Source organism: Melospiza georgiana, chromosome 14 (assembly GCF_028018845.1).
Source record: "Melospiza georgiana isolate bMelGeo1 chromosome 14, bMelGeo1.pri, whole genome shotgun sequence".
In the NCBI taxonomy this organism is placed as follows: Eukaryota; Metazoa; Chordata; class Aves; order Passeriformes; family Passerellidae; genus Melospiza; species Melospiza georgiana.
In genome coordinates, this window is record NC_080443.1 from 7,336,775 (window position 1) to 7,408,058 (window position 71,284).

At 45.6% G+C, this 71,284-nt stretch overlaps 2 protein-coding genes across 2 annotated transcripts; both read right to left on the reverse strand.

Annotated features, from left to right (window-relative positions):
- Positions 1 to 617: 617 nt before the first annotated feature.
- POP4 (POP4 homolog, ribonuclease P/MRP subunit) lies at positions 618 to 4,153 on the reverse strand. The gene is made up of 7 exons (XM_058034117.1): positions 4,135 to 4,153; positions 3,482 to 3,534; positions 2,910 to 3,133; positions 2,195 to 2,272; positions 1,912 to 1,973; positions 1,467 to 1,568; positions 618 to 1,046 (listed from the first exon to the last, which is right to left on the reverse strand). The coding sequence occupies exons 1-7, from the start codon at positions 4,139 to 4,141 to the stop codon at positions 910 to 912; spliced, it is 663 nt and encodes a 220-aa protein (XP_057890100.1). The 5' UTR covers positions 4,142 to 4,153; the 3' UTR covers positions 618 to 909.
- Positions 4,154 to 21,854: 17,701 nt separating this feature from the next.
- On the reverse strand, positions 21,855 to 42,324 carry VSTM2B (V-set and transmembrane domain containing 2B). Its single transcript, XM_058034089.1, has 5 exons — positions 41,867 to 42,324; positions 41,102 to 41,286; positions 39,525 to 39,554; positions 38,250 to 38,658; positions 21,855 to 22,521 (listed from the first exon to the last, which is right to left on the reverse strand). The coding sequence occupies exons 1-5, from the start codon at positions 41,937 to 41,939 to the stop codon at positions 22,433 to 22,435; spliced, it is 786 nt and encodes a 261-aa protein (XP_057890072.1). The 5' UTR covers positions 41,940 to 42,324; the 3' UTR covers positions 21,855 to 22,432.
- Between the last annotated feature and the right edge of the window lie 28,960 nt (positions 42,325 to 71,284).

Below are 71,284 nucleotides of genomic sequence, written 5' to 3' on the forward strand. Positions count from 1 at the left end.
TGCCCAAGCAATGAGGATTGTAATCTAGGCAATCAAAAATGAAGTGTACAGTAAAAAATAAAAAGGGGCTGAGAACAGACAAAGCACAATAGCTCTGTTGACAGAGGTTAAATATTCATAAAGCAATTCTGTGGGTAATTGAAATACAAGATTGAATGGGGGCCACTTCCACCTGTGAATTCCAAGCTTCAAGTGCTTCCCTCTTAGGGGCTGTGCTGTGTTCCTGCACTGTGCCATGGCAGTGTGTGTTTATTGACACAGATACCTGACCTAGCCTGAGAGCTGCAGCTGTCAGTGAGCACTGGGCAGCAGCCAGCCTGCAGGGCTGCATGATTACACATTATTATACATATACATTAACACTGTACACACCTGGTACCTCTAAGAGTATCCACCCCAGCCAGGGGGATGCTCAAGGTAAAACCTGCCACTGAAACATTTATTTGCATGTGCCTGCAGCAGGCCAAGATGCTGATGTTGGCCCAAGAACAATGATTATAAAGAGCAGTGTCAGCAGCTGCAGGCTCACTAGTAGCATGTAACAGGCAGCTAAAGCCCAATTTATACAGAAGGCAACAATAACATTTATTACAGAGTTAAAAATATAATTTTCACTGTACACATTTACACTTATTAACTCAAACAGAAGTCAGATAGTTGATATTGATCATATAACTTTAATAGAAAACAAAATATTATATACAAATAAAAAACCAGACATAACCAATTTCAACAATTGGTGAGACTGCTTAAAGACAGCAGATACTGCTCATTCTTCAGTAAGAAGAAATGCTTTATAAATATTTCACATGGCTGTTGCTTCTTCCATCTGCCAGAAACCCTGCTCCTTGAGCTGCAGGAAAACAGTTTCACAGACATTTCTGTGAATGCTCCTGAGTTTCCATGAAATCACAGGTCAATAGTTCCTTTCAACTTGAACTTTTTGGCAGATCTCTCACTTGCTCTGAGCAGGAACTTGCTGCCGTAGATGTAGGAAATGAACCCATCCAGCTCCAGGCTGAACACGTTGTTAAGTTTGGGAACAACTGAAATGCAAAAAGGACACAAACTGAACAAAGTGTGCCAGTGTAAGTCCCTGTTATGGAAATATCCTATGGAAATATGGAAACATACCAGGGGATGTTATTCACCTGGAGATTTGAGCCTTGACACATTTCAAGGTTTTTATACTTTCTCAAGAGATAAAAAATAACCCAAGCCTCCATGAATTACCAAAGTTATCGGACCATACTGCCGTGTTGCACTTTTTAAAACCTGCTCATTTCTAATGAGATGTGTTTTGGGTAAGATATTGGGCTGTTGGGTGGTCACTTCTGCCACTCTATGCAAAGAGCCAAAGCACTGATATAAACCAAAGCACTCAGAGGCACAAAATGAAGAGTGTGCTCAAGAATTTTTTTATGATTCCTGTTGTGAAAAGAACTGAAAAAGAATGCCTTGTATACCTTTTAACTTGTCCTCTTTAGTGATAATTTTGAAGATGTGTTTAAATTCCTGTAGAATGATTCCTGTTATCCCAACGTAAGAGGGGCACTTGGATTTCGTAACTGAAAGAACACAAGTAGGTATTAGAAATTTTCAGGCGCCCTTTACTTGTTCTTCCCCTGTTGGCTGGTGATTTTAAACATTTTCAAACATAAATATTTAAATATTCTGAAATAATGTCGTTACAGTAATCCCTGGAAGAATGTGCAGTTAACCCTTGCAACCAACAACATGATTTTCAAGAGTAGTTGTGAAGTAATTAGAATTTTTAGGGAGAGAAATACAATCTCAACAATGTGATTCTACAGTTAATGACACTGAAAGGAATTTAAAAATAAGCACCTGAACTTACAGGATCATCTCCTGAATTTCAGATGATGTTCCACAAGCAAACAAACCAAATACCTGTAACAATGGCTCCATGGAGATCAGCTTTGAGCAGCTTGCTCTGAATCATATGGGGTTGCCTTGAAGAAGAGAATGGGATCAAAGAGGAGGGAAAAAAAATCAAATGAACTGTCAGAATTACAAATGTGACCATGACTACTATAATCATGAGAATTCTGTGATTCTGTGAAATGGTACCAATATGCTTATCAGTTAGCCACAGTGTTTCAAGCAGTAACTCAATAGAACTAGAAGTTTTACTGCATAAACCCCAGACTAAATGTAAAATATGCCCACGTACGCATCGGGTTTGAGGCCATGGCACAGGTCTCTGATGTACTGCTTCCAGAGCTCGTGGAGTGGGAGGAAGATGGCATATCTGCAGTAAAATAAAGATAAAATATTATACAAAATCTAGCTATAAAAAAGTCCATTGGTTGATTGCTGAAGTAGTCTGTATTTCCACAGAGTTAGGTCTGACATTTTTAAGTTACACAAACTTATGTTACCCTGCAAGGTGACCCACTCCAAACAGCTGGTTTATCTCATAAAACAAGCACAAAGCATACTCTTCTCTTCCAACCCTAAACAGTGATGTGTTTTAGAGCATCAGGCTAAGACTGAAGAGATTTCTCCTTTTTTTCCCACTCTTTTATCTTCCTGCTTAGTCTGTTAGCAAAGCAGGGGCTTCATCCAGCATGATAAATTCAAGGAACCTTATGCAGAGTTTTGACTCTCTGGTCACAGACAATCCAACTTCACAAAGTGAAACCAGAGGGGATTGTGCCTGGCTTTGATTTCTTGTCATATTTAGGTACACAAAATGAGCTCAACAGAAATGAATCTTTCACCTATGCACACAAGATAATTCTTTTCTCATGCTGAAATGCCACAAGTAGTGTTTCAGACTGACTTTACACACTGGAGGGTTCCTATCCACATCAGCATGCTGCTGTTCTTACAGACTTTTGATGCAGTTCCTCTTTACTACACAAAGAGGACGTTTAAAGCCTTACCTCTGCTGCTCAGGTTCAATTTCAAACAGACGCAGCTCTCGCCTCTGCTTGGCAGTAAAACCTTTTGTCTTCTTCCTCTTCTGCTTGGTCTGTTTCTTGTGATAATGCTCCAGAACGACAGCTTTCCGGCTCAGCATGTCCTGGATAGCCTCATCTTTCATTTTGGGCATGCTGCGCTTCAGGAACGCATGCACAAAGGTCTTGGCTTTTTCTGAGTCCTGGGGCTAAAGACACGTGAAAGGATGCTCTAAAATAGTATGTGTTAATTAAGTTAGAACTTGCTGCTCACCGGTGGTTTCATCAAGTCGGGAGATCTTCCCGCCAGTGCCAGTGGAGGGAGATGTTCCCAGGCGGGGAAGTGCCGAGCGCGGGCACACGCCGGCCCGCTCTCGGACTCACGTTTTGGAGGAAAACTCTTGTTTTGCATTTCGTCTGAAACAGCGAGTTCCGAGCGGGATATACAGGGGAACCCGGGGACCCAACCCACCCCCGGCCCGTCGGTGTCTAACGGGGTTTAAGCGGCGTGTAGGAATGGGAATGGCCCGGTAGCCCCGGCACGGCGTGCTCGGTACCTGCAGGCGCAGCTCCCCGCTCTCCTCGGGCGCCAGCCGGCGGTACAGCTGCCCTGCAAGGCACGGAAGGCACGGCGGCGCGGGGGTCGGCCGGGGCGGGCGCTCACCCACCCCCGGCCCCGCATCCCTCATCCTCCATCGCCCGCTACCGCTCCCCCCTCAAGCCCCACCTTCATCCCTCATCCTCCATCCCTCACCCTCCATCCATCACCGTGCACCGCCTGCCGCCCATCCCTCACCTTCCATTTCCCACCCTCCACGACTCTCCCCTCAGCCCTCACCTCCATCTCTCGCCCTCTACCGCTCCCCCCTCATCCCCCACCTCCATCCCTCACCTCCATCCCTCACTCTCCATCCCTCACCCTCCATCCCTCACCTTCCATCGCCCACCCTCCATCCCCTCATCCTCCATCCCTCGCCCTCCACTGTTCCCCCCTCATCCCCAACCTCCATCCCTCGCCCTCCACAGCTCTTCTCTCATCCCCCACCTCCATCCCTCGCCCTCCACCGTTCCCCCCTCATCCCTCACCTCCATCCCACGCCCTCCACCGCCCTCCCCTCATCCCTCACCTCCATCCCTCGCCCTCCACCGCTCTCCCCTCACGCCTCTCCCCCGTCCCTCTGTCTCCCCTCTCTCCCCTGTCTCCCCTCACCCTCCATGCTGTCGCGGCGCAGCCGGCGCAGGCCGATGACGAGTCGGGCGCGCATGCGCACAGCGGCGCTCTCGATCTGGCCACAAGTCGGCGCTGCTGCCTGCGGAGCTGCGAGTTGCCGTGAAGGGAGCTGCTGCTTAATTGGTTTAATTTACTGATAGTTACTACTCTTGTACTAATAAATTATAAGAACTGGGGGACACTGAGCAACAGAGATTTCATTCATTGTCACGGGGTAGTTTCTTTTTAAAAGCCATGTCAATCATACCTCCTGTTACTCAGGCCACATCGTTTTCCGTGGTCATCCAGCATGTGTGTATGGTCGCAGCCACGCGGAGTGCACAGCTCTGGTGTGGGAGCACTGACATGGCCGTGTCCTTCCCGCAGGAACGGCAGCGTCTGACACTTGTCATGACAACCTGGCCGTCCCAGTCCTCACTTCTCCCTCATCCTGCAGTCACTCTCACCACTGATGCTGGGATTCACATTTCCACATTTCCATCCTGCAGTCTCCTCACCTCCCCTCTCACTTCTGTTGCCCCATTTGCTCTGGAGATCTCCCTCGTCCCCGAGATTTACCCGTGTGGTGCTGGAGGCAGCCACTGCCCAGGCTCCAGGGCCATGGCAGGCACAGCTCCTCTCTGCCCCTGCTAAAGTTCCTCCATTCCCACCTCTCCTGGTAGGAGAGAAGTTCTTTCCAGGTCCCATCCTGTCCCACACGGCCTCTCCAGCCCTGGCTGCCGCTGCAGGGAGTGCCTGGCTCTGCTCTCCGTGGTTAGCAGTGTGTCAGTCTGTCCTGGAGCTGTACACCTAACAACGTGAGATCTTGGGTTAAAATCAGCCCTCCTGTTTCCAGCAGTCAAGGTCAAGACATAGGAAGATGCCACTTGTGAGATTTACATGCTCTGACACATCAGGGCCTCTTTCCTCCTGGGACAGGACAAAATCCAGCTCACTTACCAAACAGCAGTGTCTTGAAACTAGCATGGCCAATTCCTTTTCCTGACAAACCAGTCCCAACTCCTGCAGTTCTCTGCTCAGGCATTCTTCTTCTCCAAATACAGAAAAGATTTATATTCTCATCACATGGCAATATTTGCTTAGAAGATAAGTAAGCAAGGCTTGGTAAAGGATATCTGGGGGGAGAGTTACAGGGGCAGCGTATAGGAAACATGATGATTTTGTGGAGTGCTGCTGTGGGGCACAGAGGTACTAAAGGGATGCCTAACAGGGAATGAAATAGTAGATCTCTCTGGTTGTGTGTAAAGGAGAAAGGCCTGGTGTTTGCAGAGAATTAAACATGAACAGCAGCTGGTTTGTATCACAGACCTCCTGGCAGCTAAATATGTTACCACAGCAAGTGGATCTCTTCATTTTACAAAGCATGGACTCCTTGAGTTGTCATTGCTACTATGAGAAGATCAATTTTCATGAATGGAGTACCAGGATAAGCGCTATGGGTCTTTAGGGCCATATGAGTGCTCCTTCACTGGATTTATGCCGCAATTCTTAGGGCACTTCAGGGATTAATAGTCAAATCAGTGTTGGCGGTGCTGGTGTTGTAAATCCAATGATCCAGGCTAAACTGGTGCCTGGGGAAACCAGCCTCTTCCAACAGCTCTACATCTTCATTTCCCAATTTATCTTCAGATGTAATGTCTGAGGGAGCGAGCTCAGAGCGTTAGTGTGTGTCCCAGCAAGAAGGCTCTGCATCAGGAGTCGAGACTCACATCAAATAAACATGAAAAAGAATAGGTGAAGACACTGAGAAACTGCAGAATAGGCAAAGGCAGTTTGTAGATAAGAAAAAGAAGGCTCAGAGAAATGAGGAAAGATGGGTAAGATGTGAATGTAAAGTGATGTGGAAATATGCCAGCAAATAACTATAATGCATATTTGGGGATGTGCAGCACCCTGTCATAGTGTCTTAGAATTTTCAAGCTTCTTACTTCAAGTAAATCCCATTGGAATAGGTTTGTAGTGATAAAATTCCATGATGTATATTATTAGTACCATGTTATAGGTGCCAACATTGGTGTTTCTTATGCAATTAAATCTATATGGCTTTACTAATTGCTCTCCAGCGACAGTAAGACCCCACTGACAGCTTTGCAAACCCCTTTCATGGACACAATCTAGCTGTGCCCTAGGGGAGGATATTGCTGTATCTCCTGGGGCTGCTGAACTGCAGGGATGGGCAAGGACCCATGTGCAAGCCAGGCTGGGGAACAGCAGTGCCTGGGAGAGCTGGGTGCCTGTGGAGCAATTACACAATGAGCTTTATTGTGACAGTCACAGAAAGCTAAAACTTGAGAGGTGAAGTGACCAAAGACAGTACCATTAAAGATGTTTGTGTGACACAAGAATAGCAGATCAGGGTTTAAAAAAAAAAAAGAGTAATTATGAACTGAAGCAAGAGATGAGTGTGAAGTTAACTGGTGTGTGCAAAAAGTCACTGGGCTGTAATCACTGTTATACTTTTGCTGACAGTCATGCAGGAAATAAATACTGTAATTCTCTAGAAGGACTGTCTCAGCAAGCATTTGAGCTCTCAAGATCAATATAGTTCATTCCTCTTGGCCAAATTGTATTAGCAGCTGAATCTGGTCCCTGGGGACATCTGTACTGGTGAAAATAATTTCCATTTAAAGCGCTCTGATCTGATTTCCTCTCTCCAGATAATACAATTCCCACCCCCTTCCCATGGCTGTGCTGAAGTAGCATCCATCCAGTCCGTGCCAGCCCTGCCACCATCCCACAGCTCCTGCCTGCACCCAGCCTTGGCATCCTGCTCTGACATCCTCTTGGGCTGGGGGAGCAGTTTTAGGGCCAGGGCTGACCATGCCCAACACAGCCGATCTCCCCAGCCCTGGCTGTGCAGCCAGGACCTTTCCATGGGGTCAGTACTCAGTGTTCCCTGAGGAAAAGGAAAAAGCTGTCTAGGAGAGGGTCATGTCTGGGGTGGTGGGTGGGTGGGCAGGTGAAATCTGCCATCCAGCCCAGTGGGAACATGGAGTGATTGACAAGGGTAACCTGAATCTTCATCTCGTGTCAGTGGAGGTATGCCAGAGGAAGGTTTGCAGTATTTGTGTCTAAGCCCAAACTCTTGCATTAGGGCCTTGGTTGAGTGATTTTAGATTGCTGTGTTTGAGTGATGAGCAGCATCTTCTGAAGCACCATGTATCCCTCAAATGTGTCTTTTCCATATAGCTTTCCATTAATTTTTCTGCTTTATCAGCTCGCCCTTAACTCCAGGCTTGTCATCGTGTTCTGCCCCCGCCCCAAGCTGGCAATCTGTCCTTCCCAGCTGAAGGGTCATTATTTCCTTCTCATCTCAAACTGCAGCTGCTGCTCCAGGGCACAGACAAAAGGCTGGCTTGTCTGTGCCTGACAGGAACAAGAAAGAGCTGGGAAGCACAGTCCAAATAGATCTCAGTGGCAGAGACATCAGAAGCAAATAGTTATCCAAAAATGTTTTCAGAAAATCCTAATGGTTTAATAGGTGGGTTTTAAAAAAATCAAAGTGAAACAAGGCAGGTTTTTGGCAGGTTGTGCCATGTCTCCACAGCTGCTCACACTAGAGGGCAGCCAGAGACTGTACAGTGCTGTTAGAATTCAACTCACTGTCTTAGAGTAAAAAATAAATTATAAAAGTTTACAAATTGTGTCCTCTTATGGAAGAAATGTGCCCATTTGCAGCTTGGTTTAGCATACAGAACTCCGGTTCCTCCACATACCAACCTTTTCTGCATCACAGTGTCAGTGAAAAGAGGATTGTGAAGGAATTCAATTTCACCACAAGTTAGGGCAGCCACTTTTTAAACACCAATAAATTCTTATATCAAAATAAGAAGCCATATCCATCTTAAGATATTTAAAATATGGGCAACCCTAGAATACCTGGAGATTACTACTGCAAGTGACAAGTACCCAGCCTTGGCACTCAGAACAGTGCTAAAATAGCAACACTTTATTCCCAAAAGAGCAACGAGCAGTCAGGAAAGCTGAGGCTTTGGCAGCTGACATTTGCTTTCCCCGAGTGCTGGGATCATGTATGATCCAAACACACATCAGCATGACAGGCACCACTTCTGCTCCTGAACAGCTTGTATTTACTAATTAATACCAGCATTCAGCATTCATGTATTGTTCCATGACAGTGTCTCACAGTCATTACTTTTGTTCTGCTTTGAGTCTCATTTAGAACTTATTGAATGTTTTATTTTAAAACTTAATTAACATTAGGTCATGTGTGATAGGGAGGCATGATGCAGAAATGAGTATTAACAATAGTAAATTAGAAAGTAATAATAGTCATTGGAGTTACAGCAGTTTGACTAGTTTAATGTATTTCATTTGGTTTTGGTTAAACAACATAAAATTAACATAATTCATTACAATTTGAAAATAATACAGGTGTGTTGAAAATAAAAGGTGAAAATGATTTGTGTTTCCCTGCAGCATGTTTTGCTGTGTTTGCCAGCAGGTGCTCGGGGCAGGGGCAGGGGAGGGCACCCTGCAGCCCAGGGGGCTGTGGCTGGGGCTGTGGCACTGTCTGTGACACTGTGACCCACAGGGGAGCAGGAGGCTCCAGCCACTCTGGGCAGTGTCCACAGCACAGCACTGCACCCAGCCAGCCCCTGCTCCCTGCCAAACAGCCCCTGTGCCTGGAGTTACAGCTGCTGAGGAACCCCAGGGAGGCTGAGAAGGTTCATTAAGTGAACAGACAGGAATTTCTCGTTTTTCCTCTATAATGAGGCATCCTTCTCAAAAGCATCACTCTCAGCAAAGCCCCGTTCCTGCCAGACTCTTTGGAAGCAGCGTGCTGAGGCTGTCAGGAGTGAGCCATTCCTTTTAACACAGCGAGTCTGCTTGTGCACCTCCAAGGGATGCAGCTGCTGAATGCACACTGAAGGGCTCCTCTGCAGCCCTCAGCTCCAGGTCCTGCTGCTTTGGATGTGTCTGTCACAGCATGCCAGCTCACGAGAGCCCTGCCCAGGGAACCTGTGTGTCTCAGGTGGAGAGACCCAGAGGAAAACAGGTGGGAGCTATTGGTCTGTTGAAACTGGGCTGAATGAGCCCCTTTGGCACAGTCAGCACCTGAACTAGCAGTTCATGAGGCAGTCTGAGGGGAGAGCTGTGATTCCCAGCTGATAGGGAATGGTACATACTCACACAGGGTGCTGCTAACCCATAACACTGCTGGGACCATGCTGGTAATGCATGGAGGCAGCCTTACTTTTATAATGTTCCTGGTGATCTACACTGCTGTTTTATCAATTACAGAGACATCAATGACTGTATAAAGTGTGATCCAAACCACCAAGGGAAATTCAGCTTAGTCCCCCTCACTGGACTGCAGTGGAGGGCAGTGAGCTGTGCTCAGGACTCTTGAAGTTTTCATCCATGGGAGCGTGTAAAGCAGTCACAGCATCTGAGGGCTTGGACTCCCACTGCAGGCAGGGTCCTTATGAGCAGTGGTCAGCTCCTTGCAGAGCTGGTGATGAGGCTTTCAGCTCCCTGTCTGCAATCCCATTTCTTTGGGACTGCTGGAGTGTGCTGGGGCACTGAGGGGGTTAATGCTGCAGCAGTCCTTTGATAATTGAAAAAGAAAAAAGCCCATCCGAAGCTAACCAAACAATCCCCTGTTTGAGGTCAGTGCTCTAGTAAGTGCCTTTTAAAGAAACAATAACCTGGTGCAATAGAAAACATTCTGTCCCTCTCTTCAGCAGAAATCTGATAAAGCACAGAGAGAGGCAGGTGTCCAAGGAGATAAAAGTAATAAATGTGGCTGCAGTTCGGGAGTGAGTTAGGCTGTCAGGCTGGTAATTAAATGAAAGCCCTCTCAGGAAATGCTGGAAGCTAATAGATACACATGGAGATGCCAATTCATTTGCCTCAGCAATATATGTTAATTTTAGCATGAGATTAATTTATACATTTTGCAGTGGGACAAAATGGCAAGGATGGGAGGGGGAGAGCTTTCATCCTGCCAATGGCAGAGATTATTAAGCACGTTACATTTGTTAAAAACAGAACAGTGTGTGAAAATGGGAGAGAGAAAATGTTTAATTTTAACTCTAAACAGAGTTAACTAATCACAGGCTTATAACTGACCCAAAGCACTCTTGCACACAGCTTCCAGGGGCTCCTTGGCTTTGCCACAGCTCAGTAAGTACAGAGCCCTCGTTAGCAGGTAGCTCGAGCCACTCTGTGTTGCTGTGGTTTAAAGGATTTCTGAGTTACGAGAGTGTGAAATGAGGAGTGCTGCAGGGGTGGATCCCACTACAGGAAGAACAGAGGTTATTTGGGACTACAGCAAGCTCAAGGATGGATGCACTGGCAAATGTACAGAGGAGCTGCAGGAAACGATAGATTTGTATGTAAAAGCACACTGGTTATCACTGAGAGAGCTGGTAATCACCAAGAGCTGGTAATCTGCAGCAGAGCTGGTGGTCACCACAGGCTTGGGGCAGTGAGCAAGTCACGGGTCAGGATTAGCTGTGTGGCACACCCTGTCCACAGAGCTGCCCAGCTCCTGGTTTGTGGTTGTCCTGCTCTGGAGGAAAGCTAACTCTGAGGCCAGGCAGACACTGAAGCAGGGGAGATGTTCTCCTGCAGTGGGTGCAGTCAGGGGGCTGTGACCCTGCTGTGCCCTCAGGAGGTGGATGTTTGTGTGCTACTGCCCCTCTCTGAGGTCATCTCCGAACCTTGCATCACTTCAGTGCTATCTGTAACAGACACTGAGCTCTCATGTAGCACCACTGCAGCTCCCAGTGCACAGCTGGGGACAGACACCCAGCTCCCAGTGCACAGCTGGGGACAGACACACTGCTCCCAATGCACAGCTGGGGACAGGCACACTGCTCCCAGTGCACAGCTGGGGACGGACACACTGCTCCCAGTGCATCTCAGGCCCCTGGTGAGTCTGGAGCTGTGCCTGTGCTGGTGTCTGCCAGGACAGCCCCAGGTGCTGCTGGGGACACGAAATGAGGCCCTGATTTACACATCCAAGTGTGGCATTAAGGGCTTCACTACGGGTATCTCAGTGCTGAAACACACACTGCAGCACAGCAGGCTTCTTTCTAAAAAAAGCACTCTGATCTGTGAAATTATCAGCATTGAGGCAGCAGAAGCAAAGCAGATTTTCCTTTATTTTCTTCTACCTTAGAGGAGGAATACTCACTTGCCCTTCAGTATGATTACAGCCCATTTACCAACACTTCTTTTTTCTGAATTTCAGACCTACTTTTTGGAACAGTCACAAGGAAGAAGTGTTTCTTTTCAGAGCTTGGAGCAGCCAGAACAAGGGTAAAGTTTATTTAACAAAAAGAATAGTTCTCGCTGAATACATATTGTAAAAATACAGTATCATTTAAAGAAAAATAGAAATGGTTGTGGGTCAGGGTCAGGGAAGGAAGATAATGACATCTGCTGTAAAGTGCATCCAACAACTGTCTTCAAATTTTAAAGTATTTTTTATTGGATGTTTTTTCTTTTCTCTGTGTAATTATGCAAAATAATAGAAATAGAAAAAGATGTGCTAGGTGCTGAAAGCAAGGTGAAGGCTTGCTCAGGGATTGCAAATAGAGGCATTATGAGTGGTGTCTCAGGTGCTGATTTCAGAGGTGTGGGGCTCTTTCTGGGATGGGGGTCTGTGTCCTTCCTGCCCACACAGGTGTCCCCTAAGGGACATCCTCCCTGCATGGCTGGCCAGGGCAGGACCCTGAGGGCCCCACGAGGGCTGGCCCTGGCTGCACACTCCTTGCTTAACAGCCACTGCCCTGATGTCACCTCAGTCCCTTTTATTCCAGACTGCAGCTGTCAAAATCCACACTCTTCATGAGAAGGAGAGCTGTTACCCACTTTTGATAATGGTACTTCTGGTTGGCTCTTGCCACTCCTGCTGCCCAGTCTGGCTGCTGGGTCTCCTCTCAGGCTCTGCTGTAGTGTCCTTCTGCCCCTGCTCCAAGGGCTCTCAGCGTTTCCATGACACTGGGAGGTGAGCTGGGGACAAACCCAGGAATGTCCTGGCAATCCTACCAGCATCAGCCCTGGGTGTTTGCCTGGGTGAGCTGTGGGAGACATGGAGGAGTCAGGAGAGCTCATGTCATTGCAGGAGGGGCTCCTGTGCCAGGGACATCATCTTAATGAAACCCTCCCTATCCCCTGAGGACTGACTTACAGGGATCTTAAAGGGACTGTGGGCCATGCTTTAATGTGTCTTTGTCTTGACATTACTGAATCCTACTGAGCCTTCCATAACTCTGCCATTTAAACACAGACGTGTTGTGTGTTGTCTTCTTCTTATGAATTGAAACGAATTAAAAAAAAAAGAAGGTAGAAATAATAATTTTCCTCTTTGTCATGCATTTAAAAACACCAGACTCCATAGCTGAGATGTTTTTGGTGCTCACACAGATACAGAGTCAGTTCTGGGGGTAGGAAACGGGGATGTTCCAGTTTTCAGTGCAGATACATTCCCTGCAACTCAGGTTCTGCTCTGGCTGGGAAGCACCAGGGCATTCCCCATCTCTGGCCAGAGGTGATGAGTGAGCACAGCAGCTGGAGCTGCTCTCCCTCAGTGTGGAGAGGGTGTTTCTGGAGCCCGGTGCTCTCCAGGTGGGCCCAGAGCTCTGCTCCAGGTCCTGCTGCTGCCCCGGGCTGTGCTTCCAAACCAGCTGAGCCTCCCACATGGCAGCGTGATTTACTAAACCACTAAGATATTGGGTCAGCCTTGTAAATCATTTTAATTATTTCACTAAACAGGTTGTGGAAATACATCAATAGAAAATATGGCATTTAGGCTTACAGTGCTGTGCATTCATTATGGGAAAGGAGTTATATTAACTGATTTAGGAGCTAATAATAACTGAAAATAACAATTTAATGGAAGCCTTCCAATCCTGCACTTTCAAAGCAGGATACAGCTATATGCAGTCTACTCATTTTAATCTCAGTCAAGTATACAGAGCAATCTTTTGACTCTCAGAGAAATGTCAGTCAAGTACAAGTACTTGCAGACTTTCAGCATCCCATAAATTACATTATAATAAAACCAAAACAAAGAAACTGTCAACAACCATTTTTGCATACTGGCAGGGTCACACAAACCAGACACATGAAAAATTAGAAAATATATTGCAATCTAACAAAGTGAAAGAGTTGCACAGTAGGGGCTACTTTCCTCTTGCAGTTTGTATTTCTGTGAGACTGTAGTTTGTGCTGCAGAGCTTGAAGGACACTTTAAGATATTGGAGTTTTATCTCAAACATCTGAATAGTAAATATATGCTATATTTCTGTGAATATACACTATATTTGTGATTTATATATGCAAGGAGACAGGGAGGAAAGCAAACCAGAAAAACCTAATCTCACCTGTGCAGCAAAAGCCAGGTCCCACCATTCAGTAGCTGGGATCAGCATTGCCCTGTTACAATTATCTGTAGCTGACCTCAATTTGGTATGCTGTGTCCTGGTTTTCCTAATGCATACATGACAGTCACCTGTGCTGTTAAAATATTTCCTCCTGAAATAAGCTGTACATTGTGACTCTTTAATGCCTTATTGGCCATCGAGTGACTGCTGAAGGCAGCAGCAGGACTGTGGGCAGAACTGGAGCTGCAATCAGATAGTGGCCCTGTGTCAGGCTGCTTGGAAAGCCTGCAGCCTCCTGATAGGCACTTGCCACACCAGCTATCTCCACTCTGCTTTGCAGGCACAGTTAAGCTTTTCTTTAAGCCCGCAGGGTAGATAGCTTTGGAATTATGCACTTCATCACACCCCAATTAGCTAGGGATGCATGACAGAACCCGTTATCACTTGGTTTAGGTGGGAAAACACCTTATTTTGCTTCTTGGTTCAGCACGTGAAGAAAAAACCACACCCCCTTTTTCTGCACTGGGAAAAGCTTGTTTTAGAGCAGACTGAAACTTCGAGCTGTGTCAAATCATGCTGTTCCTGCTTATTTACCTGTGTCCTTGAGCTCCACCCAGCTGTTTTGGGAATGCTCAGTGTTGCTGAAATGGAAATGAATGGCTTCAGCATGACAGCAGCACTTGCTGAGCACACTGCCTGTGTAGGCTGTGCCTCAGGTGTGTCTCGTGGTCCTGAGCCCCCAGAGCAGGTGACACTGACATTGTTTCCCAGGTAAATGGTCCCCAGGGGTCCCCTCACCATTTTGCAGTTGCACTCCTGGCTGTAAAAGCAAACTGGACAGATGTTTTTCCCAAGCCAGCAGCCACAGACGAGCACTGACTGAAGGGAAACGTGAACATGTGGCATTTTCATGGCCCTGAATGTGAGCAGGGCTTTCTCTGGTGCTGCTGTGCTCCTAAAGACCTGCTGTGGTAAGGTTTGAATTACCTGGGGTAATGAGCCTAAACTGGGTTGACTTTTCCATGCACATTTACAAGCAGATTGACAAACACTTTCTGAACCCAGCAAACCTCTTTTGAGATGGTTTTCTTTACTGAAGTGCTTTAGTCTAGCATAAGTAGTGTAAGACCTCTTGGTCATTAAATAATTAACTCTGGTTCATAACGGGAGTTTATGTTCTTAAAAAATACAGCAAAAGTTCAACTACTCACACTTGACACTGTGGCAAGCTGGATTTAGTTCCTTATATTCAGTCTTGTCATTAAGTCATGTTACAGCTGCCATTCTGACAGGGGCCTGGTGTGGTTGCTCACTGTAAGGGCAGAGCCCACCTCCCCACCCTCTGTCCCTCCCTGGTGCTGGGGAGCTGCAAGGGGACCACAGCCACAGATTCCTCCAGGACTGAAGCACTAATAGGGGCTCAGTTTTGGTCTTCCTGTCTTGTCAAGCCCTGCTTGCTTCTCTGGAGACTGAAATGCCAGGGTTATTAATTATTAAAGGATGTCATAAGGAGTCTGGCTGTGTGGTTCTTGGCTAGCTTGGGTGCAAAGTCATTATCAGTGACTTAGCCATAAATGGAGGTTCATTCTAACCAGGATTGCAATTAGCACCTTGCTGTGCATTTAACTAACTTGACTTTCATACCACTGTACTATAAAAGTTGAAATTATATCCAGGCACTCTGTAAATGGATTACACTATTATAATTATTTGTAGCACTGAATGATTGTACTTTTACTGTCTTGCACTAAATTAGCATAAATGAATAACAAACACGAGTGTATTTGGTAAAGACCACAAAATAACTGATGTTTCCTTAATCAAACTGTAAATTTTCACTGTCTCATTTGATTTTGTTGCCTTTAGCTTCTCTTGTGCACTTTCTCAAGTGCTGCATTCCCCTCAGGGTTCCAGGTATCAGTGACAGACATGTCCAGCTTGGATCATCCCTCAGTACAGTTATCCCTTGGCCTGACTTGGTTTAGATGTGCACACTGCGCCTTTTTCTGAGGGTTTACTGACATTCCCAAGCAAGTGCAGCTCCAGAGCTCACACACTGCCTGGCTCACTCAGGGTGAGACACACAGGGTATGGAGGCACTGCTGCCTTCCTGGGGCACTGTAAACTCAGGATAGCACTGGGGGGTGTTTCAGCAGCATCCAAATTCCTGCCACAGACACAGGATGACTGTTTAGGGAAAACAGGCTTTTAAATCTTGAGGCACTTGAGGGTCCCTTCAGGAAGGGATGGGTGGCTTTTCCTTGTGCTGCCACTGTCCCTGCCTGCTCAGAGCAGTGGGAGCAGCAGTGCCTGTCCTGCCAGAGCAGAGTGTGAGGCTGAGCTGTGCCCTGGGACGCTGGGCAGGAGCTTTCCTGAGCTTTCCTGAGCTGCAGGGGCTGTGGCTGGCAGACTGGTGACACAGCCCCTGCCATCCTGCTTTCAGGGCTCTGCAGGGGATCCCAGAAAAGAAGGACAAACGAGGAGTCCTCAGCACCACGCTGGTGATGCTCCATAGGCTCCAGAGAGCTGGCTCTGATTCTCAGAGCACAAAAAAAGCCCCAGCCCAGGCTGCCTGCTGGCAGGAGAGGGCAGGTTAATTCCCAAGGGGGAGCTCAGTCTCAGATCCTTGGCTGAGATGTGGCCAAGCTGCTCCTGTCTGGGTCGCAGCCAGCAGCACATTGCTCTCCCGAGGGAAGGATGAGGCAAAGGCAGGAGGGTGTCAGAGCCCTGGCACCGACCTTGCTCGCGCCCAGCCCCAGAGCACACACACTCCCTGAGGGGCTGGGGACACACTGTAAAACTGCAAAGACACTTGGTTATGACACACTGACAGGTATCCATCACTTGCATCAGCTCTGACAACTCTGAAATGCAACAGTCCAGAGCAGTAAGTAAATAAATTACAGCATGGGCATTAAAAAAAGGCTCTGCCATGGGAATTTAGAGCTAAATCTCATGTTTAATGTAGACTGTTAATACAGACAGACTCTGTTGGGAAAAAAAATAAATTAAAACCTATTATAAAAACACAACAGAAATAAGAAATATGTTACTGATTTTTGCCGAACTGCTGACTTTGACTGCCAGCCTAAATCTCAACACCTGCCTAGGTACTATGTTGATCACCCTAAAACCCAAAATGAGTCACAATACTCACTGGATTGTCAGAGCAACTTCAAAACCTGAAAAATATTTCGTAATGCAGAATTCCTATTTTAGTTTACTAAAATAAATCAATTACTTCAGATTTCCAAGCAAAATTACAAGAAAATCAAAAAACAAGAGTCCATTTCTGTGGTCATGTGTTTTTTCACCTGTGTAATACTCCCAAAGACTTAACCTGTTGATTCCTATTTCAAGGATAATACTAACACAGAGATGAATGAAAGTTTTTGAAAGATCTGGTCATGGAATAGAAATAAAAGTAACGCCCCCTATCCCATCTTCCCAGAGCAAATCCCAAACATTTCCTGTTAGGAAAGTATGATCTTCAATTGAACTGTAAACATTTTTGAATTATTTATGAAGATCTTGGCAGTTTAGTTTGCATTACACTACAGATGATTTTCCATATGAGATTTAAGAACCAGTTCAATAATACAGGAAAGGAAATCTATACTCAACAAATAGGGAAATCCATTAACTAACACCACATCACAGTCCTCTTTGATTCAGCTCTTAATGTAACTGAGTTTTACTTGCAATGTCCATAATTGCTATAATTTGAAGGTGGGCAGTCAGCAGAGGAGAAATAGGAGGTTTCAATCACTCATTGCATGGATCCTTAAAAAAGCCGCCTTGTTCAGTGCTAAATTTTGGCTTGTCATTGTTCTAGATCTGAAGCACATATTTTTCATGACTGGTTTCATTTATAATATTATCCATCTCTACTCAGCAGAGGTTGCTGGCTTCTATAAACTTGGTCTAAACTCAGTGACAACCTCCCATCCTGCCTGTTGCAGCCTGGCAGGGTGGTAGAATTGCTGCACACCCACACCACGGAGAGCTCAGCAGAGGGAAGGCAGAAAGGATCTTTGCATGATGTATTCCAGCAAAGGTTTATTCCAAAGCAGGGACAAAGACAAAACCATGGGGTCTGCACAGACTTAGGTACCAGTGACCTGGTGCACAGGGGTGGTGCAAAGGGCAGGAACTGCAGGGACAATGAGGGATGAATATTTGGGATGGGCAGTGTCCACTGGCCAGTGGGAGAAGCAATCTGATGTAGATTGGCAATAGTGCTGCAGAACACCATGGGCTAGGTCCTCTCTTCAGCCTAGCTGGGGAAAACTCTGTGGTATATTCTTCCAAGGCAAGGCCCTGGGGATTTCCCTGGGGTGGAAGGATTCAGAGGATTCCCTGCCCTTCCTCCCTCCTCCCCATCCCATCACACGTAGCTGCTGTGCTGGGGCAGGACAGGCTGAGGCAGGGGATCCTTACAGCCTGCCTTGCTGGGATTCTTCAAGCCTTCATCTTGTTCCCGTTGTTTCAAGGCCTGTTAATTTTCCTGTGGAATAAATGCAGCATAAATGCAGCTGCTCCTGCATGAACAAAACCCAAACCTGGTCCCTGTGTGCCCACAGCAAAGCCCCCAGTTGCCCAGCAGCCCCCATTGCAGCACAGGATCTGCAGAACTGCACAGAAACACCAGAGAAGCCCAGAAACAGCAGAAAAGAAAGAACCCCCCATCTTCACCCTGCTGTAAGTGGATGTTTTATCATTTAAACCCATGAGCAGCAGTAATTCCCACACGCTGGTATTTCAGTGCTCCCCAAGCACTGGTTTTCCCTGCCCTGGGGGCTCAGAGCCCCGGGGTGATGCAGGGGGTGTCCCCAGGTGCAGAGCTCAGGGGGCTGCAGGGCTGGCAGAGCCCTTCCCTGCCCAGTGACACCAGCCAGACACGCTCGCTGCGCATTAATATTCTCACAACAACCCCCCTCCAATCAGTCTTTGCTAAAAGCATTAATTAAGACTTTAACATTTCTGATCCCATCAATTTTCTGTTCTCTTCTTATTAAATAGATGTACTAGGGGCGTTTGAATAATAACTGCCCAAAGTTTGGGGATAATGAATAAATGAACTTTGCCAGCCTCTGGCTAAGCATGAAATTTGCTGTGGAGTAACAAATGCAACGGAGGCAGCTCATACATTAACCAACCTAGTTTTGACACACAAGTTTGGGAGCACATTATTTACTTACTTACTAATTCTAAGCAAGACTGGGCTCCAAAATGTTTTATGCAGGAAATGACAAATGACGTGTTCAGACATTCTTTTGCACTCTCCATCACAGCGTGAAGCTGCTCATTCTCCCATCTTCCCTTCAGTGGATCTGGCCCTCTTGCCACGCACAGCGAGGTTCTCAGCACTGCAGGCTCCATTTTCCTCGGGAACTTTGCCAGAAAAGGAGCACACCACAAACTGGGTAATTTTGTTTTTTATTCGCTAGGTCTTGGCACTTTGAAGGTCACCTGTGTGCTATCAAACTACTTTTGTTCCGTGTATTTTTACATGTGCAAGGCTGTAGCAGCAGCTCTGTTACAGTGCTGTAAATCCATTGGTTTTTGTGGAAATCCATTAACTCGCAGTGGATTTATGGCGGCATAACTGTGAGCGAGCCGCGGCTGATGGCGCAGACTGGAAATATTACAAGGAAAAGTGCAAAGTTCTATTGATTTTCTCTCAGGAAAAATGTGTGTTTCCTTATGATTATATTACAGATGACTCAGCTCTGGCCCCCAGCAGCCATCCCTCGTGTTTCCCTGCTTGCTGGCTGTGCGAGGAGCCGGTGCCGTGCCCGGTGCAGGGGGAGCCACAGCAGCCTCCCCCCACAGCTCTGCAGCACAGGCACTCACTCCTAATCGATTCTGACAGCAGACACCACGAGGAATGCTGAGATTTATGAAAGAGCAAGATTTGCCACCAGCCCCTGTCCATTACGGGTACGGCGGAACCTCGCTCTGCCCTTTGTAAATACAATCAGCACAAGTGAGGCAGTTGCCCTTTTCAGAAGAAGGAGCACTCTCAAAGGACAGATGTTTTAGCAAAAGTTCTCAACACCCTCACAAGCAATAAGGCTTCAAATTCTTTACAATTTCTCTTCAAAATGTTTCTCGTTCTTTAAGTGCTTTTTAAGGACTAAATACTGTACTGAAAGCTGCAGTCTCCTCTTTAGCCACTTATTTTCCCTGCACTACAGGAATATGGGGCCAATTATAGTCTGTGTGTTTTGCTAAGAAAAGCTGGTCTGAATGTGGAAACCATGGCCCCAAAACCGGAAGGACTCATTTTGCACATTTTTAAAGGCAGACATGTAGTGAGGGTGAAGGTAAAGGTAAAGCAAGGCAGTCTCACTTGTTGAAGTTATCCTGTGTGCTGGGAATGAGTTCTCTCTGCCTGTGTACAGATCTTCACTGGAAAGAAAAGATGCTTTTTGCTCTTGCTGGAAATTTTTCATCAAATCCTCAGGTTATTGTTTAGTATTTCTGAGATTTTATGGTGAATTGGAATATAAGAATTGCTATTCCTACTGTGGCATGCTTAATTCTGATCTCAGAAAGGATAAAAAAGTTACTTTTACTTGCAGATTTAATATTTTTTCACCTTTAATGTGATTAAAGGCTAAAAGACCTTGGTAATTCTACTCTTGTCATTGCATACTAAACTTGCTGCCACATCCCTTTGCAGGTAACAGGCTACAAAAGGAAGGGAAGGACACACTCAAGATGATTGATATATTTCCTCCAAACCACACAGTGTGTAATTTAAGAGACAATGTACTTTGTAAGTGATGGAACAAAAACATCAGAGCAAAGCAGATACCTGTTTACTTGGAGACCAGTTGGGGTAGGGCTGAAGTTGAAATAGAAGCATAACAAGTCTCAAACAGCCATGCTTCACTGCTTCAAGCATCAGCTATTTATTTAGATCAATGCAGGCAGATTTTCTTCCTCTTCCTCTTGTGGAAAAATTTAAATTCTCTCCTTTAAAAGGAAGTTGAGGCCCTGAGAAATATTCTCTGCCCTTGAGAAAACAGCAGCAGCAATGAAGAGCTGGCCAGAGGACCCCAGTCCAAACACAGGCAGGTTTCACTTGTGTGACCAGCCCTTGGTGGAAGGGTTAGAACCCTGCTGACATTGCAGGCTCCATGCACACCTCTGCAGGAACTGTCCTTGAGCAAATTCCCACACAGGGATGCTGGTATTTGTTCAGACATGCTCCAACATGCAAATCTTTTTCCCACCTACCTTTTCCTTCCAGGTTTAGAAGCTCCTGTGGCACATGGAAGCCAAGGACTGTGTTCTTCAGTGTCTCATGCTCTGCTGCACCTCCAGGCTGGCAACAAAAACTCCCTCCTTGTTCTTCCAAAGAGCAGTTCAGCTTTTTGTGGGAGGATTATGGATTGCTCCCCAGTCCTACAGCTGGCAGATGAACATTACTGATTTTATCCCCTCTGGATCCCCATGGTGAGTTTGCCCCAGTGCAAGAGGCTTTTACTACCACAGTGTAGTACTCTTACCAAACACAGATCTGCTTGGTCTCCAACCCGGGCAGTGCAAGTGGCACAAACCCCTGGCTGTCACTGGCAGCCCTAGAAAAAGGAAATGCCACAGTCCTGCTGCCACTGCAGCTGCCACTCTGCCTTTCCCTCAGGAAACTCCTCTCTGAAATGCCACTCAAGTGACAGGACAAGAGTCAGAGTCAGGCACTGGAAATTTCAAGGCAGTTCAATAAATTCAGCTAACAAAGGTTCCTTTACCAAGTCATCTTACAGGCTCACTTGAAAAACAAGCATTTTGCAACAGAAAAATAACTATTTGCTGTAAAAAACTTCTTTAGAGGAAGCTCACTTGGATAAGAAAAGTGACATTATGCATTTAAAAAAATCTGAATATATTTTAAACAAACCTTGGAACTAGGGAACACAACATTCCAGGAGGATTCATTTTGATTTTCCACTGCTTGATTTACCTGTTTTTTCAGAGAGGCCTGGGGCAAACCAAAGCAATTTACACTGAATGCCACACACTGTCCCACGGTCCATCTACCAGATCTTGCCCTGACTGCCCAGAGGTAACTGTGGTTTACTTTCCAGTGGCACCAAGGAAAAGGCAGCTGCAGCCTGGGACTGGCTGCCTGCACGTTCTGCTGTGGGCTTTGGCACCAGGTGAGGGTGTCTGAAAAATAACTGATTTCAATTTTATTTTGTTTGTACTGCATCTTTTCTCAAGGCATGGAAGGGATGCAGCCATCAAGCCTTCTCAGGGACATTCAGGACACAGGGAAAGGCACACACATCTGTAAAAACTTTATTTCAAAATCTTTTTATTCAACTGTTATTCAGCAATATACAATACAGTTTATAAACAAATGTCTTACCTTGTTTCCAATCTTCATTTAAAAATAAATATTATTGACAGTGAATATTAATTATGGTAAGATGTACCTTTTTAATGTCTCCAAAAGAAATAATTTAATTAAAAAAGAAAAAGGAAATCCAAAAAAACCTAAACACAATAATCTACTAAAAATATTTCCTTTCTTAGGAAGGGTTTGACCCAACATCTTTACATATTGTCATAAAGATAACTGCTCAACAGTTCGTGCAAAATGAAGAGTCAGAGGGAAGGTTTAGAAAAGAAAAAATATTACATTAAAATAGAGAAATCATAAGTGCCATGCACAGAGCAGGGCTTTACACCATAGAGTCTGGAAACTAGATGCATTATTCTATGTGGTTTACTTTCTTGTGGCATCCCCAAAAATATGTTTTTCCCCCCATGTAGAATTTATCATGCTTCTTTCAGTCTCTTTCTGTCCATCTTTAAAACAGTAGGGATTTCTTTGTCAGGGGTTGTGTTTGTTATTAAATAGGTTCCTTTCTGTTTGGCTGAGGAGCAGTGGAGGGAGCAGTCCGTCAGTGGTTTACTAATAAATGTACAAGCTTATGCAGTATTAACAGGGACATGTATAGGAGTGGGTCTGTAGCATAAACAGGTCCTGTACCTAGAAGAGAAAGAGACAAGGGAGAGAAGGAGATTTGATTTTTTATCTTTTCCAATATAGAAGATTAAATGCAAAAGAGAAATATAGGAAGATTCATTTTTATCACTTCAGTGCCAGGGGTCAGAAGCTTAATTTTAATAGTAAAACAGCATCCTCAAGCTATTCAACTCAAATAGCTTTTTCCTCCCCCTCCCAAATCTGACTCCACTGAGGTCATTTCATTATGTGCTACTAATGGTATGCCTAAACTTGGCTTCAGCCAAGTTACCAGCAATTGAGATTTCTATAAATACACCATAATCTGGTATATAGTTTCTTGAGAAATGACAGGTATCAACCACCCATTACTTTAGAGGGAAATGACAAATGCTGCGTCTGTACTTCTTGATTAACAGGACATGAACCCATTCCGTTTGGAATGGGAACAGCAAGACCTTGACATCTTCTTTACCTTTTATGGGAAAGAGCAGAATTTTAAATTAAAAATGTGCTCAGGATCTATAGAAAAACAGAGGTCAGGTGTGGAACACATCTGTTCCTGTCAGCCTGTCCCAAGGAGAGCAGTGAGCTCACTCATGGGGCAGGACACGCTGAGGAAACTGCTCCCAGCAACAGGGGCACCAAGGCTGTCCCTGCCTCACACCCTGCACACCCAGATACTCCTCCAGTTCTATTTTCTAGCAAGGTGTGCTGAAAAGATACAAAAAGGTGAGCACACGTTTGCTGTGTGCACCGTGGTGTGCCGCTCTCTGGCGTGGGAGGGCTGAGCCGTGGGGCCGAGGTCTCGTGGCCATGCTCAGCCAGGAGAGCAGGGGACACAGGCACGAGGCTCTGCTGTCACCTCTGAAAGGGCCATTGCTGTGCTGCTGGCAAGGGCAGAGGCAGAGGAGGCAGAGGCAAAGGCAAAACAAGCCCTTTCCCTGGAACAGCCCCATTCCCTGGAGCAGCCCCATTCCCTGGAGCAGCCCCATTCCCTGGAAAAGCCCCATTCCTTGGAGCAGCCCCATTCCCTGGAGCAGCCCCATTCCCTGGAAAAGCCCCATTCCCTGGAAAAGCCCCATTCCCTGGAACAGCCCCATTCCCTGGAGCAGCCCCATTCCCTGGAAAAGCCCCATTCCCTGGAAAAGCCCCATTCCTTGGAGCAGCCCCATTCCCTGGAGCAGCCCCATTCCCTGGAGCAGCCCCATTCCTTGAAACAGCCCCATTCCCTGGAACAGCCCCATTCCTTGGAACATCCCCATTCCTTGGAGCAGCCCCATTCCTTGGAGCAGCCCCATTCCCTGGAACAGCCCCATTCCTTGGAGCAGCCCCATTCCCTGGAGCAGCCCCATTCCCTGGAGCAGCCCCATTCCCTGGAGCAGCCCCATTCCCTGGAACAGCCCCATTCCTTGGAACAGCCCCATTCCTTGGAGCAGCCCCATTCCCTGGAGCAGCCCCATTCCCTGGAGCAGCCCCATTCCTTGGAGCAGCCCCATTCCTTGGAGCAGCCCCTGCCACTGCTGCAGGGCAGGACACAGATGCCTGGCACTCCCTGAGCGCGGCTCAGCCCGTGCAGACAAGGCCAGGCTGGGCCACAGCAGCTGCCTGGCCCAAATGCCCCCAGGGACACCTTCCTGGGCCACAGAGGAGCAGCTGTGCAGCTTCACCAGCATGGGACGGATGTGGGACAAAAGCAGGAGTCCAGTGGGAATCTGCCCTGCAGCTGAAGTGCAGAGGGACAGCTGGGGAGAGAGCTCCTCTCTGCTGAGCACCCAACCTACAGGAGTGACCAATGCCCAAAACACTGAGTGCCACCCACACTGTGAGAGACACTTTGCAAAGCATGAAAAATTTAAAAATAAGTTTTCTGTATCTCTGGAAAAGTAATCAGGGCACTTCTGTTTACGAAACTCTCTTCAGGCACGGTAATGTGAATACTTTAGTCTTGGTCTCTAGGACATGTGAGTGTCTCCCAGCTATGGCATGATCAAAGGAAATGCCTCAAACAGTGCCTGAGCAAAGCACTGCTCTTGGGCTGGCTGCTCCAGCTGCCTTGTAATCTACACACACCTCACCAGCAATGCTGGAGCACGATTACCCAGCATCAAAACCAGAACACAGCAATGTGCTGTGCAACTTAGGAACTCAGGAAATGTCCCCACAGTGCTATCTCACAGACACCCAGACTGTGTGGTGATTATTTCGTTATTAAGGTTTTAATTAAATCCCTGCATGCACAAACACATGCTCAGGACTGCCTGCACAGTGACAGCAAGGTATTAAGATGAACACAGGATTTTTGTTTTGAAAACTGAAAAATCAGTCACAAATACAATTAACTCCAGCAGCTAAAGGAGACAGTTGCAACTCATTGCAAAAAGACACTAGAAGTGTGTGCAGGGATGTCCCCTCTTCTGTGACAAGGCACAGCTGCAAGAAGGCCAGCCCAGGACAGTCCCCATGGGCTGTCACTGTCCCCTGAGCCTGGGGATGGCAGGGGCAGCCCAGCAGCAGCCAACACTCCTGGCAGCTGCACACAGCTCAGTGGTGCCACATTGGTGCCAATTCCACACCTGCCCAGCACTGCAGGGAAGAGCTGGCCTTGGATATTTATTATGATCAAACCTGAGGGTGCTGAGAAGCCATTCTTTCCCTGCCTTCAATGAACAGGGCTTGAGTCTGAGATGCTGCCAGCTGATCAGACAGCGAGATGTGCTTTCGTGAGGGGGAATTCCCCTGGAAACAGAGAAACTCAACCTGGAGAAATGGGCTCTTGAAGCTCAAGTGTCCTCACCGCTGTGGTGCTGAAGGGCTGCCAGGAACACCAGCTTGGGATGGTTTCAGCTTTGAAGGGAAAGCAGCATTAGTCACAGCTCCTTGTGTGCCTGCCTACCAAAATCATTCCTATGTTGGGTTTACCTTTATGTACTGGTTTTAGTTTAAATTTCAGCGCAGAACTGTGAATTCAACAGTCCAAGTTTTGTCTTTTCCTTCTGTAGAAACTGCTGTTGTTTTTAACCTATATTCTCCATCTTCTCTGATGGCAGAATGTGAGTTCAGACTCTGCTAACAGAATCTCAGCAGTTAAATGAAACATATTTAAAAAAAACTATTTGAAAGTGATTATTCTTACTGAACAACACATACAAGCTTCCTTTTTTATACTGACTCAGTGCTGTTCTGCTCTAAGACTTCAGACAGTACTGGACACACAGAACTTCAGAATTCTCCTCCCTCTAAGTATAAGCAGACCAGAAAAAGAATTTCAACAACAAACTGAACTTAATGTCCTCAATTCTGCTGCTACTGCAGTAGTAGAAGTCTTGACTTTTAGTTAATAAATTGCTACATCTGTAAATATAAGCAAACAAAATGTGGGCTTGAGCATGAGGCTCTGGGCACACGATTGATCCAGGTGTGAGGACAGAGGGTTCTTATCCAGACCCCTTAAATCAGGAGTACACAGTTACTTGCAAACTACAGACACTTGGGAAAAACATTTCACTGATATTTGGAATATTTATTTGGTGTTCTGTTATTGCAAGTTTCTTTATCACTATACAGACTTACAACTTTGCTTTTAAAATATTTATATGCTCATGGCCAAAAGGGAAAGTCTACTACCATGCAGAACAAGAACAAATTGTTCTCTTTGTGTATGGTGAATTGCTCTCTGGCATCCTTCATCCTTCTTTGCAATTTATGACATAATAGTGTTTTACTGTAGTTTTCTATTTAGTATTTTTTATGCCAGAATTAATCACAGTTTGACTTAAAGAAGTTCAATCAAAAACAAACATTAATTAACCAAGTGACTTGTGACACCCAGAAAAAAATAGGGATGATTCTTTTGCAAGCTATATTTAACCAATGGTCAAAACCCACAGCTTCCTGCAGTCACCTATTTTTCCTACTAGAAAGAATCTGAGAAGTCCTTTGATGTCTCTTTCTGAGATGGTGGTAAAATGCAGTGGCCCATATAATAAAAAGCTGAAAGACATCAGTAGCCTCTTTTCCTTGAAAGATGAGATAACACCTAAAATCTGACTGCCTATTGATGATGGAGCTGGGGCCCTGGCTGGCAGTGTCACGAGACATTTCTCTGTAGTGCTTTTATGCAGTGACCTGTTAGCCTTGGCCCATTTCCTTACAGAACAATGCCCAATTAAAGCCCTCAAACCTGGCATTTCATTAAGAGGTGGCCATATAGATTGATCTGTTCTATCAGTTCAGAAAATTTAGGCTGCACTTGATACATGTTCTTGTTCTGGTATCTATGGAAAAATGGAGTTTTACATGGGTTGCTAGTCAAGGATCATTACAAACAATAACCTCCTAGATAAAACAGATTCTCACTCACTGACATACATTTGGAGAATTTGCATTGAATTGAATTTTCCCAACTTCAGACCTAAGAGCTTAGAAGTTTTTAATTGAAATGACTAAAGTCACTATAGACTTACTGAACCAAAGAGATAATAAGCTACACCCCATTAGAACTATTCCACAGTCTGAGACAAGATCTTACAAACTGTCTACACCCTTCCACTCTTAAGTACCTCCAGCACAATCCACACACTGCACTTGTGCTTTTTTGACCTTTTGTTCTGTACCTAATGCCTTTAAATTCCCACTCCTGCCCAGGAGATAATTCTCCAGGATGCTGTGCAGAAGTGCATGCAGAGCCTGTGCTGATTTTGCAGACCCTCCCAGCTCAGCCCTGAGCCCTGCACGGAGCAGGAGGTGTTGTTGTTCAAAGCAGCATTGGTACCACAGAAAAACCACTGAGCTGTGGTGTCCCCAGAGCTCCTGGCTTTTGGTGGCTGTGGATCATCCTGCCAGGCACAGCCACAGACAGCTCCTCAGATGCCTTTTGGTGGAGCTAATTTCAGCAGTGCTGACTTCCCACATATTTATGAGCAACTGCACGGGCTCTGCTTGCCACCGAACCTGCCTAGAAGGCACGATGACAAAATTAGTTTTCTATCCACTGCAGTTTTTATTTATGATTTGCCGAGTTTTGGAACAGCTTTCCATAACTCATCTCAAGAAAATGCCTCACAGAAGTCAGCGTATGTTTTTATTTCTACACAACCATGCAGGTAGAAGCTTGTGATTCTGCTTTGTTCCTTCATCCATGACATCAAGGTTTTTAAGGTCAGGAGTAAATCTTCCCACACAGCCAGGTGAAACTACCAGCACTGCCCTCCACACCTTTCATGATAATGCCCACATTTCACTTCCTTATCCACATCACAACCTCAAACTCTCCAGGAAGCTGAAAGCAATTTCACTGGCCAGAAGACACTGACCAGAGTTTTGTAAAACTCATAATTTTAGGTCTTCTCAAATACACCTGAGTTTCACTGTTTCTCTACTTTCTCTCTCAAAATATCCACTGCAATATTCAGGCCCATATTTAGAGGTGAATTGCCAAAACCTCACATTACAAGAGTTACTAAAAGCCTCCTGTCCTGGTTTTGGAAACTCAACAGGTTTTAATATTTTAAATGAGATTCCATTTGCATTTGGAGTATTTAGCAGTCCTGAAAAGAGGACACTAAATTACATTAATTTACTTGCCCACAACTGTATCTATTTATGTGCTGGGCTAAACTCACCTGAAAACAATGAGGTAAGGCAGAATTTAAGGCTTGATAACTCCACAGAAGTTGCATATAGAGCAGCACAGTGCAAAGTTCCTGAGTAGGCTGAAAAATATGTGTATTTGAGGAAAAAGCCAATTCCTTGTAGCAGCCTGGTCCTTAATTTTGATTGTTCTTGATGTGACAACTCGAAAAGTTCACCTAGGACAGAGGACTGGTGTTTTAGTGGTTCAGTGTTTAAGACTTTTGTTTTTTAGCATGGTAGCAGTAAGGCTACAGATTAGAAAACAAATAAATTGGTTGGAAATGAGAGAGAGAGGTGCAGTCATGCAAGGAAATGATGCAGAAATAAAAGTTTGGTTCTGATAAGAAGCTGAGAGAAGAAAAACATTCTTTCTACAGTGTTGATTTTCTGAAGCACTGCAGTGCTCTGCTGGAATTCAGTGTGTGAGTGCCTGTGGGACAGGACAGAGGCAGTGGAACAGGAGCTGGGGATGTGCTTCTTAAGGCACCTGCAGCTATTGAGGTGCATTTTGATCTCAACAGAGCTCATTTTAGCTGAGACTCATTAAGGCCAAATTTTCCTTAAAACGTTAGTGCTGACAATCCCTGCCAAACATGCTGATGGTACACAGAGCAGCCAAGTGCTCTGTGATCCTCTGCAGAGGCTCTTCCCTCTCCTGGATCATAAGGACATCATTAGACATAAGGCACAGGATTAAATGGACAATTGTCTGACCCATTCCACAGCTGCTGCAGCTCTGCAAGGCACAACACTTTTGTTTTAACAGCTATCACAAACAGGAATTGTTGAACTAGTGATGAATGCAGGGAAATCCATATCTGCTATGGAGCAAGAAATTATCCTATATTTATACACAAATACTTCTGGTGTTAGGTTCCCAGAAAAATAAGCAGTTTCATGGCCAAGAGACTGGCAAAAAACTATCTCCCACTTAAGTTACAAGAAATGGGGGTAACACAATATGGGAAATATTTTCCCTCAATCTCCTCATTTCCCTTCTGTGGTAGCCAGAAGTGTACAGAACAACCATAAGTTGTATAAGTTCTGATCCATTAGTGTATTGGAGCTAATTGTCCAATTACAGCTTTAGCTTATGAAGTCCAATCCTTCTTGTTTTCTCTCTTTGGTCTACTGTTGTTTGTGCTCTTGGGTCTGAGATTGGGATCATTTGTCTTTGGTCGCCAGCTAGAGAGGGAATTGTTTTGTCTCCCTGCTCTGTGCACAGAGCTCACCATCCCCTAATAGGAAACCCAGACCCTCACACTAAAGCAGCACAGAATCTGAAAAATATAAAAGCTTACCAAAGCCTCCCTCTGCTTCTTTAACCACTGCATGTGCCTGTGAACACCACTGAGGGCAGGCAGTGCCCACTGACAGCCCACAGCTGAGCTGAGGGAGCCAGGCCTTGGGAGCTGCTCCTGGGATCTCTTCCGCACTGGAGAGAGCCACACAAACCACCCAACCACACCAGATCTCCACTTGGGAGAAATTAAAGTGTAACTTCAAGACAACAGCAGGAGTAATTTATAACGAGCTCCAAAAGGAAACACTGCTCCAGACGGTGTCAATGGAGAACAGAAATGCACCCTGAATGCTTAAAATGAGTAATTCATTCCATATAGATGATACAGTTCAAATTCTTTCCATTGGTGTGCATTTAAATAACCCAGTAACTTTCCTCTTTTAAGACCTGCAGCTGGTCTCTACTTTGTATTACCCTCACATAAACAGATTTCTGCTTCGGTATCTGTGGGATGATCTCTCCTTGCCAAACATCTTATTAAGACATTTAAACCATGCAATTATGAATTTGTCTTAATTTCCAGAATTTTCTGCTGTTCCATGATCTAAAATTAACTTAACAAAACCAAGAACCATTAATTCATTCCCTGAAAGTTGAATAATGAGACAGACAAAATTCTTTGTAATGAAATTTGGTGGAAAATGAATTCTAAATTAAAATACAGAGAAAAATAAGTAACTGCATGAGTGGTAGCTCAGGTGGGGAATAAGCAGCCAGTTCTACACTTCCTTCTTCTTTACTATTATGTGAGCAATTCTAGAGCATATCCATACACATAAGTAGCAAAAGCAGAACTCAAACTGCTCAGATCACAAGGTAATGAAAAATACTGGGAGCTGGTTTTAGCTACTGAGCTTTGAAGCAAGTTTGGGGCATATGCTCAGGTTTTTCATTATAAGTAGGAGGACTAAAAAGTCATATTGCAGAAAAGCAGGCAAGCTAGATATGGTCACACAATTCCATAGGGACTTTATGAAAGGACTGACAATGAGTCCCACTGAAACACAGATTTCATATCCTGTAACTGATACAAGTTGTAAATATTTGCAACCCAGAAATAGACTATGACCCAGTGGTTCTTACTTCACTGCTTTTAGAGTATTTTTTACTTGATCAGGATTAGGAACAAGCTGCCAATGTAGTTGTAATTATCACTCCAATCAGAATTACTAAACTTAAGCAGATGCAAGTGCAGATTAAGGATTTTTTTTTTTTAAATAACCCTATCCTGTCCATACTTAAAAAACCAGAGCTAAGTGCATTAGCAGAATGCATGATGACACATGGGAAATGGCTGTACTGAGAGCACATGCCTGGAAAAAAAGCAGAGCCTGTGATTTCAATAAAAAAGGAATCATCTTTTTGCTGTAAACAAACAGCAGCATTTTGGGACTGACCCACAAATACAGAGACCCTCCAAATATTCCCAATGACTGATATTTTCTAGATGTTAACTGAAGTTAACTAAAGACTCTGCTGTGACTAGGTGTAAGGGGGGGCCAAGCTTTGCAGAATGAGGCAAGGGATTATTTGACAAAACTGTGGACATGGGATATTCTTCAGTACCCTCTGTACATGTGAAATCTCCAGCTCCTTGGTGTGAGAGGGATTCAGATTAGCAGGACAATTAAAAAAATTATAAAGCAGTAAACTATTTCTAATTATGTCAGTTTGATGAATTTTACCCATAGAATCACAGAATGAATGGGTGAAGCTGGAAAATAGCTGTAAGATGACCAAGCCCAGCCATGAGCTCAGCACCACCACGCTGAGCACCACTAACCCATGAGCTCAGGTGATAGATTGCCACGTCTCCTGAACTCCTCCAGCAGCATGGCAAAAAAACAGGTGTAGAAGACAAATGTCCATGAGGGAGCTCCCTTTGGAAGTCAGAGCCTCTCCCTGCTCACACAGGGATGTCGTGCTCCTGATGCCTCAGGTCTTAGCTGTTATATTTTTCAGATTCTGTGCTGCTTTAGTGTGTGGCTTTGTATTAGGGGATGGTGAGCTCTGTGCACAGAGCAGGGAGACAAAACAATTCCCTCTCTAGCTGGGCACCAAGGACAGCTGATCCAGATTTCCAGCCCACGAGCACAAATAACGGTAGACCAAAGAGAGAAAACAAGAAGGACTGGACTTCATAAGCTGAAGCTGTAATTGGACAATGAGCTCCAACACACTAATAGACCAAAACTTATAACAGTGAGAGACCCCGTGACCACTCGTCCATTTTGTGGCCATTTTAAGTTGTGCTTGCCCTCTTAATAAATCCCTACTTTACTGTTTGGCTGTGTGCAGTCTCTGTTCCAGGTGAGCCTTCCCTCCCAGCCGGGCAGGGCTGGTGCTCCGTGCTCAGCGAGCACAGCTCCCGCTGCAGCCCACACAGACCCCTCTGCTGAGCACGGCGCTGCTCTGCCAAACTGCTCTTCTTTCCAGCTAATAAAATTGCCTCCCAGCTGATAACAGCCTAGCAATATAAAGTGCTTGGTTGTTAGCTGCTGTTGTGACAAATAATACCATTCTGCTGACAACCCCATTTTTTCCAATACAAACCTACTTGAACTGTTTATTATTGACATATGGGACTGCTCTACCATTATCTAATTTTAAAAAAACACATAGTAAACAGCAATAGTGAGCCTGACAGCATTCTTACTGCTTTAGCAAAGCTAAATCAAAAATCCAAAGCAACTTCTTTTTATTGCCAGCACAGTCCTGTAAGGCTCTCTTAAGTGAAAAGGAAACACCTACACAGGACTACTGTAAGATTCATTTCCTGGCAGAGGCTACTTTGTGTTTTCTTCCCAGCTACAGCCCACACTGCTAAAAACCTTCTCAAAACCAGTACCAGATATGTCTGGGCATTTCTTTGTGCCACCACTGCTGAGTTTTAAACTGTTAGGGACCTATATAAATCGACAGCACAGTTCAAGTAGTTTATACATCAATTAGTTTATACATCAGTAAAGCTGCACCGTTATAGCCGAGGTGGGGAGTGAGTAACAATTACTGCCTCTCATAAAAGATACAAAGTCAGCTGGTGCTGCAAACTAAGACTCCTTTTGCAAAGTATCTATTGAAAAAATGTATAAAGAACTAGCACTAAATATTTATTCCTGCCCCAAATGCTGTTTGCTCATGCAAAAACACATGTGGGTGCACCGAGCCTTTCTTCATATAAATTTCTAATTCTCACTCACTAATGAATCAGTCTTATATAGAAATCTAGAGCAGTGTTAGATACAGCTTCAATATTCACTAAAAAGACCTGTAATACTCTCTTCATTGTGTTTAGTAATATTTTAAAAGATTTTTTCATCTGTAACTTAAAGATTTCAAAGAAATTCAAACAATATTTGGATTTCTTCAAGGGCACTGAACAGGCTGGAGTAGAATAGGTTAGTACAGTTTTGTCTGTCCTCTGGGGAACAAGCAAGAACCGCTGAAAGGAGGTTACTCAAATAAATTGCATTTCCACAGTACAAAAACACCCAGGCACAGCTTGTTTCTGCCCTAGATAATGAGGTGACACAGTACAGCAGTTAGTGCTTTTGTCCACTTCGAGAATTAATCCACATTACACAGACACAAAAGAAGATATTTGACCTCACTTGTCCCCAAAGCAGTCTAATTTGCCTAGATATTAAAGTGCTAGTGATGTGTATTTAATGAGAATTCTTTTTGCATGTTTATTATTCAGTGACATTTAGGAGGTCAGCCTGATAATTCAGTTATGGCCTCTGTCTTGCTACTTTATTTAATGTAAAGGAAAATGTGACGTGACCCAGGTTGCATTTAACTACAAGGAACATCAGAATTGAGCTCATACATGGTCTCATAAAAAGCACAGGAGAAGTGGAGTAGACCCAGACATTACTGAGTGGGAAAGGCAGGGAGCCTGGGCTGAACAGCCTCACAGACTTTCCTTCCTTGCTATTCCATGTAATGTTCATCTATCAAACACAAACGAGCTCCACAGGCTCGGCTCCAACAGGCAGAGAGTCATTAAAGCCCTGACAAAGGCAGGAGAGCCTTGAACTCAAACCTTACCCCAGAGTTAGCCCAAACCCAAGCACAGAGTGCCCCTGACCAGCCACAGCCCTGCACCAGCAAACCCCTGTGCTCCTCCTGTGCTGTCTGAGCTGCACAGACAGGTTCCTTGCTGCCAGTGCCCCACAGAGATCCGAGTGTCCACAATCTCCACGTGCCTGCAGCTGGGCTGGCCGTGCCTGCCCTGCCCTGCTCAGCACCACGGGGCTGCAGGGCTGGCACTGCTGCACTGCTCCTCCTGCCTCACACACAAAGGCTTTCAGGAGGGCAGGGACAGGCGTGGAGGGAAGGTTTGTGCTCTTCCTTGCCATGACCACCCCACCTGTGCATAGCACATGAGCCTGTGTTCCTCCTAGAGCCTCTTGTTTCACCCTCCCATTGTTGTTTATTTTATTTAAAGCTTTCACTCCTGAGCTTTGAGGCTGGAGATCAAACAAATAAAAGGGAATTTGGAAGCTGCAATGTCTGATCTACATTCTGCTCAGAAGTTAACTAAAAATTGCCCCCAAGCCAATACACAGGCACTCATTTTGGAGACCATTTGGTAGGATGTAATACAGTCAATTTCCCTCCCAGGAGGTCAGGATGGAGATCCTTGTTTATTACTGCACCATCAGATGACAAAGTTAGTCTCACGACTAAGGCACTGGACTTAAATTCAGAAGATCTGAAATTAAGTTTTCATATTTAATTTCACAGCTGTCACACGACTCAACAAAGTCAGTTATTGTTCTGGTGTCACTTATCTGTCTCTCTCCTCTCTTGGACTGCAAACTTCCTGAGACAGAGATGCTGTGTGATCACTTAGTGATGCTCTTGCATCCCCCCTACTCTGCCCAGTAAAAACCAGAGCATTTCCAAACAATAACAACTTGCACACTTTCACTAGCTCACCCCCATTTTTCTCCTACAGTGTAAGGTGCCATTTGTGTACAAGCATTTAAATTAAAAGCTCAATATTATTTTATTTAGAACCACAGGGATGACTGCTTCTCTGATAGTGTTAAAAATGTTCTTGCCAGCAGATCTTTGTCTCCTCACAGCCCAAATCCCATTTTCCAGGCTTCCATGAGACCACAGCACCAAGTTTTTATATGGTTGTTTAAGCATCACAGATAAAATTCTGTTTAAGTAGCTAATATTTGTGGCATATTGGTCAATTTTCCAGTTATACTGGATCTATTGCCTTATATACCACAATGCTGACACAGAATTCAGGCAAATACCATTTCTGATGATGTTCAAAACAATGGATTTTCTGTTTATACGCAGTTTGTCAGATGAGACTCTGTGCTCTTTAAATAATCTCAGTAACAGACACATTTATCCTGATAAATTCATGTTTCAGTTCACTTAGAAGATGTAAAGAATCACACTTTTCCATGGTGCATGGCTGGGGCAGCAGCTGAAGTCAACAAGAGCCCTGCAGGCACATCCCAATGGAGCATTTGATCTATAATCATGTTTATTGGAATCCAAGTACATAGAGGCCCTCTCTTACCACACTGAAAGCATTGGGAAGATTTCTATTGCAAGGAAAATAGGATTAGAGGCCAGTTCATGCAGGACACTGTAGCTAGTGCCATGCCATCAGCTCTCAGGCAGAGCTCTGCAGTGTCTTAAATGAGGATGTTTCTTAATCACTGATAGCAAATCCATTGTTCAACCACATTTCTGCCTTTATACAGAGGTAATATCCCTGTGAACAGTGAAAAGACTCAGAAATGCTAAGTACTGTAAATGTATCAGACTATTCAATTATTACACACAGATTTGGTGCAAGCACTTATCTGTATGTGTTATGGAGCTCAAAATAGGATAATGAGGCATGTGTACTACAGTGCTGGGCAGATATAACTCATGCAGCATCACAAGGTTAGGTCCTGCAGCCCAAACACCACGTGAACAAAGATTTGGTTGGATTTGTTGGCCCTACTGGGTGGAAAACCAGTTACAACACTGCCTTGGGGGTGGACTCAAAAAGGGATTCCAGCTCCCAGAAGTAAATAAAGGGGGAAAACCCCATTTCTTATAAAGCAACTGCATTCTTTAAGGAGAACAATAATTACTGCAGCTCACTGTAGCTCTAAAGAACACAACATACAAATGGGAAACTCAGAAGGTCTAAGATGTCATTTTCTTTTAGGACATTTAGGAGAAAGTTCAGTGCTTCTCCAACCCGAGTGGCAGCACTGGAGACCCCAGTCTTCCCTTTCCTCCTGCAAGCCCTCACCACGCTGACTGCCATGGTAATATTTTATCCAGGTTTCTATGCAACATTCATGTCTAGGGAAGACTTCTTGCCTCTACTGAGGCTGTCTCTCATCTTCAGACCAAATCCCTGTCCCAGACAGTCTTTCTAAAGGACCCAGGAGATGGGGACTGGGACAGCAGCAATCTGCTTCACAGAAGCAACCAAAGAGACATCTTGTGGTAACAAGACTCAGGCAGTTCTGGCCCAGAAAGCACCTGAATCAGGAATTTTTGAGGGTCAAATCCCTCAGGTACAAATTGCCAAAGCCATGCTGTCATTGATGTTCTATTGATTCATAATTACAGGCAGCTCCAAACTACCACAGGTACAGAAATTACAACAAACCAGGGAGAATCCTGTTATCCAGGGAGATCTTGATTCAAGCAGAGTGAAAAGGCATTATTTCTAAAGAGGACCATACCAAAATACATGAATAATTACCTCCCTCTTTTGGGGACAAAAGCAGGGGCTGGTCCACACCTTGTGAAGTCAGTACAGGAACAGAACAGTCTGACCTGGCTTTCTCCACGCTGGAGCTGCCACAGAGTGGCACTGTTCACAGAGACCTGCGTGCCCAGCAGGGAGCTCACAGCAGATTCTTGTTTAGCCACTTTTGTAGCCCTCAGCATCAGTCTCCACCTGGAGACCCCCACTAGATGTTTTTCTGTATTCTGCTGCCCTTCTCACTGATTTAAATCATTCCATTGCCTCCACTGCTGGCCACAACACTACCAGTTTATTTTCAGATTTTAATGCAGCCTAGAAATGATGCAGAAGTGCCATATCCCAAAGCACAGACATGTAAAAAATCAGGACAGACAGCAGTTTAGCTGATCTGGGCAGGAGGTCTTGCCCTCACAGGCATATGTGACATGCTGTCTTGACAGCACAGGCTCACATCCATCTGTTGATGTGGAACTGAGCCCGCTGCACTCCCACCGTCCTGGTTTAGTTCATGGGCACCACATGAGCTCTGGGTTCAGCAGGCAGAGTGCACAGTGCTGCAAGTCCTAAAGCCAGCCTCTACTGTCAGCATGGAAAGCACTGCAGGAATTCACACAGTCACAGAGTGGAGAGGAAACATGAGAACAAGCCCCGGCCCTGGGGTCCCAGGAGAAAAGCAGATATTTCCAAACAAAAAATGATAGATCACGAGCCTCTGGTTTAATTTCTTGGGGTCAGTGGATTCAGCAAAAGCAAAATGAACTTCTTTAAATGCCCACAAGCACCTGTAGTTAGATCTCAGGAACTGTCACCTTATCTACCACTAGACAGCAATGAACAACCAGCTCAGTCTTGGGAATGATGAGGAGAAAAATCTAACTTTCACATGCATTTCTACAGAAGAAAGAAACTAAATTATTCAGAAAACAGGAAAAGGTAGTAGCCTGATAAAACACAGCACCTGTAAAGCATCAGCAGGTCACAGTGAGCCATATAAAAATGATTTCCATTACTGTGAGCCAAAACCTGCAACTGCTTGCCCAGGAAGTGTGAAGAGGTATCAGGAAGAAGTGTGAACTTCCCTGCGTGAAGATTATGAACCTGCGTCAGAAGAGGCTCAGCAGAGAGGGGAGCTCAGGGCCTTCCCTGCACAGTCAGTGGCACAAAACTGTTCCCCTTTTCCACAGATAACTTGGCAGGGACATTTGTTCAACATTAACTAAGTGACAGTGGCTGAGGGGAGAGCTGAAGCCCAGCCAGAGCAGCACCACACCTCTGAAGCTTGAAACACTTTTGCAATGCAGATTTAAGACTGTGTTCTTCATCCCAGACGTTCCTGTCATTGGATAAATAAAGGTTTATAACTGCCTTCTCTGGCAAACCACAGTATGGTAATGTGGCATTAATAACTTAATACAGTATTAACTGATAGACAATCAGTATTAGCATGATGTTTACATTTGGAAAACATTATAGAGCACTGTATCTCCAACTCTTATCCTGCCATTAATTCAGATGTGGAGCTCATTACACAGCAATTGACATTTCCCTTCTGAATCTGCTTCCTGCTCTGCACAGGCCTCACATCTGCTTGGGACAACCAGCCCTGCAAGCCACTCGCTGATCTGAATTCTCTGCAAATCCGAATTCTCTGCAGAACATTCATGGTGTTTCGCTCACTTGAGGCTGCAGCTACTGTTTCAAACACTGCACCCCAAAAACTGCAAGGGGGTTCTGAATGTGGGGTCCCCCATTGCACCCAGCAAAGGGAGGCAGGGCCCAGCCTCGTACTCAGACCCATCTCCCCATCCCCGTGCTTGTGTTCGCTCCAGTCCAGAGGCAAGGCACAGCCCCTAAGCGCCTTTGGGATACCCTAAGCGCACTTTGCCAACAGCCTCGCGTGCAATTACTCAGTTTCAGCATCGCAGCGAGAGTCCCCACGGCAGCAGGGTCACCGTGCCCGACCCGCAAGCGATGGCAGTGCCGGGGCAGCGCCGTGCGGGCCCGGGGTCCCTCCCGCCTGGGCTCCTCCCGTGCGGGCCCGGGGTCCGTCCCGCCGCGCCGTACCTGACCCGTGCTGCTGGCGGAGGATGGCGGCCTGCCCGGGCGGCGGCGATGCCGAGGAGGCCGCGGCCGTCGATGCGGTGGCGCTGGTGGCGCTGGTGGCGGTGCCGCCCGGGGCGGGGGCCGGCGGCGGCGGCGGGCGCTTGGCGGGCCCGGGCGGGGCCGTGGGGCGGGCGGCGGGGCCGTGGCGGCGCGGGGCGGCCCCGCTCTGGATGTGCGACACGGCCTCGGCCGCCTGCACGTCGGGCGGGGCGAAGCGGGACAGGACGCGCAGCAGCGCCTGAGCCTTGTGCTCCTGCGTCTCGTCGTCGCTGTAGTCCGACACGCGGCACTGGTAGACGCCCTCGTCCTGCCGCCGCACGCCCGACAGGCGCAGCCGGTGCGAGATGTCATTGCCCTGGACGCGGACCGTCTGCAAGAGAGGCACGGCCGGCACGGCCTCAGCACGGGCCAGCGCCTGCCCTCCGCTGCCGGAGCAGGAGCCGGGCTGGCTCCCCCAGAGCAGCGGACAGAGCCCGCACCCCGCTGCCCAAGCCCCACCTCGCGGGGCTACTCACAACCAGCCCTGTCCCCATCGTCCCCGCGCCACCTCCCCGCTGTCACCGCCAGCTCTGCCACCCGCCCCCGCGGGGGCTCTGTCGCCCCCCGGCCCCCACGGACCGCCCCGAACGCCCCCGGGGAAAGCGCAGCCCCCGCCCGCTGCAGCGAGCCGAGCGCGGCTGGTGGCAGGGCCCCCTCTCCTGTCCCCTCTCCTGTCCCCTCTCCTGTCCCCTCTCCTGTCCCCTCTCGTGTCCCCTCTCGTGTCCCCTCTCGTGTCCCCTCTCGTGTCCCCTCTCCGTGTCCCCTCTCCTGCCCCGAGCGCTCAGCACTCAGAGGGGCAGCGGCTCCCGGGCTCATGGCAGGGACACGAGCGGGTGTCCTGCGGGACAGCCAGGGAACGGAGGCGCCTCAGGCCACTGGGGGTTGCAGAAGGCCGGGGGAAAAACGCAAGATTCTCCTCTGATTTGGCCCACAGCCCTTTTCCAACGTGGCTAAGGAAGGGCCACCTCCTCTGGATTTGCGAGGAATGAGACGTGACTGCAAAAGCAGCAACAGATGGTAACAGCGTCTTGAGCCGCGGCACAGTGAGGAGGGGAAACGTGCCACACTCCTGCCGTGCTGCAGGAGCGCGGCTGCCGCCGAGACCAGCTGCATCCGTGTGTCAGGAAAGGAGGGGGCATGCAGTGAATCCCACGCGCGTGGGAGGAGGGCTGTGCGCCCATCTCGAGCTGCACTTACGCTGATTTTAGTTGCATCCTTATTTGCTACCTAAAAGAACAGAAAAAAAGGGCAATTAGACTCAGCACTGCCAGCACATCAACAGGATGCTCATATTCCCACCCCGGTGGAAGGACAGGACATGGATAGATGCAACTTTCTCAGCTTGCCATTCACACAGCCTGTGTGGGTCAGGGCAGTTCCCCAGGTGATGGGGAAGGCAGCAAAGCAGTGCTCAGCCAGGGGGAGTGTTTGGGTAAAGTTCTCATGCTGCCCCACAGAAGCACTGCCTTCCCCAAGGGTGAGAACAGCAGCCAAAGAAATGCTTGTTGCATGCTCTGCTGCTCACAGTCACTGACAAACACTGGGGAAGACGCTTCACCAGCAGCACAGCAGGGAAGGGCTTGGGCAAGCTGGATGCTGCATGGCTCAGGGCAGAGCTTCAGTCCTGAAACACCCTGGGAGCAGGTGTCACGCAGCACATTTCATATCTGGTTATGTTTTTGTCTCCAGCCAACCACTGTAAACCTAAGTGATGCCTCAGACCTCACTGATACGCCTCTCAGGGAGACGGTCATCATTCTCCAGGCTTGCTCTGTCATCATTTATTGTAAAAGCAGCTCACAGTTTTTATATAAGGTTAAAGAAGACATTTAAATCCAAGCGATTTATTTCCCAGTCTGACAACTGACTTACACTTTCCCCAGCTAGGCGGCATCGCATTAGCTCAGTGTCTATATGCTTTGCATCTCTATTTGAGCTCTGCAGGAAAACAAGCGTGCCACAGAGAGGGAGCTGGCACGGGCACAGAGGCTGCCACGGGCCACCCTGCTGGCACAGAGGACAGCGCTGGAGAGGATGACATGTCCTGCACAGTAGGGCAGCACAGCCTCAAACCCTGCTTTACCCCACTCCTTGCACAGCCCCGTTTGGCACCTGCAAGTTGTCTTTGCTCTGGTGGGGAGGTGCAGAATGAACTGGCTTATGCTGGGGAAATGCAGCTGAAAAATTCAGACTAAAGCCTGCCCTCAGACCAAGCAGCTTCCTAGGGGGAGGGCAAAAGGCACACAGGATTTAACTCTGCTTCATGCATTTTAATGGCTACATCTGACTGAAAACATCTTGCTGAGCTTCAGATATGGACACAAGTGTGAACGTGGACAAGTAACTGTCCCTTTGTAGGTGCAGACCGGTACCACGTTAATGTACCAACAGAGAGGTGTATCCCTCGTGCCTCTCTCTGCACTATCACTGAGCAGAGGCTCTCCCACCTTTTATAGTGATTCCTAGCTCAGTCTAGCACTGGTTTTGGCTTGTCCACACCTCATACAACAGCTTTTCTTGGGACCTCATTGCTGATTTGCAGCACAACATTTATCATTTTCCGTTTACAGCACTGATGTTTTTTCCTGACATGAAGTCCCTCATGGTGCATGCCCTGTACTCCTGCATTCCTCAAAGGCCCTGGCCATGCTGATGCTTCCTACTGGTGGCTGGCACTGGCCAGAGGAAGCACTCTGGGAATGCTGAGTTTATTCTGATCACTGTCTAAGCATGTTGCATTTGATGAAGGATACATCTCCATAGTAATGTATTACCTTGCTCCTGCTGCCGGGGACACTGATGGCTAATTCGTGTGCAAGTTCTCTGGCTGGCTCTTTAAGGTACCACCACTGGATTTCCAAGGAGTAAGAGGTGGATCCGCTGGCTCGGAAAGCACAAGGCATCTCAATATCATCTCCCTCCCTAACAGTCACATCTTTGGGAACTTCAGTAAAGGTAGCTGGGAGGGGAAGATAGAGTTACAAGGGCTGGTTAACGAGAGAGATTAAAAGGCAAGATCAGTCTAACGTGAGCTGTTTCAGCTCGACAGCTGAGCGCTGACCGCGGCACAGGTTTCCTGGAGCCCACAGGGTGAGCAGAGCATCCAGGACTGCGCACCGGGGCAGGGCCGAGCCGGCCCCCGTCACCCTGCACCCGCGGCCTCAGCGGAAAGTTTGAAGAGAACTCAAAACCCCCTGGTCCTTCTAAGAAAGCCCTCGGGTTGATACAGGCCACCGGTGCGGCAGTGTCCCCTCCCGCCGAGGGCGCGGGGACTGTCCCGGGCTGCGCGCCCGCCGCGCCCCGCTCCGTTCCGCTGCGCGCTGCCGGCAGCTGCGGCCCAACAACAGAGCCACCTTGTTCTGCCACAGCCAGAGCCAGAGGCAGAGCCAGAGCCCGCCCGGGCAGCTCCCTGCCCCCAGCCCCGCGCTGGGAACAGGCCGGGCCTGGAGCGAGGGGCGGCTGCGGCTCGGATGCGGCCCCGCAGCCCCGCCGGCCCCGCCGGCAAGTTGTGCCCGGAGCGGCCGAAGTTCCCCACTCACCAGTGACAATGAACAGCAGAGGAGCGTTGAACATCAGGTAACAAAGGGTGCAGAACAGCCCCCGACTTTCCATCGCATCTATGTGGGCTGCGGGCGGGGACCTGGCTGGGGGCGCAGCCGGGCACGCCTCAATCCATCGCACACAGCGGGCCGGGGCAGGGCTCCTTCCCAAAAAGCCAAAGCCTCCCGGCTAACCTCGCTTTGCGGAGAAGCAACTATAAAATCCACGGCCGGCTGCTCAAACTCGCTGGCGGGTGGAAGCGACGTTTCTGGGAATGCAGCAACAAAATCGCGTCCCGCTCCTTCTCTCCGCCGCGGGCGGGATTCAACTGCCCTGCGCTGCCTGGGGGCTCCCGCAGCCCGGGAGCGAGGAGGCGACGCCGGGCGCCTCTCCGAGCCCCATCCCACGATGGTCGCGGCGATGTCCAGCGAGGCGGCGGCGGCGGGGACGAGCCTCCCCTCCCTGGAGCGCCCGGGCAGCGCCCGCCGTGCGCCCGTCGCGGGCTCTGCCCCTGCGCGGGGAGGCGGCGGCGGCAGCCCCAGCCCCAGCCCCAGCCCGAGCCCGCCTCTCCCCGCCCGCCCGGCCGCTGGATCCCGGGGATGCGATGGATGGATGGATGGATGGATGGATGCGCGGCCCCGGCCGCAGCTGCCCCGCGGGCCCGGCCCCGCACCGCCCCCCGCGCCAGGCCCCGCCCGGCGCCGCCCCGGACCCGCCCCGGCCCCGCTGGGGCTCCTTGCTCCGCTCAGCGCTGCCGCGGCCCCGCTGGGGCTCCTCGCTCCGCTCGGCGCTGTCGCGGCCCCCGTGGGGCTCTCTCGCTGCCCGGACCCGCCCCGGCCCCGCTGGGCTCCTCGCTCCGCTCGGCGCTGCCGCGGCCCCCGTGGGGCTCTGTCGCTGCCCCGTCCCGCTCCGCTCGGCCCGGCTGGCGCTGGCAGCACCTGCGAAACACCTGAGCCCGCAGCAGCGAAGCCGCGCTGTTGGCGGCACCCCCATCCCCGCCCGGGCTCCTCCCGGAGCGCTCGGCTGCTGTCAGCCTCCCCAACTCGCTGCGTTTGGTACTTGGTAAAATACATTAAGGAAAAAAAGCCCAACAAAACCCACTCCCATTGATTTAGAAAACAGCATCATAACAAGAAAACGTTTCCATGGATCAGCTGTTTCTCAGGGTAATGTCCCAATTAAAAAAAATAGAAGCGTGGAAAGTCATCAGTAAAGTCATTACAGTGAGTATAAATAATAAGCAGAATTTGATTTTTGCAGTAACTAATGTGCGGGAGCTGTATTTTAATGAATTTTAGGTGCATTTCTAAAATATTTGCCCTTCCCCCTCACCCCGGAAATTCCATTAAAAGTCTCCATTTTGTTCAGCCACAACTTAATTCAATCACTGTGATGGCCTGGGATGTGAGTTTTAAGATCCGCAGAAAATTTCCTTTATATTTTTAATGGTTTCATTCTATACCATTAAAAAGATGCATGATGTGTCATCTGGATACACAAGATTGCTATGGAACAAAATATTTGGGAACATTCTCTTTTTGAATAACTAAATCAGACCAGCTTTGATTTATTCTCCAGCTCCCCAGCTACCTCCCTGTCCCATCAAAAATCTCTGGTGGAGATCTCTGGACCCTGCCAGCTGCTGGCTCCCTGCTAGGAAAATCCACCTTTGCAAGGCTTCCATCAGGAACTTCCAGTAAAATTCACACAGTCCTGAAGAATACCCAAACTGCATCAAATCAATATTTCTTGCTGGAAAATTTTTTTCTTCAGAGCATTTTCAGCCATTCCTACTGATCTTACCGTGACTTAAATCCTGTGACAGTCCTCTGGCAGGTCTATGACAATTTGCCTGAAGAGCAACTTGCCTTTCTCCAGATTGGTTACTGGGAGCCTAAATCCTGCCCCAGGCAGGGCCAGTTCCCCAGGCAGGTGGAGTTAGCCCCCACCAGTCAGAGAAACTTATTGTGATTACTAGTTAACACTGTTTAATTAAATAGTGTAATAATTGCTGACACTCTGTGTTTTCACCCAAAAGCTCAGTGTGCCTCATCCAGCATTATTCCTTTTCTCACATGTGGTCTCGGGCCACCTCTCACTGCAGGGTTTTATTGTCACTGTGCCAGAGTCCCCAGGCAGTGCTGCACCCACAGGACATGAAGGGGGCAGGGAAAGGCCATCAGGACAGACACACCTGAAAAAGCAAATCCAGCAGCCTCTCTGCTCAGCAGCACAAGTCTCCCAGCCAAATCCCAGGAATGGGTTAAGTTGATCTTCTGCTAGAGAGGCAATTCCACAACTTTGTGCCCTCCGCACAAGGATTGATTAGAAAGCTCCTCTTGGATAAGCAGGATCAAAACAAGTAATTTTTATATCAAATGGCTAGTGACAAATCATGTTTTAAACACTTTTACTCAAGTTTTTATTAAAATTGATGTTTAAAAAGTTTTTCTGAGATTGCAACATTGTGAAAATTTACAACAGCTGGGAAGGTGAAAATACCCAGTTTATGTTAAGTGAGTTTGGGTTCTTAGAGATAAAAAATACGTAATAAAAATGAAAAGGAAAGGCAAATGCATTTAAACTTAGTTCTATTTTAATAAATTTAAGGTTGTTATTGTAGTGGTAGTGTTGGTTAAGACAATTCTATCTTGAATGGTTCTCTCAATATATAACACTAAACCTTCAGCTCTGCTGTATTTACTACCCTCTAAGTTTGATTTTATGTGAAGCAGCTGACACTGAAGTGCTGATATCTTGGTGTTCAATTAAAGTAAGGAATAAGAAACACAACAGTGTGGTTTTCACAGTCTCAAGTCAGAGTAATCCAAGACTCTTTTTATGTTCTCCTGCTAAAACTATAATGAGGGACTATGGTGCTCTACACTCACTAGCAAGTACTCTGTGCAAATCATCCTGCTCTTAGGATCATAACAGCATGTGAAGTCATTTATTGATTCAACCCTGCTAGCAAAAGGGACTTGTACAGCAAAAGCTCTCACCTGCCTGCCCTCTTACCCCAACCAGGTGATGAATGGCAGAATGTCATAGGGAGAAGCTCACTTTGTAGGTGCTGATTCTGCAGCATCATCCAGCAATTCTCAGAAATCAGGAACACTATTCAGGTGCTTAAAGTAAAGGCCATGCTTAGTTAATGACCTTGTTTTTTTGCTGCAGCTGTCTGTATGGCAGATAGGTAACAATATTTTACACTTGGGCAAACTGAAGTTGGGTGTTTTAATGGAGAAATCCTATGGCATTTCCATAGTATTCCACTTCCAAATCAGAGGTAGTGGCAGACCTCTTTTGATGCTGTTGGACTCTGTTTTACAGGAGCTCATGAAATCCCCTAAGTGGCTCCAGCACTGTGTAGCTGATTGCTTTGAAGAATGTCTGTAAATTCTCCCTGTAATACTTTAAAATGACTAGCAGCTCCTCTGTTTGAATGACCAAAATACTTTCTAATGGCTGCTGGAGGAGCCTTCTCTCCTATTTGGAGTTAATCCACTCAGAAATTAGGGCAGTGCAGATTACCTTTGGAAAGGAGAAAGCTGCAAAAATGTCCAAATTCACACACACAAAGCATGTGGGATGAGACATACTTTGAGCTGGTGTAACATTCTTGATGTGACATCCCTACCATATTTAAGTAATATTCATCTCTTCCCTAAATCCTCTGGCAGAAATAAGCCCTGTTCAACACTCTATTCTTAGATTTTTGTCAGGCTTTTTTTCCTCCTCATTTTCCTCATTAGACTGACATGTTTTTGTAGTCACAGGAGCCAATTTTGCTTCTAGTCACAGAAAGTGAATGCCTTTGCATGGACCCCTGTGGGCATGGAGGGCTGGAGCAGACAGTGCTGTCCCTCACAGCTCCCATGAGGGTTCCAGCCCACTCTGGGGCTCAGGGTGCCCCCCTGGAACCTGAGTGTGCTGTGGCTGAGGGGCTTCTGCAAACTGCATTTGCTGTAGAAAATAGGTGAGGGGCAGAAAAGAATATAGGATGTAAAGACACCCAAAAAAGCAAAAGTAGAGAGATGCTAAAATGCTAACATCTCTGCTTCCAGCACAGTGACCTTCACTGTGGAGCTTCTATCTCAGAGCAGCTCATAAAAACAGGCTGGCAACTGCCACCCTGGTTGCCTTTAAAATGTCACTGCTTTAACATCAAATCAGGAGGTATAATTGCCTTGTTTCTGCCTTCTCCCCACCCTCAGTGGGATTCCAGTCCCATCAGGATTCCAGTCCTGTTCATGCCCAAAACAATCCCTGTTTTGGGCCTGATCAAATATGAACACCTTATTTGTGTTCCTGGAAGGAGTTTGTAAAAGGTCATAAAAACTGCAAGTTCAAAGGGCTGGATTGTTTTCAATACACTCCATGAATTTCCCATTTCCCATCTGCAAGCCCGGACTGCATGCCTTGAAGTTATTCCAGGACCCAGGTGATAGTCAGAAGTCTAACACAGTATCTGAGAAAGAACTGATTGGTGTCATATGAGGAAATTCAGGGTTAAAACTGGCAGACTGTGCTACCTCTTTGGTTTATTTATCCTCACTCTGGACAAGTGACATTTCCACCACAAAACTCTATTTAACTTTCCATGAAACTGATTAAGGTGGAAAGCATGTTTCTGCATTCTGGCCAGGCTCACTTTATGCAGCCAATGCATTTTTAATTAACTTTAGTTTCTACTTTTGCTTTCTTATCTGACATTCTTTGTTAAATGATCTAACAGGATGAGACACTCATGCAGAAACATATGGAAAGAGAGGACAACATCTTCATAATAATGCAACAAAATCTCACATTCTGGTACACCATGCTTACAACAAAACCAAAGACAGCCAGAAAGGCAGATTATTCCACCCTGTAAAACATACCTGAAATTCATAGCATATAGCCTGTTTTAATAAAAGATGGTGCTGGCTGTCCAACAGACTGGGGTATAAAATGGCATGGGAAGAAAACATGTAAAAATTGTCATCTGTCAAGTCCTTCAGCACGTGGGGCTGGCATTTGGCAGCTCAGCCTGCAGCAGATGGGAGCTGCTGCTCCTCCACTGCTCAGTGCAACCCCTGCATAGCAAAGGGATTGAGCAAATTTATTGGGAAGAGCTTGAGTGAGGTGGATCACCCAGAGGCTGAGAGAGGAGTAAAAGCCAGCTCAGCTCAGTCTTGGGAATTAGAAAAAGTACTCAGCTTTGCAGACGTGTGCTAAGTGCAGGGTAGCAGCCAAAATTCCACATTACCAGGAGAGGCTCTGACTCCAAGATGTCCCAGCAGTGCCCAAGAGAATGTAGGTGAATCTTTTTGACTCTGAAATGTCTCTGCCTACACACTGTGGTTACTTCCTGGGAGTAAAATGTTTCACTTGTACCAAGATCTTTAGAAATTATATTAGATCACCATATCTAAGTCCAAGAGAGAACACCTCTGAGTTAGCCAATTCCTTGCATTTCCCACTGTGCTCACAGATATTCATAACATCTCCCACATAGAAAACCAACATATATTTGATCTCAGAGAACTCCCAGCAGCTCATAAGGAAAGAAATCCATGTAAGCAACCAACAGATCTGCAGCAAACTCTTAAACACTTAGGCATCTCAGCTCTGCAAGTGTTTCTGTGACCTGCAATATAAATGTCTCAACAGCCTCCAAATGTAAAGGGGGAGGAGATGTACCTGCTGTGCAATATTATAAAGAAAAATATATGTTCTCCCATGTGTAAAACCAGGGAGTTTGCTTTGCTTTTAAAAAAAGCTAAGGTTGTTTTGTGTTTCCTGTACATTATTTGCTTTTCCAGGATCACATCATGCTGAGCTCTCCACTAGGATGAAGCTAGGAAATCTAAAGGATGAGAAATTCAAGTCTCATCTCTCCAGTTCTTTGAGAGAGATTCAATGAGTGACTGGAGAATTAGTATAATTACTGCTACATCACAGATACTAAGCAAATAAAGCCTGATTAGTAGAGGTGGGGAAGTGAGTTTTATTTGCTTAGGATACATGGTTTATTTTCCTTTCCTTATTTTTTTAAAATAATAAATACTTGATAAACAATTGGATGGAAAACAGTTACCATTAGAAAGTCATCTCTTGCATCCCTCTGGTCAAGCTGAAGCTAAAGCTGGTAGAAAAGCTTCAGTTTAAGCATGGTTGAATTAGGTTTCCTGATGTGGCTGCCAGGTAGGTCAGGAATGAGGTGCTGTGGGTGAGAGGAACCTGCTCCTGCAGAAGGCAGGGAGCAAGCTGAGTCAGCAGGATTGCAGCATCCTCTGCAGAGTGATGGCCTCTGATCCTCACCAGCTACAGGGGCAACCCTCTGTGCTCACCTGGGGCTGCCACCAGCACCAACTGTTATAAAATCTCTTTAACACACAATGCATTTTATTTTATGTAGGTCTCTATTTATAGAGAGAGACATAGTGTCTCTATGTAGATATGTGGTATTCAGAATTGTGCTTTAAATGATTTATAAGATTTTCTGTATTAAATACCTTTGTAAATGGCACTTAAGCTGTGAGAACAGAAGGGGATACTCCAAATGGATGTGGGTTACTGCAGCTGGCAGTTTGGGGTTTGAGTCCATAGCACATCAATGTGCCATGTTTTGGGGTCATGGGTGAATGAGACAGCAAGAGAAAAGGTGTTGACAGTGGGAATCTGGTGAGTTGGTAAAGCCAAAATCATGACCTTTGTTAAATCAGCGTGACCAGGAAATGTACAGAAATCCCATCTTTCCAATTAATACCAGAGCACAAAAGATCAGAGTGCAAGGAAATGTTCAAGTGAACCAAGAATCTTATAGCACACATAAAACACATACAACATGGGAAATCATATTGGGTGCAAATATGTGGACTGATAGCACAGAAAAGCTTCTAGGTATTCAATTAATTTTCCTTTACGGATTAAGAATACATTTACATTTTTTAAGGAACTGTCTGCAGCTGCTCTCTGCCTAAACCACAAAAACCTATCCACTTAATAAAAGAATGCAACACAACTCATTGAAGCCAACAGTCTCAAAAAGCATCCATTAATTTTGGATGCTTCTGGTTTCAGATGTCTCTCTTAATGAGCTTGAATGTAAACACACTCTTAATAATTCTGCCAGAACTGAGCTAATAAGTCAATGTCTTCGTTTATCAAGTGAAACACCTGACCTCATGCTGTATGGATGAATCAGATGCTCTGACTTAATCATTTATATTACTTTTTTTTTAGTATGAAAAGAAGGAGAATTTGGCCCCAATTCCCTGTTGTGTTCTTGCTCCTCTCAGCAGCTGTGGCTGGGTGAGAAGGCCTGGCTGGAGCAGCCTGGCTGAGAGGGGCTCATCCCACACCCCCATCCCAGCCTGCATTTGTGGGGAGAAGGGAACAGGACAGGAGGGGAGTTTGCAGTTTGCAGATAAACCCTTTCACTGACCACCTACCTCCTCAGTCTGGGAGATCCAAGCCCTTACCCACTGCTTCAGAGGGCTGTGAGGGACCATGGCTCCCAGCTGACCCCTGGAATGACTCTTTGCTCCAGGCAGGGCCAGGTCCCTGCTGCTGTGCCCTCACTGCGGTCACAGAGCTGCACGGCTGATGGTGTGGGAGCTGGCACTGGGCAGGTTTGGAATGGCCTGCTGACACATCAACACTTTATGGCAGGAAGGACTCAGGCTGAAGGAAAATCCATCCAGAAAATGGAACTGCTGATCCCCACAAGGAGAGGAACTGGCCACACCAGCCAGTGGGGCTGTGTCAGGCAGATATTAGCACTCAGTTATGAGAGGCTGGGCTCAGAGCTCCAGGCACCAACCTGGGACACTGAGGTGTGAGGGAGGGATGCCTTCAGCCTCTGGCTGGCAGGGCTGGAACACACTCCTGGCCAGGATGACTTTTCTCATGGGTAATTTTCCTGCAGCCTGTGGCCCTAAAGGAATTTTTTTTCCAAAGAAGAAGTTGCATAGCCCCAAAGGATCAAAAACATCCAGGAAGAGGAGCCTCTCCCCATTCTCCACAGAGTTTGTGGAGATACTGCCATAAAAAAAGGAGTTAATATGGAAACTAAAAGGCAGATCATTCTTGATTCCACATCCTTCATGTGCAGACTGATTTTTTTTCTCAGTGTTCTGAGGAAAATGAAATTAAAAATAATTATTTCTCACTTCCCTATCTGAAGATCTGAACTGGTTAACTTCTGACAGGTCATCCTTTTGTACAGATTCTAGTAAGAAACACCAGAACCTAACCTCAGCAGCTCATTTGGTAGGTCTGGATTAGAAGCTGTGTATTACAGAGTGGTAATTAATAATTTTCATCAGACAGGAGTTTGTTAGGTGTGAAAAGGGTGGGCAGAAAACACTGGCTGTAGACAAAGCCCAATACTCAGAAGAGGTATTTAACATATTGAAAGATGGATTCAAGGAAAATAACAATGACCACTGCAGAAATACACAAGTCCTGGCAATTAATCTACAAAAGCATCCTGGAAAAGTCTGAGACAAAATGTCTTCATTAAATGAGTCTTTAGAGGTGAGCAAATGTTCTAACAAAGAGTTTCATGGACAAATAGTTATATTTGCTGACTTTTAGAGAAAAACTGCAACACACACTTGTTCAAAGTGGCTGGAGATGAGCATGTGTCTGGCTGCTTATGATTTTCTACAAAACTTTTCCTTTTCATGAAATGTGTATTTTAAATTCCAACTTCATGGCCTTGTTTTGTGGATTAGAAAAGCCAAGTCATACAGGCAGGACTGGTTTGCTGATTAGATGGTGAAGCTCATGGCAGTGAATCACGTGGTTATTGAAAATTCTGATAAAAACAAGCAAATATTTTTTGCATTAGGAAGCTCTTCTGTTGTCTGTAGGTTCTCTGGCAACATGATACCATCAGGCCAAAAGCAGGTCTGTGGAAAGCAGAGGCCTGAAATTGGCAATTATGGCTTAAAGGACTCAGGCAGTGAGGCCAGGGTGGTCTCCCCAGCACTGCTGTCATGAAGCCTCCAAAATACCTCAGCTTTTCGGGGTTAAATGAATAACCAGAGATGACTAAAAAAGCAGGCAGGCTTCTCCTCTAATGTGACTACTGTAAAGATTTACGTTTTTAAGACACTGTCATATGTACTTTGTTTTTCTTCCAAGACCCTCTTTGTTGTTTGGGTGTACTTGGATCAAGCTGTACATCCAGCCACAGCTGCTGGCAGTCATGGCAGTTATCTTTGACCTTTTCCTGAGAAACAGCTGATAGCTTTCCAGGCTCCTTGCCCAATGGTGGGCTTGAAGCTAAGACTAAAATGTTCACCTGATTGCATTTGAACTTGGGGCTCACTCAGGTAGAAAAAACAAGTTGTACTTCTGACAGAGACCTGCTTCCAAAAATATTGAGCAAGCTACAACTTTCTATGCTATTGAGTTGCATTGCACTGAGCATTTGGCACAATTTTCCACACACACTGAAAACAACCTTTGCAGTTTATGAAATGTAAATACCATAGCATGAATTTCTATAGATATGTGATCAGAAATTAGAGGTTGTGGAAAAGGTCATATTTACAAAGTTAAATTTGTTGCAAAACCTAATGATTCACCGTATGGTCTACAAATATATTAGCCTACAATTTTAAAAAATTCTCCAAAGTTATTCTCCAAAATTCTACAAACTTGATAATATATGAGGGCATTTCACCCAAGTGAATGTTTTGGATGTGGTGATTCCACTATTAATTATAGAAATGTCTGCTTACAAATCTAGAATAGCAACTGTCCTAAAACTATTCTTTATTAGCTCTCTGCCTACATTTTGTGCAGCTGTACTTTGCCATTGCACTCAAAATAAATAGGAGTATTCTGCAGTACAAGTTAATGAATAAGTGATGAATTACTAAAACTGTCTGACCAAATGATTCAATCTCTTCATCATGAATCATAAATTCTACTTATGTTTCCTCATTGTCTGCATTTGCTCGTGTATGCTCCCTCAAAGCATGCTTTTTGGTTATCACTGTTATTACACACTTTAATGGTTGGTTAGATTTGTCAGATTTCTGCAAATTCAATGAAATGCCAAGCAGAGAAAGCACATGAAAACTCTGTGTTCAGAGTTGTTTCTACTGAAGAATTATTTCTTTCCACATTTGATTTGTGCTGGTGTTTAGAGACAGAGGAAAGGAGGAAGGTGTTCTGATGCCCATGGTGCCAACCTGAACACCAGTTTCCTGTCTTAGACTCAGAAATGGTTTTGGTTTTATCCCTGTCTTTGGACTGGAGGTTTTGTGAGTTAACAATCTCTGTGAAGAGACTGCACCTTATCTCCAGGACAAAGAGCTACATAAACCCTTTGGTTTAGTTAAACAGCAGTGGTAGGGATCCATTCTTTAATTAGGACCATATGGAAATACCAGCTTGGAGTGGCATGGAGAGTCTGTTATTTTCCCCCAGCTGCTCATTGTCATCAGTCACCTCTCATGGCTGATTATCTGGAATTCCCTGGCAGGTGCCTGATGGTCACTGTAGCATTTGTGTTTGAAAAACTTGCTTTGCTTGTGCCCATAATTAATTACTTCTAGAACTTTGGTTGATGCTTTTCTCCTCAACCCAGAAGTAAATTTTTCTTCCATTCCTGTAACAAACCCCAAGTAAATTTTCTATAAATGTTATTACTGACCTTTGTTCTCATTGGCAGCTGCTGGAATCTCCTGCTCATGGAATTGAATGCCATTCAATGAACGGCTCCTTTCCCCAGCTATCTTAGCAGGAAATGCCTTTCAGGGCTCCAGATATTGGCTAACTCCCACCAGGGCCTTCTTCCAGCTGAGGATGAGCAGGAATGCTCAGGGATGCCCGTGTGGAGCTGCAGCCCCTGCCTGCAGCAGTGAGTACCCACTGGACCTGAGCAGGTGGGACACAGCAGGTGGGGGCAGGCAGGTTTAGGTCATTTCTTCCAAGGTGTTGTACCAAATTTGTGTGGTTTTAAGCAGTGTCAGACAGCTAACACTCTCCATCCTGAGAGAACAGGAAGGGAAAACCTCTGTGATGGAGAAGAAGAACTTCAAAGGCTTCATTTCAGCTCCTTCATCTTACACTGGTTTTCACCTAGCAGTATCTGATCACAACACACATGAATCAGTTCTGCCTCAGGGTCACCATCTCCTCTGTTCTCTGCCCCTCTGCAGATGAGAGCTCTGCACCTTTCCTGGGGATGGACACTGCTGAGGAATGGACCTTGCTCATCTCACACTGGCTCCCTTTCCCCTGGTCATCAGCTGAGTGCATTTTTATACCTTATTGAAATGCACAAAAATGCACTGTCCAATTTGACAAAACTTCCAACTAATTGCAAAGTACTTTTTGCAATTTCCTCTGTAATATCCTTTTGAAAGTTGCCCTGTTTTCTTCCTCTTTGAATGCGTATTCAGAGCAGGCAGATTTGTAGGCACACAATAAGAAGTTGATTTTGAAAAGAGGTAAATAAATTGCACTGGCTGGAAAAGGGTTTCTTGCTGCCCTTTTATTATGATGTGCACAGAACTTGCTACAAATTCTTTACTTTGCATTTCTATCACAAAGATAAATGAAATTGTCAATCCTGTTCACATTTCCTTTTGATGGCTATATAAAAGTAATAGTCATGGTGCCAAAAAAAGCTTTCATTAATTCTTCTATTTATTAAGGTGAAAGGAGGACTATTTTGCAAACAAAGAAGAATAAACAAACTGTGGTGAATGTCCCCTCTTTTTCTAGAGAATATACCTTCTTTATTCCTAACTTTAGAATGACTTTGAGCAGTTTTAAAACACATAAAAAACTTCTCGATTTCAGATTTCTGTAGCTTCATCTCAGTATTCACCACTGCAACACTACACAGGATAAGTGAAATGTTGTATGGCAATGTTGAAATTTAATCCAGGGAATAAGACCACACTTTAAAAACAGGGAAAAAGAGAGAAATTCTTGTACTTGTTCCACAGAGATATCTGATATTAAGGAAAATAAAATCAAACAAAAACGAAACAAAAAACCACCCCACTCTGCTTTTTATATGTGATAGACATAGATATCAGTGTCATTCCTTCAAAACCATCTTGGGAAAAGAAGCCCTCATAAATCACATTTATTAGGAGCAGTCTGGAGCAGAACCAGCCCTGTGTGCTGCCATGGAGCTCACCCAGGGCCTGCCCCAGCTCCCCTGCCTTGGCAGCACCCAGGGCTGCAGGGGCTGCTCCAGGGTGGCACACAGTGCCAGCTCTGTCCCCATTGCTCTGGGGTGGGGTGGCAGCACCCAGGGCTGCAGGAGCTGCTCCAGGGTGGCACACAGTGCCAGCTCTGTCCCCACTGTGCTGCCAAACTCTGAGCACCTGGGCAAGGGGATGGGTGGGAACAAGAGCAGGAGGATGAGGAGGGCACAAAGCCCCTGGGGAGGCAGCAGAAAGCTGCACAGCAGGGGAGGGTCATGGGGAAGTGACACGGGCACTGCCCTGGCAGGAGACACCCTCTGAGATGGGCACCAGGGCAAGGAGAGCTGGGGCCCTCAAGAGGAGGAGGAAGAACCAGGTTATTCTTTGCAGATGGGGGTGAATCTGCCTGTAGATAGGGTTAGTTCTTAGAGTCTCCGAAATTTATTTGGACTTTGGCCCTTTACTTTTTTCACAGCATTGCTTATTTTATTTTATTTTATTTTATTTTATTTTATTTTATTTTATTTTATTTTATTTTATTTTTTATTATATTTTTATTTTATTCTATTCTATTCTATTTTTATTTTATTCTATTTTATTTTATTTTCTCTTATTTTATTTATTTTCCTCCCATAGTTTTGTCGTTACTTGCAGAGAAATGGGATTTGTTAAGATTTTGAGAAAACAACAAGCCCCAAGAGACAAATGAATCTTCAGAGACTGATAATTAAGATGGGGAGGTTTGGAAATCACACCAAGTTTAGCAGTGTCATTGTAACTTCCTGGCTGCCTGGGAAATATTTGAGCAGAGAGTTTGTACATGTCCTGATGAGGAAGAAATCTCTTCCTCTGAAGGACAAGGTGAGGGCAATACTTCCCTAAAGCCTTTGAAACAGGATCAAGACACCAAAGTTGTCTTTGTCCTTCCCATGAGCTGCAAAAGGTCTCAGGACAATCAGTCCCATCATTTTATTGTTTAAGTGTGCAGTTTAAAACCCCTGACCTTTTATCACATCTATTTAGCTCTATATCCATGGCTCAGGAAAAAACTAAAAATGAGATGGATATTCTGTGCTTGGCAGAGAAATGCAGTGCTAATTCATTTTCTGGCTGCAACAGTCCAACTGTGTTTAGCTTTTCCTTCCTGCATTCACTTCTAAATCTGCCTCCTCTCTTCCACTGCTCCTCACACACATTAGCATCTCTATGTGTTTATGTGTCACTGTAAATCTTCAGAGTCATCTTTTACCACAGCTCTTATTAGTATAGAATAGATAAGACTTTCTGCAGAGGCTGGAGTTCCCAGAATCTGAAACTCTTGCTGATTTAGCCTGCCCTGGACGTGCATTCACTGCCAGCCACTCAGAGGCCACAAAGCCTGATATTGACTCTGCTGCAGCTGTGTGTGATGGTACTCACAGCCAAAGCCCCAAGCCATCTTCCTACTCCACTTTGAAGGAATCACTCTCTTTATCAGTGCAGGAAACAAGCAGCTTGTCTGCTACAACATTCAGAAACCTCCCCTTCCACCTCCTTCCCTCCCTTAGCTACAATCTGAACATCAGATATGGGAGAAAATAACACTGGGTTTCCTGATGCAATTAATTTTACAATAGTTCAACTTTAACACCTTTGGACATAAGCACAAATGGGAAGAAAAATTAAAGCTTAGATTCACAAAGCCATGAAAACAGCAGTAAACATCCAGCAAAAAAAATGTTTCCGTATCATCTGCAAGCAAAGGATTTAGCCACTGGGAGATGTTTTAAACCCAATTATTTTAAAACCTACATAAACACTATTTCTACATAAACACTATTTCTGATTCCATGGGAAAATCATACCCAGTTCCAAAGGCTTCAGGAAAACCAGGCATAAAAGCTCGAGATCTTACTTGAAAACAAGAGGTATCTGAAAGTGCAGCCTTCCCTAAGGAAGCCAATTTAAATTTCAAGTTTCAGACAAAGCAGAAAGACAAAACCTCAGAACCAACGCCCACCTTGTATCAAACCCAGGTGTTATTAAAGATTAGCCCCAGGTTTTCATTAGAGCCTGCTGTGACAGAGCCAGTGCCATCCCTGTGCTGGGGACACTGCTTTGCCAGCACCTGTGCAAGGGCTGGGCTGACAGAGAAGCTGGGCTCCATCAGATCAGCCTCTAATTTCTCCAAAGCAGAGACATTCCCCTGTTTGTTTGCACAGCCCAGCATTAAAGACGCTTTCACTGTGGTGGAAATGTCAGTATGCAAGAACTGAGTCCCTGGAGCTTTCCCAGCTAGATTGCTTTTCCTCCCCACCCCTTCACCCCTGCTTTTTTTTTTTATTTTTCCCTTTTCATTTTGGATTTTTTTTTTCTCCACGACACTTAAAAATGATATAAATATTATAGGCTAGTTTCTGGTCTCCTGAAGTAATAATATTGAACAGCAAAGGTGTTTGTGTTTAAGAACACAGGACTTTCAGCAGCTACTTGGCTGAAGGTTCTTTGCTATGCAAAGCTCTGCAATATTTCCAGTAGTGCCTTATAATGTCAGCTTTTGGAGTATGATAAGGTATCTCTGTGGTTTCATATTGCATCAAGAGGAAATCCAGCATACAAATGACTTGCTTGGGAATATTCTACACAAAATTATTGAGATTTTTAAGCTGTTTCTCCCCTTACTGAAGGAGTGAAATAGATTATATGGTATTGAAGCCTTTTTTTTTTTTTTTTTTGTAAAGTTTTACTTTTGGAAAAGATCATTTAAGTGAGGAGTGTTATATTTATGGACTATCATATATTAGTGTTCCTGTACATTCCCCTCCATCATCCAGAAGGAAGGGCAGCAAAAATCAGGTCTGTTTGGTAATAATGCTATTTCCAACCATGCAACCACCAACCCATGTGAGATTTTACTGCAATATCATTCTCTTGCCTGCAGAATGGTTTTGTACCTGATGTTCAATCATTATGTTCATTAGTGGGGAAAAATCCTTCAGGAGTATCATTCTTTCTAAAAAGCCATATGCAATTGTGTGGCTAAAAAGCAGAAATGTCTTTAATTATATCAACCATGCTTGCAAATTAAAGGCATAATAACCCATCTGCATCTGTGTAAATCGGGTATTAGGCCTGAAGTCAGGATTCATTTGTGTACATCTATGCAAAAAATAAAGGAGTAAAACACATGCACAAGCATAATGTTTAGAGTTTGTGATGGATTGGAATGATATCAGAGGGTGTCAGAACAGTACATTAGTGATATCACACAAACAGAAAATCATGGGAGATGCTAGATGATGGTAGGAGAAAGAGGGAAATTTACTTCCACATTTAGAGACCTTTCTTCACAAAAGCAATGTGAATACTCTCACTCAATCCCTCACTTTGCCAAATTTGCAGGACAAGGCTTAGGAATATCTTAAAACTGGAGTACCAAGCTGGCATCCTTCCCTGAGTGTCAGAATATCTCAGGAGAGCTTCCAGTAGCAGGCGTCAATATGTTCATTTAACTTTCTCCTCCAGATCAGCCTTCAGATTCTGGCAGGGAGCTACACTCCCTCATTTTAGATGTAAAATTAAAATTTACATTAAAAGAGTTTAAACATCTATAAGGAACATCTGGAAGTCTTTCCCCAAACACTGAATAAGCAAAGGCTCCAGGACTGGCTCCTTTGTATGTATTTGGTTAAAACACACAACAGCATCAGTGTCAAACAAATGGATGTACTTGAAAGAGCTACAAGGAATTACAAAAGACTCTTGCTCTCTTTACATCAGCTCTGTGATGCTTCCTGCTCCCTCCTCTTGTTGAAGCTGCTGCTGTAAACAAACAAACAAATCCCAGAGCTGCACTGAGGGTGTTGGAAGCATCACCAGCCACGGCTGGGGAATAAATCCAGCACTGACACTGGAAAGGAACACACACGTGGTGAGGCTGTGTGGGATGCTCCCTCCAGCTCTGTGACAGGGCAAGGCAGCAGGGACTGGGTGAGCAAAGCCAATTTTTCTCAGGATGCTTCTCGGGACTGTTGTGAAACTGCTGCTAGGATTAGTAACTGGGCAGCAAAATCCTTGTGGTTTAACAGCAGAAAACAAAAGAGTTTATAGGAGAAAATAAATTTCACAACTCAAAATGCATTCTACAAATACTGGGTCATTTCCTGCTGTCCTGATTTACCTAAGCACTCAGGCCCTGACTAACCTGAGAGTAGCCCTGGCTGTAGACAGTGCCAGTCCCAGCCATTTCAGCTCCATCTGCTCCCCTTTGGGAATTCCCTAGGAAGCTCCATTAAGGGCAGAAAATGCACAGGGAGTAGAGAGTTCCCTCCAGGACAGATGTAGACCCTGGCTCTGTGTGTGTCAGCAATCAGGAGCCTTGTCCTGTTAGTGCAATTTGTATTTTGTAGTGGTCATACATCTAATAGTAAAGCACATTTGGTTAATAGATCTGTGTCAAAGAGCACAGGAATACAAGTAATTCTTACAAAGAAAACTTTTAAAAGTAGTGCTACCTCTTCTGAGAGATGCAAAAGGATATTACTGATTAAGGGTCATTGGTTCCTCTCCCACTGGGACCATTTCTGTGCTTGGGGCTGGGCAGCCTGGGCTGGAGGAGACAGAAATTAGGGGAGCACGTTCAGTAGTGACATGAGACCTGGAGGAGTTGATTCCTTGACTCTGGCTTCTTATGCCACAAAAACAGGGAAATTTTGTTCTTTTGTTCTCTACATATTTGTTCTCCTTTTTTTCTTTTTTTCTTAAATGTCTGCCTGAAAGAAAATCTAGTTTTATCTGGTCTTAGACCAATTAGTACTTCTGCCTGTGGAACCTATTAGCAGCATCAACAACAACAGATATGTTCAAAATATAAAGCTGGTCATTCCTGTGCTTTAATCTTAATTGGAGCTTTAAATCTAACACAGTTTTAATCATTAAAATAATGCTGGAAAGAAAAGCATGGGGTTGGGGGGGGGTAAATTTCTTTTATTTCTTATGTTCTTTTCAGAAAGTTATTGTAATTATTTTTATAGTGACAAGAAGATTATTTGACTTAATTTAATACAGAAGATTAAGTTCTCAGGAAAAAAAATACTGTAATGTTCAGAAGTGGAAAAACAATGCCAACATTTCCCTATATTATTAGAATTACTTCCTTATCCTCCTGAGGGACAACTGTGTCCTGAGATGTGTGGTAAAATTTAAGGTACCACTAAAATGTGGGGCACAACCAAGGGTCAGACATCTGCAGCCCACTCACAGCCTAGAAATTCCTTCCCCCACCCCCTCCCCCAAAATAGTTCTACACTGGGAAGTCTCTAGGTTTTCTCCCTTATAATCAATTTTTTAGAAATTCTTTTAAATTAAGTTTAGCTGTGAACTAATGGAAATAAATTATCTCTGAAGTATATCATGGTGGTCCTGCTCCTGCAGTCTGCAGCGCGATGATGAATGGCCAGCCTCGTAAAATAGCTGTTAATAGATTTTAAAGCCAGAGGGGAAAATTATGATCATCTAATTCTGACCTCCAGCATGGTGCTGGTGCCTGGACACCCCCTGCACCTTCTGCATCAGGGCCACAGCTGCTCATGGAAATCCAGGACATTTTTCAGCCAGACAAGCCCAGCAGCCCCTTTGGGAAGGGTGAGGTAGATTCTCACCTGGTGAAAATCAGATTGGTCACAGCACCCTGGGACACCACATGGAAATCTGGTCTATTCTTGCTTTTTTTATGGTGCCATGAATGCTGTCCTCCCCCCTGACAGGGCCATTCTCCTTCTCTCTTTGTCTGACCTGTCCCTCTTAAGCTTTCCTATTGCTCTTGGGTCTCCACCCCAGCTTTCCCTCTCCTCTCTGCAAACTGCCCTCAGCCCCTGTCCCTTTCCTGGTCACCATGTCCTCTGTGCTGGCTCTGCCACATCCACCTGTTGGCTCTGTTTTTAGGGACTGACATCAAGCTCAAGACAGCACAGTCTCTTTTCATCCACTTGGGGAATGCTTCACTGATTATAAAGAAACCATGAGCAGAGAGAAGGGATAAATTACTTAACCAATCCTCTACCAATGACTTTGTTATGCCTGCTCTCAGAATTGTGAGCACCATAACTCTCCAATTTCAAGGTTTGTGCTCTAATCAATTACTTTGAGATAGGAAACAAAGATTTTTGTTCGGGTTGCTGTATTTTCCTGCCAGTATTTCCACATCCAGGAGGGCTCTGCAAAGCAGAGTTCATGGCTGGCAGTGCTGATCTTTACTGTTCAGAACTGCTACACTGTCCTCCTCCTACTTAAAAAGTTTTAATGCCCTGTGGGTTTTAAAGCTATTTTTTTTACTAGAAAAAGTCCAAAATGGAGTTTGAGTCCTGAGAACTTGCCAGTTTTGATTTGCTCAGCACCATTCTTTCTATTTGCTCAGGCACTTTTCACCCTGCTGGGGCAATGTTTGCCAGCCCGGACTATCTGTGATTCCTATTAAATAAATACACAAATAACTAACTAAATAAAGCAGATCTAGAGACAGAAGATCATCAGGTCTTGTTCAAAACCAGAGCTTGACAGGGACAGGAGGAAGCCCAGAGTGGGTTCCACTGGCTGTCTCTGGGAGCTCTTCCCAGACACCAGGGGATCACTGAAAGAGAAGCAATTGCTGAAATCTCACCTGGAAGGCACAGGGAAGTGCCTGCAGTATGTATTTAGTGACAGGGGCTCCTGGGCAAACTCCAGTGCATGGAGCCAAGGGAAATCACTCTTCTGCTGGCTTACTCTGATCAAGAGGGATCAGAAGTGGGGTCTGAAGGATCTGAATTGGTTCTTGAGCATGTCTTTTCTTGTTAGCACTGCACAATGCCCATTACAGCGCTGTCAAGACTTGAGGATGTGGGCATAAAGCAGATTTCAAGCCTGAAGAGCAAAATAAATTACTTGGCTTGGGCAGATGGAAAAGGACACTTCTTTTCTCAGCTGTCTAGCAAGGCAGGAGTAGAGTTTAGTCCAGTGAGAACAAAAATAGCCCAATAAAACCTACTGGCTGCAGCAGTACAGATGGCTTCTACCATCTCCTAAGCCATTTACTTTTAGAAGCTGAAAAATGGCAGAGCTGAAATTTTAGGTGAACATTTCACTGCAGGTGACCATGGTAGTGAGAAGTGTTAACTCAGGCTCTTGTCTTGCATCCCTTCTCTCAGTGTTTAACACCTCAACTCTCCTGCCTCCTTCTCTCCCCAAGAGACCTTGAGGAGCACTAATTGCAGGGATTCATTTCAAAATCTTACAGTACATTGTTCCTGCCCTCAGAAACAGTTGATGATTATCACTTTCACAAATATTTACTGCTATGTGATTCTTGAATAGAATATATTATGAAAATCTCCATATGCCCAGGCACAGCTTGACTTAGTGGGTGAAAGACAACGACTCTATTTTGGATTCACACTGCTGAGAGAAGAACACTTACTGTATTGAATTCCTACGTCACTTCAAATTGCCTTTACAGATAATAAATCCAAATGTTCCTTTGATAATTATCCTGTACTAAAATTAATGCCAAATAATGTGCAAGCAAGCAGGCAGGCCTTTATGGGTATGATTACAGCATTTACTTCTCTTTGGGAACTGCTGGAACTGTCTACATAAATAATACCATGCCATTATCATTAAAGCAGCACATTTGTTTTACAATGAGCCCTTGCCGGGGGAACTTTTCACATATCTACTATTGAAGCTTTCTGTGCACCTTAATCATCTATCACATCCTTTAAGGAAAGATCCCTTAGAAGAGAACTCTTTTTCCCCCCCACTACTGCTTGACATAAAACTATAAAAGTTGCTAGGAATATTTGAAGCCCTCCCTCCTTTCTAAAAGACAATTTATCTTCTTTATTCATTCTGCTTGAATGCCTCTGTAACAAAAGAAACTTTTACTGTGCTTTGCCTGAAATTCACAGGAGTGCATATGTTATAAGGGCATGGTGAACTGCCAGCGTTTCAATGTCTCTCCCAGCCCGACGTGTTTTCCCCCTTCCCTGCTGTGCTGCAGCCCCTTTAATTGAATCCAAGATTTTTGGGGCTCTTGCACTAGCATGGAGATGTGCCACCTGCCTGGAGCAGTGCCTGTTGTGCATTTGGTCCTGAACTTTGTGTGAAATCTATCAGTCGAGACAATTCCTGTGCCCAGTGAACACAGCTGACAAATTATAACCTCAGCCTGTTTGTTGCTATCAATGAATTCTAAGTCAACAGCCATATTTTGTGCTGAAGTCAAATAAGCACTAGGAATTGGGAGATAACAGTTTAATTACAAGCTGGAGGGACCTCTGCAGCATCAAGTCCATGGAATTACTGAGCTGCTGCTGAGTGAGTGGCATCAGAAACCCAAAAATATATGGAGGAGGAAAAATGGCAGTTTTGTTGTAGACTGCTACTGAGCAGCCATTACACTCTAATCAGAAACTTTAAAAGGAAAAGCAGGAGTAACTCGATTCAGAGGCCTTTTACTGTCAATTACACCAGACCTTTTCTTATTCATTTTGCTGAGCAGCTCCTGAGTGATTCTGATGGAGTGAAATCACAAGTGCTGCTCACCAGTGCAGCTGCAGCTCTCCCAGTCTCACCACGTGGATGCTTCTTGCAAGTCAAAATGGGATCTGATAAATTATGAAACAAGGGCTCCAAGATTCAGATTGCATTATGAGTGGATTTATATTCTTGGATCCTTCCTTCCCTAGAGAGACAAGTTGGAAATTGAGGTTGGATGATATACACTGAGTGTATTTTCTCTTCCAGGGCTCCTCAGCAGGTGAAGTGTCACTGCCTTCCTCTGATACGTTCCTGTGCACACTTCTCTGAATTACCAGGCTCTGCTCTCCTCTGCAATGGGAAATGAAGATTCAAAACCCAGGAAAACTCATCATGGACAAGGGATTTCAGCCTGGCCTTGCCTCTGGCTCCCTCCTGCTTCAGGCAGTGTTGGGCCTGCTGATAACTGCATGCCATAAGGGAGGAGAGTTGATGCTTGGTCAGGGTAGGAACACCAACAACACTGTGAACACTGGGCATCATGGATAAGCCTCTTCCCCCTTGGAGTGCCCAGCCTCAAAGCTAATAAGGCCACTCTGCAGTAGATGCTGAGAACAGCTTTTTCCTCAGCTTTAAAAATTATTTTCAAGATCTTTGTTGATTGCCTCTCGCCCCTAATTTTCCTTCACAAGATACATTTGGGTTCCTAGATTTTAGAACTCTTGTAAATGGGAATCTTCGTTTTTCTTGAAAGTATGATCTAAAGAGCCACCTTTCTGCCCTGATTTTAACATGTGCTCTCTGAACACTTTTCCATACCCAGTAGCATGCTCATCCTGTGACAAAGGCAGGGGACGAGGCAACACATGCTCCTGAGACACACCATGGTACCTTCATTGAGAGCTGGAAATCTCCTGACTCCTGAGGGTGGCAAATGATTTCACAAGCATTTCCAGGGGCACTTGTTGGGCTGGTGATACCATTAGCAGTTGGTGTTCGAACTTTTCTTGTCTCAGTTTCAGTAAACTTAAATTGCCCCAATCACCTTTGGTAAGGTGCAGGGACTCTGAGTGACTGCACTGGGACTGGCAGCTCAGACTGGAGGGAGGGCAGGAGGATTCCCTGGGAAAGCTGGAGAGGTGAAAGGGAGGAAAAGAAGTTTACAACTCCTTGAAACCAGTGGACCAGGGAGAGGACAAGAGGAAACAGTCTTCAACTGCACCAGGGGAGGGTTAGGTTGGGCATCAGGAAGAATTTCTTTAAAGGAAGGGTGGTCAGACACTGGAATGGGCTGCCCAGGGAGTTCTTATACAAAAGACAACACAGAGGGGTCATCTCTCCTCAGAACTAGAAATCTGGAGATGCCATAGTTTAGGAAATGCAAACAAGAACTGCCAGAATGAGAAGGTGAAATACAGCTATGGGTGCTGTGACAGAAAACAGGAGACTCAGTATCCAAGGGGAAATAGTTTATGTTGAGATGTCTGAAGGAAATGGACAACAACTGCTCAGACCCAGTCCAATTAGGAAAAAAGATTTAATTTAATTGCTTTCCACAGATCTTGGTCTCTGAGAAGCAGTCAAATGCAGAACTAGAAAAGAGAAAGGGCTGCCTTAGGGGTGAATATTTTCAGCATTTAAGTTCAGCAACATAGGAAAGTCCATGCAGAAGAAGATATATTTCCCCTCCAAGCTTACTTACCCTTTAGTGAAGTATTTGCCAACTTTTTTCAATTAGTTTTCTCAGTTGAAAGGCCTCTGGAATTGTGAAGCCTTGCAAGGACACCTGATTAAATTGACTTGGACAGGTGAGGTTCAGAGCTCACTAAAAGGTCATACAATTCAAACTGACAGGTATCACAGAAGACAACCTGACTGGCCCAATTTCCCCTGCTAGAAAAGCCAAGGACTTTTAGGCAACAGATTACTACCATGGATGCTGCTACCAGAAGTTATTTAAGCTAGAGAGTGAGTGAAAGTCCCAGGTACAGAGGCAGAGCTGGCTGCTGAGCCTGTCCCTGCCTGTGTGAGGGGAAATCATCCCATATTCCCTGCCCTGCAGACACTCCAGAGCCAGGAACACCACACACTGATTCTGGATGCAGTGAGAGTCAGAGGACAGCCCAGCCTGGCCCAGCTCTGCTTCTCTCACCACTGGCCATACCCTGATAAGGAGAACAATCTAATCAGCCAGTGCATTCCTTCCTACATGGAAGGTGACTAATTGCAAAGATTCTCTATCTCTGGCTGAGGCTGCACTTCAGTAACTGCACAAAGACACATCATCAGGACGCTTGCAGATATTTTAAACAATTTTAGGCTGTTTTACTAGTCCTGCTTAGACAGAGATGTATAGTCCCAGTTAGGCAGAAAATTCAGTGCTCAGTGAGGATATGGGAAAGAGAACCAAAACCATCCAAGGTTTATTTAAAACCCCTTATTTAGTAACAGACCATCTGTTGGAAGGATGGAGACACCTTCCTCAATTTCCTCTCAGGACAGCTGTAACCCTGGCAAAAGGACCAAGGCAAGAGCTATGAGACTTTACACAGCCAGGATTCCATGGTGGAGCAACAGCACAACATCTTCCACAAAGTGAGCTCCAACACCCTCCAGAGGTGCTCACAAAATGGAAATAATGGTGTGAAATATTCAGAGACCCCCACAGCACATTTCTCCTTATCTCAATGTGACTGAAGCAACTGCAGGAGCTGGTGAGTGGTGGACCTGGATAACTGAGAGCTGCTTCACAGCCCCTCAGTTCCTGTATTTTGTGAACCAAATAAGCAGGTGGATCACACATGCCTGCATTCCTTGTCCAGAGTGCTATTTCCATTGGGTGTTGTTATTTATACCCTCAGCTGCTCTGGGCTCTGAGCGGCAGACACAGTGTCTCAGAGATGAGTCAGGCTGCTCTCCTTGTAGCACTAAATTACAGAGGGATTTTCAGTGCACACTGATTCCAGCACTATGAAAGGTCAGTACACACGGATCTCCAGCTTCCAATGGGAGATGGGGAAATGCTTAAGCTTTTATCTTGTTTCTGAGTGCTTTGGGTTAAGCCTTACAAGTTTGCTGAAAGCTTTAGTGGCTTATATCTGCTGAGTGATAGTGTTCAATCATGACTGGAGGGGTGTCCTGCACAGCACTGTCAGTGGGCAGCTCTCAGCATTGCTGCTGGCTGTGAGAGAAGCACAAGGAGGTTTGATAGGATTGGGAAAGGGGCTCTGCCATCTCTGCCCCACTGGGTGGAACAGGAGCAGCCACCCATACAGGCTGAGCGTGCTGAGGTGCTTGGGCCACTTTTGGAGGAGAGACATGGCAGAATGCTTGAAGAGCTAACAGGGATGTCACAGACATCTTTTATGAAAAATTCTTTCCTTAAGATTTTTCTTCCTGAGAAGCTGAGAGGCCTCAGGAACAAAATGTAAACACTGATTTTCTGCTGCTGTGGAATGCAACAGGTGCACCTGTGATTGGTCTCATGTGGTTGTTTCTAATTAATGGCCAATCACAGTCAGCTGGCTTGGACTCTCTGAGACAGAAGCTTTTGGTATAATTCTTTCTTTTTCTATTCTTAGCTGGCCTTCTGATGAAATCCTTTCTTCTATTCTTTTAGTATAGTTTTAATATAATATATATAATAAAATAATAAATCAGCCTTCTGAAACATGGGGTCAGATCCTCATCTCTTCCCTCATCCTGGGACCCTGTGAACACTGTCACACAGGGACAGAGGGGAAAGGGGAGAAAACTAAACCTAAAAAAGGTGATAAACACTGCCAGAGAGAACGACCACACACAGAAACAATTCCAGTGGCAAAGCTGCACGATGGGAGAGTGCACTGGCACACACCACTGGAATTTGAGATAAATGTGACCAAAGGATGTTAGTGCAGCAGTGAGGGGATGAGGGAGGGTGAGTGCACCTGGTGGGGAGCTTCACTGGGGTTGTGCCTGTTTGCTGCTGAGGCAGGATGCTCTCTGCCCATGTCAGCAGTTAGAAGCCATAGCATTCTGTGCAGCCTGGCAAGGTCAGGGCCAGCCTGGAGGGAATAAATCTTCTGCCTTGAATGTCACAAAGCCAAAACCTGGCTGTTCACTCTGCCCTCAAACTCCAGAGCTGCTGTGTTCATGGTTTGCTTCTGCACTACTCCTTCAGGTCATGATTGCCACCAGATTTGTGAAGCACAAGTTTAAAACAAACTAAAAGCTTTCCTGAATTTTTAGGAAGAAGTGAAGCAGAAGAATCCTTTCTTTCCTGATTGCAACAGCCCTGGCATTCCCCACAGATCAAGCTCACCCTCAGAGACCTTGCATTTCTATTATTAGCATCACTGGCTTTTGCATTCTGTCTTTACATTTCAGCTCTGGGTTGTACCATGGGACTACTCAAAATTTCTGCTTCCTTTCCACTTCATAAATAAACATGCATGGGAGCAAAATCCCCAAGCACTCTTTATATGCATGAAACTGATTCACCAACAAATAGCAATTTTGCTATGAAAACTGATATTTAGCTTTTTCTGTTGCTGCCTCTGCAAAGGGAGAGCAGTGACTTTTATTTTTTGTGTGTGTGTTATTTCTCACTAACACCATTTTTTGGTACAGCTTTCAGTACTCACTAAAAACGGGCAAAACCTCCGAGATATTTGTTTTATGGTAATAACATGAGTGATTACACTTCCTAAAGCCAAACAAGTGCTGAGAAATTCTCTGTCAGAAATGAGGTTTTGCTTGTAAGCATTTCCCTCCCCACCAGCTCCAGGAGGAGCAGCAAAGCTGAAGAGTTTCAAACACTGAGCACTCAGTGCCAGTGCAGCTCCTCTGCCTTGTCTGACCTGCTCCTGTTTTGGGGACCATGAAGAAAGGGTAATGACACCCTTTCAGTGAGGTACATGATGGACAAAGCAGCTCTCTGTGCCCCAGGGCTGTGCCCCTGTTTTGGGGAACAGAAAAGAAGGGGAATGAGCCCCCCTTGTGACAGAGCTGCTCTGTGTGCCCCAGGGCTGTGCTCCTGTGCTGAATGGGGAAATAACCAAATTTTACCACTGTTCCCTGGCTAAAACCCCCACCCACTACAAAATACTACAAGAGGAGCTCTAAGAACCAGGCTTGAGCCTTTTCCCAGAGGCACAGCTCACACACACAGAGGTGACCCTGGGCATCTTCCCAGCCACACTGGGCACTGCAGGGACACTGGAGATTCTCCTGCCCATGGGGACATCTGCTCCTGGAGCAGCAAGAGCCTCCTGGCACAAGCACAGAGCATTGAACACAATTCCCTTCCTCTCTCGTTCTGCAGAAGGAGCAATGGAATCTGCAGTGTAATGCATTCAGCAAAGTTTAAATGATAAATGCTGATGGCATTTCCACTCACTGTTAATATTAGAAAGCTGAGGAAGACTCTCTCTCCTGAGGTGAACCACTGCAAATCTGGAATATTTTAAATCAGAAGTGACACAGGGCCAACTTGCAGTGAGCTCCAAATTACAGGGAATTGACACAAGCTGAATTTAGGGATCCTGTCTAGGCCAGCCCTGCCTGCAAGGGAAGGTGAGCTGCTCAGTGCCATGCCACACTTGGATTGTAGCTGAATTCTTTTCTGGAAGGATCTGACAATCCTGGCCTTTCCCTGCTTTCTGTAGAGAGCTATTTCAAACCTTCTATAGAACAGAGCTCACAGATGTCCTGTTAGCAACAGTACCTTCCAACATTGAGAAAAAGAAAAGTGGAATTTTTTTGTTTTCTTCTTTTTTATGATCAAAGTCAACATTCATTTTTGTACGGAAGTGTGTGGATATACTAAAATGATATTTACTTGGCCTGAAATCTCCCTGTGTATGTAATATTTATAGCACGCATGTTTTTATCAGAACAGGTAATTAGAAAACATTCCAAAGACACTGCTGGAATATGCCATGAAGACTTTCCCACTGCAGCTGTGGTTGAGAAGGAATTCTGGTCTCAGGAACCCCACAACTCTGGGATTTCTGACTCAGACAGTGGCAAGGCAAGTGGAAGCTGAGCTGCTCCCTCTGAATGGCCAAAGGCTGAGGGAGTGGGAGCTGCAGCAGGGCAGAGGTGGGGAGGGGAAGCTGAGCATTGCCATTGACAAGGAAATCCCAGAACCTCTAGGAATAGCAGAGGTGACAGTGCTGACATTTTGCACATCTGTGGAAAGAACAGAAATTCCTGCACAGAACCCTGGGAAGGTGAGAAAAGTGGAATTTCAAGGTGTCTTTTTGCCTTACGTCCACGAGGCCTTGGACCACTCATTGGGTTTAGCTTGGATGCAATAAGAAAGGATAATAAATAACTTTTAGGGCTCAGGCTCAGCACTGATGGGCTACCAAGGGCTTTCCCAGGCACTCACCCAGAGCAGTGCACAGGGAGCCCTGGAGGAGCTGAGCCCCTGGGGATGGACACAACAAAACCTTTAGAGATGTTTCTTTTTGGTACACACTCTGCTTTGGTTCCTTCATCCCTCTCTCAAGCTGTACTTAGTTTCACTGAGGTGAAAAATGAAATAGAAATGCTTCAATACAACTCTGAAAGGAGCACCTTGAGCAGGAAGCTGGCTGCAGCAATTTAATGAGAGGATGAGGGCAAGGTGGGATTAGAAATCCAATCCTTCTCAGGGGCAAAGAGTGGTTTTGGAAGATGCAGGGAGTTTTGGTGCCTGGGGTTTTGCTGCATGTGTCACTCAGGACATGGCTGGGGCTGCTCTAAAGGGATGCAGAAGCCACCAAAGCAACAAAACATCTGTCACTCCTCCAACAGTTACTGAATTTCTGAGCAAGCTGCTCAGGCTGACACAACACAGTCAAGGAAAGCAGACTGGAAGCCTTTAACATGATTTGCTGCATTCACCTTTAGGTAATGGATAAGCAAATAATCACCATAAAATCTCAGTTCACTCACATGGAAAGAAAGGGGCTGTGAAACTGTCATCATTTGGAGGTTCCAAGAGAAATCTATCCAAAAGAAGTGAGATTGAGGAGAGGAGTTGTCACAAACCCTAAACCCAAACACAGATCCTTACATCCCACCCCAATTGCTCGGGGCCAGCAGGGCTCCACCAGCCCAGCTCACACAGAGGCACCAGGCTGGGTTTAAAAATACATCTCTGACCTGGTCACACTGTCTTGTCTAAGGAAACAACATTTCCTCTGAGCAGAGCCATTAATCCAGTTAAGTGTAATTAAAGCATTTGCACAAGTCTGAACTAATTTCTCTGTTTACAGAACAGATTGGATAAATATCCCTGGGAGAGGCAGAAAATTCATTACAGCAACAGCTTAGGTCCCTGTATTTCTAAGCTGTCCTGATATGAGGAAATTACTTTGGTACCCTAACAAATACATCATTTCAGTAAGCTCTTAATGTAAAAGCACTGTGGAAATAATGTCAACAACCTTGTGATGACTAATAAATAGGCTGATGTACATCCAGCTGCACATAATAAACGTTTAGAGAGCCTAATGTCATCATAAGCCAAAGGAAAAGGTATCACAATATTAAACCTCAGCTTTTATACACAGGCACAACATTTCACTCATATTAACACTTATTTTTCTCCTTATTCTCCCCAGATTGCTGCCCTTGCTGGCTCCATGGCAGTCAGCTGGTGCCTCATGACACTCCCAGCTCTTTCTGGGCTTTGAACTGTCTCAGCAGCAAATCCTGGGGCTGCTGCATTGCTGGATGAAGCTTTTTACTTGCAGAAAAAAGACAGAATTTTGATATTCTTGGTGCTGTGTGAGGACTGAAACTGCCAGGGCAGCAGGGACAGAGAGGAGGTGACTGGGCTGGTTGGGGTGCAGTGAAAAATTCAGTGCCAGCCACTGCTCACAGCAGGCACTGAAGGGCTGTGGAACAGGAGGGACCTAAAATACTTCTTTATTTAGTATTCAGTGTCCTGCTCCAAGACAAAGACACAGCTCAAACCTCGGCTCTACAATTTTGATTCTCCTTCAGGAACAACAGAGAAAAACCCTAAGCTGAGGTATGCTACAAACCCATGAGATGTGAGTTGTAAGGACATACAACCATGTGGTGTAACTGTAAGTCCAGGGGTTACTAAAACATACCTCAGTATGTTCTTCCACTTTTAGTACCCCCTGGACTTAAAGTTACACCAATCAACAAACAATCTCCTGAGCATCCAAAAGTGCATGTTTGAATTCAGCACAGCTGCAGATTAGGGAATTAGAAAGGATACTGCCTGTCAGTTCACATTTTTTAAATGACTGATTTTTTTTCCTGTAAACCTCTGATTATAAATGGGTTTCACTATGACACAGACTTTTGGAAGGGAGAATGTTCACAAATTCCCCTTCCTTTCCAAGTTTCTCTTCAGTGTTAAGAAATTTGTGTACATTCCAAACTCACAGGAAAAATCCATTTGAGCAACAATTTTTCCTGTCCTTATTTTAAAAGATCTCAAACAAATCTAGCTGCTGTTGCTGACCAGAAGCATCTAACATTTAATTTGTATTCTTCATCTTTAGTCTCTTTGGGAGATTCCCTCCCAAAGCAGAGCCCATGGTGCTGCTGGCTGCTCCCCGAGAGCGTCGTGCTGCCCCTGACAGAGATGGGATGGTGAAAGCCCAGCCAGCAGCTGCTGCTGTTTCCAGGTTGGTATTTCCTGACATCCTGTTCCTTGCCCAGCTGCACTGCTGGAGCTGTGAGCTGGCAGCTGAACACCTTGTTAGGAGCTGCTGTCTTGGAGGAGAATGATTTTTGTAGTCT

What these genes read in the sequence shown, in the direction of transcription:
- POP4 (XM_058034117.1), bottom strand. An exon ending in ATTGAACCTGAGCAGCAGAG is followed by an intron (nt 2,273 to 2,909) that starts GTAAGGCTTTAA and finishes ATTTTACTGCAG; the next exon opens with ATATGCCATCTTCCTCCCAC. An exon ending in CATGGCCTCAAACCCGATGC is followed by an intron (nt 1,974 to 2,194) that starts GTACGTGGGCAT and finishes CTCTTCTTCAAG; the next exon opens with GCAACCCCATATGATTCAGA.
- VSTM2B (XM_058034089.1), bottom strand. Translation starts at nt 41,939, where the DNA reads ATGGAAAGTCGGGGGCTGTTCTGCACCCTTTGTTACCTGATGTTCAAC. An exon ending in TCTGCTGTTCATTGTCACTG is followed by an intron (nt 41,287 to 41,866) that starts GTGAGTGGGGAA and finishes TTCCCCTCCCAG; the next exon opens with CTACCTTTACTGAAGTTCCC. An exon ending in CCGCCAGCAGCACGGGTCAG is followed by an intron (nt 22,522 to 38,249) that starts GTACGGCGCGGC and finishes TTTCTCTTCTAG; the next exon opens with GTACAGGACCTGTTTATGCT.